General features: G+C 39.9%; 3 protein-coding genes across 9 annotated transcripts in view; 2 read left to right on the forward strand and 1 right to left on the reverse strand.

Annotated features, from left to right (window-relative positions):
- Nucleotides 1–305: 305 nt before the first annotated feature.
- Nucleotides 306–27410, forward strand: LOC124138480 (cyclin-J-like). Of its 3 annotated transcripts, none has more exons than XM_046505136.2 (6): nucleotides 306–403; nucleotides 16612–16986; nucleotides 18073–18384; nucleotides 19856–20015; nucleotides 20719–20938; nucleotides 22382–27410. In XM_046505136.2, exons 2-5 carry the CDS (start codon nucleotides 16710–16712, stop codon nucleotides 20936–20938), a joined length of 969 nt encoding a protein of 322 aa, XP_046361092.1. In that variant the 5' UTR covers nucleotides 306–403; nucleotides 16612–16709; the 3' UTR covers nucleotides 22382–27410. The 3 variants fall into 3 exon arrangements, with proteins under 3 accessions (XP_046361092.1, XP_046361093.1, XP_046361090.1); XM_046505137.2 differs by lacking the exon at nucleotides 306–403 and adding an exon at nucleotides 9533–9966; XM_046505134.2 differs by lacking the exon at nucleotides 306–403 and adding an exon at nucleotides 15519–15631.
- A 5367-nt stretch (nucleotides 27411–32777) lies between these two features.
- On the forward strand, nucleotides 32778–45141 carry LOC124138478. Of its 5 annotated transcripts, XM_046505130.2 has the most exons (7): nucleotides 32778–32837; nucleotides 33117–33159; nucleotides 38263–38409; nucleotides 39024–39152; nucleotides 42571–42706; nucleotides 43390–43482; nucleotides 44411–45141. In XM_046505130.2, the coding sequence occupies exons 3-7, from the start codon at nucleotides 38272–38274 to the stop codon at nucleotides 44593–44595; spliced, it is 681 nt and encodes a 226-aa protein (XP_046361086.1). In that variant the 5' UTR covers nucleotides 32778–32837; nucleotides 33117–33159; nucleotides 38263–38271; the 3' UTR covers nucleotides 44596–45141. The 5 variants fall into 5 exon arrangements, with proteins under 5 accessions (XP_046361086.1, XP_046361085.1, XP_046361088.1 ...); XM_046505129.2 differs by lacking the exon at nucleotides 32778–32837 and having other exon boundaries at nucleotides 33010–33159; XM_046505132.2 differs by lacking the exon at nucleotides 32778–32837 and having other exon boundaries at nucleotides 33024–33159; nucleotides 38266–38409.
- A 2152-nt stretch (nucleotides 45142–47293) lies between these two features.
- LOC124138477 (zinc finger protein 595-like) overlaps nucleotides 47294–61517 on the reverse strand; it is a 16267-nt gene continuing 2043 nt past the window's right edge. Inside the window, exons 2-3 of the mRNA XM_046505128.2 lie at nucleotides 58955–59875; nucleotides 47294–58174 (exon numbers count right to left, since the gene is read on the reverse strand). Coding sequence (XP_046361084.2) covers nucleotides 56970–58174; nucleotides 58955–59870 — 2121 coding nt within the window. The 5' untranslated portion in view covers nucleotides 59871–59875 and the 3' untranslated portion in view covers nucleotides 47294–56969. The remainder of the gene's footprint in view (nucleotides 58175–58954; nucleotides 59876–61517) is intronic.

Raw genomic sequence — 61517 nt, forward strand, 5'->3', positions numbered from 1 at the left:
ATCTATGCGGGTTCCTGTTAAGAATGGTGATGATTCTTTTATTGGATACTTGTCGTTCTTGACTTGATAGTTAACGGAATATTGCCAATATTTGCATATAATGTATATAGACACATACTTAAGTTTCCAACATATTCCACCACTGACTTGATAAAACATACCGCGAATGTAATTTGTATATTTATAAAGTTCACTTCTTTATTTCGAAGCTATTTCCTATACTCTTTCTAAATGGGCCCTACATTTAGTTTACTTCAGCTTAAAAGGGGCCGATAACTCTCATGTCTAACTTCCGTTGTTCATAGGTGGCGCTTCATCATGGAGTCAGAAAACATTTCACTGGCGCGACGTTTGTAAATCGCCAAAAGACGAAATATGCCTCCAGTATGGCAATAGTCAAGAAGTAGGTATACATATGACAATTCCCACGAATATTTTCCACATGCTTATATTTTAATGTTTCAAGACCGCAACTTTGGTTTTCATTAAGTCCAAATTTATTTTTCTTACACAGAACTGTCGTCTTACGAAGTGTAAACCTGTTATACGCCACAAATGAATTATTATTTTAATAGCTGGAGCAAATCATGCAAGCAAAGATGCAAATACTTAGGGCTTGTGTTCTTATCCAGTCATTATTCACCTACAAAACAACCGATACAAGGCCTAGGCCTACAAATTCCTACAATATTGATTTTTGGTGTTTGTTTGGTTTTTTTAATGTCATGCAGCTGGCTCAGAAACTTTTGAACATCTGGCTGTGCCAGACAGACTGACCTCAGACGATTAGTGAATTAGTGAAAACAGTTAACTGAAAAGGCGTTTCCTGTTTGTACATTTTCAGCCAACTACCCACTCTTTCTGAAGCCTAAGTGAGTCTAGTGTAATATTTTGAACAACAAGCATGGCGGGTTCATAGAATAGTTTACTACGTCATCCGGTGTGGTACATGCGTGTTACGTCATCAATTACGTACATGTGTATGACATCACAGTTAACCCTTTATCATACATATCCCCTCTTCATAAAGTGAAACTAACTAAATTTTAACACTTTAAAGTCCATGAACATAGAATGTTGAACTGGTAACTGAGAACATAAACAGTTCAATCTTGATATCTTCTGGGAATGTTGATAGGTCTACCAGAACTGGTCGTTACTGGCATGGTGTTTTCCAGGGCATTTTCTTTTGGACTGTCTTGGATTTCAGACTTTACTGTTTTAGTGTCATCTAACTCTGGAGTGATTTCTTGCTTGTCCTTCATGTTGCCAAAGTCTTCCGCTGTTGTTCTGATGTGACGTCTATTTCGTCTGTATGCTTTGCCTGTGTTAGTTGTCACCTCGTATGATTTTGGTGAAGGGTCGACTGCTGTCACAACAGCAAGATTCCAGCCGCTCTTCTCCTGTACTCTGACATATTGTCCCGGATTCAGGGGAGACAATTCTCTGCTCCCTTTGTCATAGTAGTACTTTTGTAGATCTTGCCTGTATTCAAGTTGTCTTTGAAGCAGGGAATGATCTTGTGCTTGTGGTTGGAGGAGTGCTTTTGACACAGGCAAGCGGCTCTTCAGGCGCCGGCCCATCAGCATCTGTGCTGGCGACAAGTTCACTTTGTCCACAGGTGTATTTCTGTACTCAAGAAGGGACAAGTAAACATCTCTTCCACTTGCCTCTGCCTTTTTCAACATCATCTTGACTGTCTGTACTGACCTTTCGGCTTGAACATTCGATTGTGGATATGTCTGGCTTGATGTCATGTGGGTGAATTCCCATGCCTGTGAAAATCTGCAAAACTCAGTACTTAAAAAATGTGGTATTCCGTTTCTAGCAAAGACTGACTTCATTTCTGTGATAGTAGTTTTGCTTGACAAGTCAGTAAGTTTCACAATTTCTGGGTACTTTGAAAAGTAGTCCACACACAACAGGTAGTCACTGTTTTTGTATACAAACAAGTCTGCACCAACTTTAGCCCGTGGTCTTTCTGGTATGTGATGGCTTTTCAATGGCTCTTTTGTGTTGCTCTTTTTGTTTTCATTGCAGATTGTACACTGTGATAAAAAAACTTTGATATGTTTGTTCATTCCAATCCAGAAGAGTACATACATCTCTTGCTCGCTGCTTGCATTTCGTTATTCCCATGTGTGCTTCATGAATTTTCTGTAGCATTTCTGCTTGCAGTGCCCTTGGAACAACTAGTTTGTTTCCCTTGAAGACTAGATCCCCAACTACAGTCAGTTCGTCACGAATATTCCAGAAGTCTTGTACACAAGCTGGAACATCTTTCCTGTCTGACGACCAACCAATGAGAATGACAGATTTCAATTGCTGTAGTTGTGGGTCATCTGCTGTGGCCAACTTGAATGTCTCCACTCTAGATGAAGTCAAGGGTAGTTATGATATAAAGTTCACATCAAACTCTGTCTCATCGAACCAACTGTCATCAGCTGGGAGATATGCTCTGCTTAGAGCATCAGCAACGATAAGTTCTTTACCTGGACGGTCAGTAACCTGTAGATCATATTTCTGCAGACGGAGCAACATTCTCTGCAATCTTTGTGTAGCCTCGCACAATGGTTTTGAAAGATTGCTTCAAGGGGCTTGTGGTCTGTTTCTACGAGGACAGGTTTTCCATATATACTTTGATGGAATTTTTCATACCCATGCAGGATTCCCAGCATCTCCTTCTCGATCTGTGCATATCTCTTCTGTGCACTTGTTAGTGATCGTGATGCAAACGCAACTGGCTTTTCAGCTTGTATGAGCATTGCTCCTAGTCCTTCGGAACTGGCATTAACTGACAATGTTACTGGTTACTGTTACTGTCTGTCACTTGTTTCTTCAAATTCTTGAAGCATTTTCTCTGGCGTTCTTCCCAGTGCCATGCAATGTCTTTTGACATCAACTCCCTCAGTGGCGCAGTTTCACTGGAGAGATTTGCTATGAGTTTTCCTAGGTACTGAATCATGCCCAGGAATCTCATCAAGTCATGTTTGTTTTCCGGCTCTGGCATTTCTCTAATAGCCTTCACCTTTTCAGGGTCCGGTTTTAGTCCATCCTTTGTCAGAAGATGTCCAACATATGACACTTCTGTCATTCTCAACTTGCACTTTGATCTGTTAAGTTTCAGACCACTTGACCGTATCCTATTCAGGACTGCATACAGTCTCTCATCATGTTGCGGTACATCTATACCCCACACTAGCACATCATCAACGGTGCATTCTGCACCCATAAGGCCCTCTAGTAGCTGAGACATTGTTCTCTGGAACACCTCTAGAGCTGATTTAACTCTGAAAGGTAGTCTTGTGAAGCGATACCTACCATATGGTGTGTTGAAGGTGCACAGTTTGGAGCTCTCTTGATCCAGTTTGATCTGCCAGAACCCGGACTCAGCATCCAGAACAGTGAATACTTTAGCACCAGGTAAGTGTGACATGATTTCTTCCACAGTTCTCATGGGATAGTGTTCTTTTTTCACAGCCCTGTTTAGATCTTTAGGATCTATACATATGCGCGTCTTGTGTGGTTTGACTACAGTAACCATGCTGTTCACCCAGCTGGTTGGTTCTGTCTGTTTGACAACGACACCAAGCTTCTCCATTCGGTTGAGCTCAGTTTTTACTTTACCCATTATTGCTGCTGGCACTTTTCTTGGTGGATGTACAACAGGTGTAACATCATCCAAAAGTTCAATGTGATGTTCTCCAGGCATACAACCTAGCCCGTTGAATAGTTCTGGAAATTCTCCCAGAATATCTTTATTGACCTCTGGACTTGGTAACACAGTTCCTCAACTGCATGTATGCCGTGCATTTCAACATTTCTGTACATGTTTTCTTTCCCAGAATGCTAGGTCTGTTGTCTTTGACAACTTGGAACAGTATCTTGTAACCAATTCCCTTGTGTGTGCACTCTAGCTTTGATTGTTCAAGTGGGGCTGTCTTATATCCAAAATACGAAACTAGTCTTGTTTGAGATTCTGACAACTGTTCATCTACTTGTTTCAAACTGTCATACACTCGTTTGGAGATGACATTACACTGTGCTCCTGTATCAAGCTTGAACTCTACCTGTTTCTTGTGAATTGTCAGAGTTTCTTTCCAGTCCTCATTATCACAATCTGACTCAAGCATTCCTATGAATAGTTGGTCAAAATCCTCAATTTCAGACTCTGAATTCTCCACAACATGTACATGTCTGTTTTTGTTGTCAGGGCGGTCTCGTCTATCTGACATAGGCTGTCTTGCTTTGCACATACTTGCAAAGTGGTGTCTGCCACCGCACTTGTCACAAATTCTTCTGCAGCTGGGCATTTATCCTTCATGTGATTATAGCCACATGCCCTACATCTTGGATACTGTGCATTTCGCCTGTCTTCATAATGTCCTCTTTGCTTTTTGTCCTTCCTTGTCTCGCGTGTGCCTCCTCGTGCACGGCCTCTTGCATAAATGGCATGAACGTTTTGACTCTCTGTTTGTTCTTCACTCAGAACTTTTAATTGTTGTGCACTTGCCTCAGTAGCCCTGCACAGGTCAACAGAACGAGTCAAAGTTTGGTCAGGATCTCTCAATAAGCGCATCCTCATACTGTCACTTTGTACACCACAGACAATTCTGTCTTTAATTAACCCTTCGGTTAAGTCAGCAAACTCACAGCTTTTAGCTTTGTTTTTCAAATCTGTCACATACTGGTCTATAGTTTCCCCTATTTTCTGTGATCTCGTGAAGAACGCATGTCTTTCTATAGTCAAGTTTTTCTTCGGTTGACAATATTGTTGAAACTTCTGTTTAATTCTGTCAAACTTTTTATCGTCACCTTCATTCGCCAATTCGAAAGAATTGAATACCTGCACGGCTGATTCTCCCGCCACGTGTAGCAAGGTCGCACATTTCACGGCCTCTGACTTCGCAGCGATTCCGTTGGCAGTTAGGTAAAACTCAAACCTTTGAAGCCATCATTTCCAGTTCTCAGCTAGATTGCCTTCAAAACTCAGTTCATTTGGTGCTCGTAACTGCTCCATACAGCCCAGTTTTCCGTGTTCACTTCTGACACCATGTAATATATTAAACAACAAGCATGGCAGGTTCATAGAATAGTTTACTACGTCATCCGGAGTGGTACATGCGTGTTACGTCATCAATTATGTACATGTGTATGACGTCACAGTTAACCCTTTATCTTACAAAGTTAACCCTTTGAAATCTGTTTAGACTAGTCATCTCAACTAATAATAGTAGTAGACTTTTGTATTTGTATATATCTCATTGCAATATACAAGGGTAAAGAAACGGAAAAGCTGGTAAAAACAATACTGGTGTGTATTGTGAAGTCATTTGAACAGGAAAGCATCAAATCAGTGATTAGTAGAGGCTGGGACGGGTAACACAGGTACTTGGGTCGGGGGGGTACTGAGTAGGACCTGTGTACCCACAAGACCACCCGGACCCATTGTTAATCATGTAATGTATTGTTTAATGACAAAAATTATCTAGAACTCCAAGGTTACACGACAAGTCACACATGTTTGCATTTCTTTCTGACTATGCACACATTCTTCTGACTTTATATATGTTTGAATAAAGATAAAGCTCCAGTCATCTTCAGTGTAAGCATGATCAGATTGCTTGATACTTTTATATAAATATATTTTGGCAGGGTAACGGTCAAACTATTTCCAATCAGAAATTTTGTACCTATCTCTTGAGACCTACAGCAGGTACCCTGGTAGAGTAGGATAATAGGGTTTGGGGTACCTGGGTAGAAAATTTGGACTTGTCCCAGCCCTAGTGATTAGATAGGCTCTCTCAGGTTGGTCAAGAAATATATTCTAAAATTTGACAAGTGTGGAATATAATTCCATTTTTGTGTCTTGTTGCTTAGTATGTAGACCAAGTCATGAAAAAAATGAAAGTAGGCAAATGACTTGTTATTTCCTGAATCTTTCTTTTTCATATTTCTTTCATATTTCTTCAAACAGACAAGACTTTTAAGCATTGACTTAAAGAAAACCATGTTCATTAAATTGTATTTTTCATTTGACCACTGATCCTGTTTGGGAAACCATGTAATGACAAGGCATTAGCATTGAAACTTGTCACTAAAAACAGCTAGTGCACCATTTAACATTCCTATTATGTTCTTACTTGCCATGGGCTAATTGGGTAGTGTAGGTGTCGCACTGTTTTCATGGGCCAGTACATTTCTTTTTATGTATGGGAGTGTCCAACCCTGATATTTACTGCTTAAGCCAGCAGCTGCATGTCTGATAAGCTGCAGAGATTGCATCAGAGGATAGACCTGACAATTATACTATGCATGACACAGAGACTCTGCTTTGTGCTGACTCTATCAAGGTTGCATGCTGAGCAATGAGCTTAGTTTACTATTCTCTACCCAGCTAGATCTGTTACTTGGTGCATGTCAAAAAAACATTTCAATAAGGAATCAAACCAAATATTATTTCATTATTTGCCTTCACTTGATATAACTGGGTTTGTAAAAATATAAGTTCAGTCTTGTATGAATTATCATATACAAACATTCTACCATTATTTTTATCTGCAATATAGTATTTTGCTGAATATGTACTCTAATTTTTGGGATAACCTCTTGGAAGGGGGGCACATTGGCCTAGTCGTGTAAGGTGCATGCATCTCTTAGTAGCCAGAATAGTGATAACATATAGCGATCCCCTGAAAAATCCTGAAATTTTACCAGCTCTTAGGAAAAGTATAACATTAGACAAATTACTCGTGCTAGTGGGCTTGTGCCAATTGCATCCCTGATACCAGTGCCAAAGGGTTTCACCAAAGTGATGAACGTCTAAGACCTGCATCACTGCTGGCTTTCCTGTCACATCAAGCTGGCACGCCATCATTTGACTGAAATACTGTTCAAAACAGTGTGAAACCCACCTCACACAGAAACTCACCTTTTATTTTGGCATGGCAACAAAACAATAGTAAATATACAATAGTTATTAGGGGACAAAGGGTACAAAAGTCACTGTCCAAAGAAATTTATGTACAAACACACATATATTTATTGCAATGCATAAATTAATGTCTAAATTCTCCTCAGATGTTCTGTACAACATATTGTGCATCCCCTAGACCGAGACATGTTTCTGCTGTTACAAACATTCTTTCTTCAGTTTATTATGGCAAAAACCCTTATACAATTCCAACAGCTTTGAAGACTGTGGGCAGTTCAAACAGCTTCAAAAGACAGTGGTCAAAGTTGCTAAGCAAAATGCTGCACTTCTTACAATAAATACAGTACAACTTAGTGGTACATTTAACTAGAGCTGGGGCTATAGATAAAATAATCAGTCAGGGATTTGATGTAGAGTCAGAACAATCGTCATTTACTATAATGTCACATTGATATTGAGCAAAATATGGAGGAATTTGAATATGTTGTATGATATATATATTCCTCTGTAACATAATTGCAATAAACATGACATCGCAACAGTTACGATAGACTTGTATTCATATGAAATAGACATTAATATAACTTCTTGTGTCGTCTAAGGCACTGCAATTTGCTGTGCAGAGTTGCGTCCCAGAAACCTATGATTGTGGGTTCGAATCACGGTTCGCCCCAATTATGTTTCTAGGTTTGTCAGCACCATACCCGTGCTTGTGAGTTTCACCGAAGTGGTAAACACCTGAGACCTGCATCACTTCAGGCTTTCCTCCCACTAAAGCTGACACGGTGTGATATAACTGGAATACTGTTAAAAGCGGCGTTAAACCCAACTCACTCACTCACTATTAGCCACAGTAGTTTTATGTTATTCTTCCATGACAAGGGCTGAAATCGTTACATTTAAAATCGATTAACACGCAAGCTCTGATTATCTATATGAATAGTCAAAGTGATAACCAGTACTATCTATGACAGTATTGTGACCCACCAGAAGAAAAGGGACCTAATGGGTGCTAGGATACAATTGTGCTGGGATATCATAAGACATTTGACATTTGAAGAAAGCCATGTGTGATGTTATGTATCTTTGTAATAAGTATGAATTGGAGTTTTGTGTACCGTAGATGCTGTAGTTTTAAAATATAATGAAAAGTCAAAATGGGATTTTTTCTCCCATAAGGTCCTTTATCTCATGGTTGGTCACATTTAATGATAAACTTACATATTTAAATGCAAGTGGAAATTTAATAAAAACAATAAATACATAAAAGTTTTTGAATATTGGTAAACCACATATCCCAATGAAATACTAACAAAAATTACATTTTATTGTGCATATGACATTAAAAATGGAATCATGTATATTGCAACGAATCATAGCAATGTAAATGATTTTCATTTTGCAGCTAAGTTATGCACTGATTTTTCAACTTTAGCTCATATCAACATCCAGTATTTGCAAACTGGATTATTCATCATGTACTTCAATACAAAGTAGTATATATGATCAGATACTGTTTGGTAAGACTACCATACTTTCCCTTATCCTGCTAATCAGATCTTAACAAGAAAATATAAATTTTAGGTAGAGGGAACATACAATAATCTTTCCCACTGTACACAGGACAGGACAGTATTCATCTTCCCGAGGCAAGAGAGTTTAACTGACTTTAAAAGTCCAGTTCCCACCCTTGCCGAACTAGGCTGGAATTCCTGGGCTCGATCATAGCGCCACCAGTGGCTATACGAGTTATGTCCTTTCTATGCCTCTCCTATTGACCAATCAGATTCAACCTCTCGTATCACTTGCATTTGCTTCAAACAAAACGGTGGCGCCCAGTCAAGACGATCTGATTGATAATCAAGATCTATATTGTGATAAAACGAGACTTACATCGCGAAGTGCATCAAATCATGTGAGCACCTTGATTAAAAGCCTGAACAGATTTAGAAAATATCTGTTGACAACGAGTTAGCGTTGCACATGCTTTGCAAATCCTGCAGTCGACCGAAATCTGCATGACACTTTACGAACCGGATTTCGATTTCGGTGCACAATTTTGATTGGACTATGCATAGACTCGTTAGTCCAGCCAAAATGTAACTCCATAATACCAGCCTAGTTCGGCAAGGGTGGAAACTGGACTTTTATAGTCAGTTAACACACTTGCCTCGGGAAGGTGGACAGTATTGTACATTACACTATTTTGAATTTTCCCAAGAAACTGGTGCAATGAGTCATGAAGTATGCATTTTGGAATTTAATTCAAAACCTAACTTCCCTCTTCCACTGAGATAAACATTTAAGTAATGGCAGTGAAAATCTGTTGTTGTTTTTTCACAGTATGGAATGAAAATGCAAAAATATATATTTAGTTAGCAAAATAGATTACTATTTTTTAGTAGGAACATTAAGAAATTATACTTAAATCCAACTTAAATCCATTTACTTCATATTATCAAAACTTTTTGTTGTGTACGATTAAGATAACAGTGTCACCAGCCTAAGGTTAGGGTGACATATTGCATTGTACACAACCACTACAATGGTAAAGCTTCTGTCTCAACACTCCTTTCATCCCAGAGAGGATTGCTATCACTTGAGAGCTTCCAAATTTATCAATGATTTGTCGCCCAGGCTTGTGTCTGTGCCATGCTACTTGACAAAAGACCCTGCACAGGTAATTATGGCTGACCAGATAAGGGAGTAATCCAGCTTTGTTAATTGGCCTGACTTCTTAAGCTGTTCTGCCAACCAAGCTGTTACATTAGGCTGGTAGCTGTGAGTGATTGGCCAGTAGGGTCAAGCCATTCATCTTCACCTATTCAACTGACCACACTGACTGGAACTGAAGTCCGGATGTGGTCTGTGGGATATCACTTTTACCTCACTCTAAACCTCAGTGCTTGAAGTGACTTGGTTGAAGGGCTTTGTGGATACTGGTACAAGATCTTGCTTGGCTGTTGTGGTGTGCTAGTGTTCTTTTATCCTTTGTATGCTGACATGTGATGTGCTGTTCCTGTCATATATAGGTAAGTTGGGAATATGCTTGGTTTAATTGTGGTGCACTGAGCCTAGCAGATATGTTGAGTACATGATCAGAAGCGTGTCATGTTGTAAACACCCTATAGGAGCTGCCATAAGGATTTTGGTGTAAACATGGCTATCATTCTAGATACTCAGACGTGGATAGTGTCAATAATCATTACAACCCCTGTATCAACGAAGTACCAGTTTCACGTTTCTAAGTTTGTACGCAGTCAGGGCTAGATGTCATTGATTTTGCAAGAGACAAACGTCATTAGGACATTTTCATGATTTTTATTTTTTTTATAGATCACGCTATGCCTTACAGTGTTTGAAATTAGGGAGGTCCTTCATGTTTGGTCCTCTGATGTTGAGTCTAGAGACCCCAAAATCTTTAAGGGCTAAGAGAAGGACCCTTGACTTCCATGCTTCATTTCGAACACTGCTTAAAGTACATTTGTGGAGAAAGCTACAAAGGAATTTGTAATATTTCACTGTGGCGAGTTTTCACATTTCTTGCTATGGACCATGCCAAAACTTGTGTGTTGGTGTTTAAAAAGATATTACTACATCTCAGCTCTAGAGAGTTCTCACACAGTGTAAGTCAGTACATTTATGCTTTTTAAAAGGTCATAAGCTTTAAGAACAAATGCCTGCATAATTAATTTGGTTTCTTGAAACAACTTATTTGATAACTAGATGATCAGACTAAAACTAATCCTTGTACAGCGCATAACATCAGGAGAGAAAAAAGAACAAAATGGAGAACTTCTTAATGTGTCCACAATATTCGACATGTGTTTGTATTCTGTCATATCAACAAACTTTCTTGTACATCTCAGAGAAGTTTCGTAATTGAAAACTGTTTTTAAAATTTATTTGTTTATGTTCAAAATTTCATGCAATTCCTCAAGATTAGAAGAATATATGTAAAGAATTGATCAGGGCAACAGTGAATGAAATGTTGAGCATGTTATCTTGACAGCCAGGTGAATTACAAGGTGATATTTTTCTTTGGACAATTAATCTGATCAAAATATAATATAAAAAAATTTCAGAAACAGCCCACATATTTTGTCAGTGAGTCATGTCACATTTGACCTAATTCTGAATTTATCACCATGTCTATGTAATTAATACCTTTCACAAGGAACAAGAGCACCATAAAATGACATTTAACATCCTCTGTCCCCTTCCTCACCCCATAGAGGTACCCCAGTGTCCTGGTACAACACCATTTCCCTCCCCCAGCCCCCTATCCCACTGCCCCTGGCAATGGTTTTTTTTATTGTGTTGTGCACCAAAGTTCTTACCCAGCTGTTGGGCATGTATGGGTCAGTGTTTGGCTAGTGGAGCATGACCTATGACTGATTGATGTACAAGACTAAGGATTTGACCAGCACATGAACATTGCATTGGTCCTGCAGCAATCAGTCATCCTGGATGCAGGTTATGTAATTATATAGGCTGGCTAATCAGTTGCTGTTTGTCACTTGACATTCTCTTTTCATTTTGGTGCGATGAAGCATGAGGAAAATATCTAACGTATGTGTCAACATGGTCTGGTGAGTATCTTGTTGGTATATGGTATTTGTGCTAATGAAGGCATGATGTATGTGTTCAGGGGTTTATCTGGACCCGCTCAGAGCCCAACATATGGCCCCATCTGTAGCAAAAGCCAGTTAATATTCCCAAATCGGAATTACAAATCTCCCAATTTATGTAATAACTAATCACTAATTTTATGGTTTTGTAACTTGTATTTCCGTATAACAGGACCAAAAAACAAATGAACTTACAAATGCAAGCTTAAAATGTCAAAATAACTCTGGATTTAAATAAATAAGATCTTTAAAGAAATTCCCAGTTTTGAACAAAATAATATTTCTTGGTCGTTTTGTCTGCCTTGGGCACTTAGATTAGAATCCTGGATAAATCCCTGGTGTTTATCATGACACCCTTTCATGACTTAATCTCAGGCCCTGCTGATGTAGATACAGGGCCATGCAACCAATGTCAGCGTAATCCACAAATTTGAATCCAGACTGTCCCCAACTCCTGTTACAGTTGTAACCACTGATGTTACAGCTATTTAGAATTGACTTGCAATTACTGATAGCAGTACCACTAAAGGGGATGCAAGAGGTTTTATTGAGTTCTACACTATTGCTTTGAATGCAGTGTTAAACAACTCCTATTTTAAGAAAAATGAAAATCACAATGTTGAAACAATTATTTTTTTCACGGTTAGTCTGAAATCTGAATGCTTGGGATTGGTTTGTAAAACCAAATAAATCCCTGCCCTTTACATACAAGTGAGTTAGGTTCAATGCAGCTTGGAAAAGCATGCCAGTTTTATCACAAAGTTTAAAAGAAGGTGGTTTGGTGAAAACAGAAACATGTTGTATATTTCACAATGCACATTGTGATTTGATATTTACATTTTTGTATGTTTTATAACCACTGTTGTGTTTATTTTGTTCCTATGTATGTGTCAGATTAGCTTACTGTTGCATGAAATAGGAGGGTATGTATAAATGAATAGCCATAAATTATTCTTTCAGAAATCTTCACAGTTCTCTGCTTGGAACAAGCACATTAATTATTGTATACGGCAAAACAGTTTGTAAAAAGATACCAATAATGTAGGCATATTACTAATTAAACGTAATCAAAATTAGGAAAAGAATCTACTGATTTAGTGAACATTGGGAAATGTAGCTACATAGCTGGAATATTGCTGAGTGCGGCGTTAAACAGCAAACAAACCATGAATAGATCTTTGTAGATCCTGCTTAATACACTTAAAGACAGGGCATTAGAAAATATTAAACAGTTTTGAGATTATTTTCCTTTAAAAAACCTTTGAAAGGTTACAAGCAATAAAAAATCCTTAAATTTATTTTTCTCATGAAGTGTCTTATCTTATAGTGTTGTAAATTGTGCATAATTAAGGGTAAACTTTCAGTAAATAAATATAAGGATGTGTCATAAAAGACAGAGATATTGTGATTACAAGACAATTGTTTGAGTTACATTTATTTATTTAAATGTTAAATATGGATTTTCATTAATTTCTTCAGGTACCAAAACATCATGTTTATAAGGCCCTGAAAACAAAAGAAAAAACTGAACTGAACATGCATTAAATTCTACCCATTTACAAAGAGATACTACACATATTGAAAGGGTCTGTGTTCTCTACATTATCTGACAAGCAAACAACAAAATGTCCATTTCACAAGGTGCAAGATGCGAAATCTACAACTAGTTGGGAGCAATAAACATCAGCGTGACGGATAGAATGTTGTGATAACATCACAGAGTGACAGAGGAGAGATGAAATGTAATTAATGGATCAGACAATGATCTGAGTCTAACTGAGGGGGACATGCCAGACCCCCAAGGCTGCCAGTGAAGGGTGTCAGGGGCTCTGTGCTAATCCCCCTCTGAAGGCGTATTATGTTACCTCTGACCGCTGGCCTGTAACAGAGTAATGGTAAATATTTAAAGTGATAAAGTTTGCTAGAAATTACAGATGTGACTTCAAGGGATTATGTTAGAATTCAAAGAATAACAAGGGACAGTAAGCCCCTTGTAATGTATCTGTGCAGAATCTTTTCGGATAAGTTTCTTAATTGTGTACGTAAATAAGGTATCAAAATATTTGCCTGCATATTTCTAGAATCAGTTCTTTGATATATTTGTGATAATGATTTCAATATGATCGGTGAAATTGGTCTTTATTTACAAATTAGTGTCGTCAAGTCACAAAAACGCCACAACTATGCTCTCTCATAATGTGCCAATTTCTGAAACATGGATTGATTAACTTATTTAAAATCTTTATTTACTTTTTATTTACTGATGTTAGATTATTAATAGCTGAGTGTTATGAATTCTGTTTCAATGTTGTTTTTACACAGAAATTTAAATTCTAACTATTTAAAAAAAAATCTAATTATGGGTTTACAGATTGACCTACTCATAACCTCATAGAATAAAATTTTTTAAGATTTTTTTATTTTCAAGTCAACAAATTTCATTTATCAAAAAAGAAGGTTGACATGAAAGAGCATTAATTCCTTGATTTGTCATTCAAAGAAAAGGTAAATCTCCTAACTTTTAGCTCCCCTGAAACATGTGCAACTGTTTAATAATAAAAAAATATTTTTGGAAATATTTTTCTTCCATCGCTGACAATTGGTTAAAAAATTCTATCTGTAACCCAAATATATTATGAATCTAAGTTACATTAAAAGACATTGCTATGACAGGCATAAAATGGAGACAGCAGTTCTCTGGTGATATAATAAGTATTAGAATTTATATGGTGTAACCCAATTTACTACAAAGTAATGTCATTGTTGTAGATCTGATTAGAAGAAATAGCCATTATTAGAATATTAGAATAATTAATTCCAGTTTCCTGTATATAGAACATTGTAAACAAGATTATTTCACAGGCCAATGCAAGTTTGCATATTTAATGATAACTGCACAGAGGTTGTAAAACTGCCATAACTACAAGCTGTTTCCTGTCAGTCGGTGTATTAAACCTTTATGAGTGCCCTCATCTCAGACCCATCCCAGTTCAGTGGTAAGGCCTTGCAATATTTAATCATTTATTTGACAGCCAAAATGCGGAGCACCTTCCCAATTTTAATGTAATGAATGTATAATGTATTGTGAAATATTTTTTTATATTTCTCTTTGCAAATGTTAGGTACTCATCAACATTATTGATTTTTCTAAATTGCATTAATGGTCTGCAGGTCTGAAATACCTTTGCTGACTTTGGAGTCATGATGATTATATCATCATAATGAATAATGTGTATAGTACATTGTGAATTTCATGAAACTCATGGAATTATATTTCTTATGATTTTCTATAGGGTTTGTGTTTATATATGCACATTGTTTAGAATAATTACATATCTTATTTGAAAAGTTTCATATGATATAAATAAACATAATTTACCTGAAAAAGTGCAAGATATTTTTGAATTTTTTGATAGGTATTTCTTAAAAGTTGACGGATAACAATGTAGACACAAATGTTTTATGGATAACAACTTCTTTATTATACTGTAACCTCAATGTTTCAGTATAGATCCTTATTCTGTTATAGTGGTATAAGAATCTATGCCGAAATGTTGCAGTTACACTATAATATAGAAGTCGTTATCCACAAGACATTTTTGTTTGCTTTTTCATAATATTTTTATCATTCACAAAGAATAAAATTTTAGAGCCCACAGCTAAGTTAATCTGTCAAGTGAGAATTGATATGGTAACTACACACACAATACTCCCCATTGAGAGGAGCTTGTTTCTTGTTCTTCTTACCCTTTCAACTCGGGTGTAGGACTAATAGCCTGACACAAAGTATTATCCCCCCACCACGAGAAGACCTCAGTGCTCCAGCATGGCAGTGCTATAGCCTCTAGAGTGTGTTGAGGTGATAGGGGTGTAGGCATTGGACCGACCCATTTCCCATGTGCCAACAATGGCATGTCCCGATGTACATTGCATGCTTGGGTTGACAGTTGACACTAGGGGCAGGTCAGTTGCAGAGAGCAGCTCTTTGACAGCATAATAGGCTTGATCTGATGAATGATCTGGCAGTGTGTGGATTTAATGTGGGATGGGTGTGCTGCTATAGAATGTAGGCTTTTGTTGCTTTTCATATTTGTAACATATTTGATACATTGAGCTTGTGTTGATAGGGAAGTTGTTCTGTTTGCTTTGCATGGTCAATGTGATGTTTTTTTATATATTTTCCAGGGTACCACCATTAATGTGTTTATATTCAGACTTCTTGTTAGGATGAATGTTTGTGTTTCAAACTGAACCTTTTGTTTCAAGGGTCGGTGTTGCAATTGCTTAGTGTTAGTGTAAGATTAGTTTTCATTACAGTTGTCATTTTCAGAAATGTATTGTTTAAGAAAAAGCTCTGACAAAAATGTTATATTTTCAAATTTTGAAAAAATCAATGTAGGGATTATCTAGCCACCAAACTGCTGAAACTGTAGGCATAAATTCCAAATTGGAATTAGCATTGTTTCCTAGTTTATGTCCTAATTAAACTAATGTAGCTTTGTAATTGGAAAGGTCAATTATATTTTCTGAAAGCCTTGATACTTTGTTTTACACCACTGCATTGATTCAGTGTCATGTTACAATACCTAAAACTTGTGTATGTCAAGAAATTCAGAACATTCTTGACTGATAAATTTCTATTTTCACAATTAACATGAAAGGTTTATGGTTATTATTTTGAAAGTTAAACAAAATATCAATTACATTTTAATTAGATTGTCTGGCCCAGATTTTTTACAGACCGCTGTCATATAGCTGGAATATTGCTGAGTGTGGCATTAAACAACAAACAAACAAAGCTTTACAAGCCCAGGTAACGATAAAATGACCTTGTAATGTTAAAACAATGGGGAAATTGGGACATTCGTACTAGCCAGCTGGAATTGTTCTCGGGCTAGTGGCTAGTGTTATGTTCTAACCCTGTCAAGTGCGGCATTAAACAAGGCTGGAAAGTAAATCTAACCAACACTCCCCATAGGGGTCCTTGTGGTTGATTGTTATGTTCAGATCAGTATCAGATGCATAATAACTAGCTTCTCCTTCCAGATAATCTAACGTGACCCAGCAGCGAAGTGCCTGGTCAACCATCATCCATCCCATGCCTCGCATCTCCCCGGATTGGACCACACCCACTACAGGCAGCCATGATGGACATAGAGTGGTGGAGGAACCTGATCGCGGCCGACATCTATGCCACGTTGAAGCAGAAGGAGCAGGAGTTGCCAGTGTTCCACAGTCAGGGCTTCCAGCTGTCAGCTCGCACGTACCTGGTGGACTGGTTGTCACTGGTGGTAGAGCAGCTCCAGCTCTCCAGCCTCACCCTTCATCTAGCCATCTTCCTCCTCGACTTCTATATGGACTCAGTCGATACCGACAGATACAAGCTCTATCTTCTCGCCATGACATGTTTGCGTGTGGCTTGTAAGTGTTTAAATTGTAGCTTGACGCTTACCATGACAAAGCCATGTGGTCTGTTCACTGTGCAGAGTTGCATTCCTTTGTTTGTCACAGGATCTGCTAATCATGGTTTTGCATCCCAAATTTACCTTGAGTAGGTGACCCTATGGTCTAAGAAACTGTAGTTTGCAGAGTTGCATCCCTGTTTTGAGTCAGAATCTGATTAAGGTTTGAAATCCCAGAACCAACTTGACCATGATTCTTGGTCTGTCAGCAGCTTCCCTATGCCTTTTGGTTCCACCAGTGACAGACGTCATTGCTCTCTGTAATCTTAGTGATTGTCCTACTTAAAGCTGAAACACAATGGTTTAACGAAAATACCATTAGAAAGCATATTACTAACTTGAACTTGTTGTTAGAGGCGACTAACAGGATCCCAATTGCGTGGATTGATGCTGATGATTATTTACAGACTGCCATCATACAGGTGATATATTGCTGGGTGCAGCTTTAAACAAGAAACAAAACCAACTTGAAAGTGTTCTGATTTGCCCAGCTGTTCAAAGAGACACATTAAATTAACAATATCAAAAGTGTGTATTATTTAAACACAAACATCCTTGATATCTAGTTGTATCATATAAATAGCAGGTACACTGTAAATGCTTCATTCAAATGTTTTAAGTGATAAGATACTATTTAAGAAGTTGACAGCCAAATAATACAATCCAGTTTTCCTCCCCTGACTCATGCCCCTGAACATATGGCAAGAGTTACTGGGAATAGCCCTTGGCGTGAATTGTAATCCATTCTTGCATATCATGTGGTGTGTGGGTGATCATGTTGAATACTTACTGCTTCAATACAGGGTTCGACATTTACACATGTCTGCTAGTCTGAAACAAGTAAAATTCAGGAAGGAATGGTGACATTACCTATTTTCCATTAGGTAGATGGCCACTCTCTTCAGACCATTTTTGCAGACTAGTGAACATAAATAAATTTTTCAAACCCTGCAACTTGGATGCTGCACTCACTCACTCACTGCTTTTTCTATCTGTTATCATTCCTGCAGTGCCTATTTCAAAGCAATTTTATTTTATTTTTCAGGTAAATTTGAAGAACACATTGACAAACTACCTCGTCCCTCTGTGCTAAATTCCCTTCTCCCAAAGACTGTCGGTATCAGCCTTGGCTATGACGGATACCTGCTGCCTGACTTTCTGGACATGGAACTCAGTGTGTTGAGGTTCCACAACTGGCGAATCAGTGCTCCAACCACCGCCCATTTCCTCCCGTACTTCCTGACAATAGCTGCTGACGAGGGTGACCTACATAACGGGGTGCCCATTGTCTCCAAGACTGTAGTGCTGCCATACCTGGAGAAACATGCTAAATACTTCTCCGAGATCTCTTTACAAGGTATACAGATAGAAAATGGGTATTCAATTTCAGTGGTCATAGTAATAACACTAATGTGGAAAATTATTATAGGGGTCCCGTATCTATGGCTCCAGGAGGGCCTCACTTAATTTCCAACCCTGTAGAACATTTACTTTCAACAGCATTCAAGATTTTAGCAATAAGTCCCTCTATTCAGGTTTTGTCTTTCTGCTCCTAAAATAGAATTTGACATAAAGTGTTATACACCTCAAAACTCTAGCAAGTTTATGCCTGTCTGAATTGAAGGCTTACGTCCCATTAAATTATGGTGCATGATCTCCATAGGATATTTAACATTTTTGACACTGATAGAATTATAGAATCATGTCTTATTGATACTTAGCCAACAGACATTGACTTAATATGGCTTTGTAACTTGCATCATTTTGACATGCCCCCAAATTCTAGTAATACAATATTTTACACCTTTCACGGTTTTATTCAGCTATTGCAGCCATATTGAAAATGTCAGTTTTGTCAACTGGGAAAGTTGATGTCCGTTACGCAGGTGCCTGTTTTCCTGCCTTAACAACTTTTCTTTCCTCCTGATTATAGTATCAGTTTGTTAATGATGTATCATTGCATTATTTTATATACAGTGATTATATATCGACAGATTTTGTTCTAAAAGAAGTTGTTGGGTTTTTCCTGCTAAGATCTGCCTTAATTAATCATTTCTTTTGGCAATGAGTTAGTAAAGATGCAAAGTCAAAGGGGGGTAATATTCCTGACACCTAAGTTATCTCCCCTTGACCATATTGCATAAAATATTCCTTAACAGACTTGCAACACTTATCTAAATGAGTTTGTTAATACACGTTAGGACTCTTGGTCCCCAGCACTCCAGTGCATGTTGAAAGAGGCAGCTATGGTGGATTTGGTGGTCACTGAATTAGTTGAAAGTGTGACATCATGCCCTGATGATGTGGAATGTTGCTCATCATCACAACCACTAGTTTGGCTATACAGAGATTATTAGCCGGGTTTGTTTCCATATCATAAATATCATATGTAAGGAATAACATTATGCAAGCTGTTGGCCAGCAAAATATTGATTGTTATACATAATAATCACTTCATCATATAATATCAATTAAAAAATAATCAATGTTTAAGACATAAATTCATTCACAGAGGCAACTTTACATGAATACAGTGCTGGAGTGAACCGCCCCTATTATTATGTACTGCGAAATGATTTGAAGCCATGTTTGTGTACAGAAATGTCCACACATCAAGAAAAATCCTAAACGTATTGGGACCTTTAGGCAACAATTTATTGAGCAAGTAGACATTGCATAGATGCATGGACCTTATTAAAAGTAGTTCCTGTTAGCTATGCGTACCTCATTTGCATTGTGTTGGATTGAGCTACCATGTATATCGGAATGGTTTATCGCATAGATAACAGTAATTCATTTTATAAGTGTTGTTTTCTGTGGTGTTTCAGATCACACATTCCGTGACTATCCTCCATCCCTGACCGCGGCTGCATGTATAGCAGCGTCGCGGATATGTCTCCATCTGACGCCAACCTGGCCCAAACACATGATGCTGCTGACAGACTACTACCTAGAGGAGCTCCTGCCCTGCATGCAGCTGATGCTGAGGTACATGGCTTGCTTGATTACATCTTGATTGATTGCACCATAGGGCTAACTATGTAGGTGGGAACAAATATATATCTGACATTTCAGATTTTGTGTGTTCTTCAAAAAGTTGCCATATGAGCAGTGTTAGTTGAGCAGTGTTAGATGGTTGAGCTTTGTTTGTTGAGCTGGTCTCATCTGTCCTAGTAGGGCATGAGTGGACCAGTCGCCTAATTTGCTGTGAGTTGCATCCCTTGGGCACTCCTGAAACCTGTGACTGTGGGTTCAAATCCGGATTATGTTTCTAGGTTTTTCAGCACCATACGCTTGCTCGAGGGTTTCACCGAAGTGGTAATAAAGAACTGCATCACTTTGGGCTTTCCTTCCACATGAAGCTGACTCTCCGTGATATAACTGGAATACTGTTGAAAGCGGCTTGAACCCAACTCACTCATGCATTCACTCATCTTTCTTGCAGATTTACTATTGTATGCACAATTCTGGAAATTTCTGATACTTTATTTTATATGATTTGTCAGAAAATACAGTTTTACAAAAAGATTGGTTCTTTTGGAGGGACATTGTGGGTGTGCTGAAAGAATGTTTTGTGAAAATGATTGTCTTCAAAACAAATTCACCATCTCCAGAAAATACAAAAGCAGCATCTTCTCCTTGTACGCCCCTAAGTTTCCTTTATTTCTTATTATGATACCTATCTGTTCAGATATCATCAGCGGGATGAAGCTAACCAGGCTATGACAGCAACGGCGGTGGTGACGCCAGTTGTGGAGTATGTTGCACCGACCATCTCCACGACGTACTACAACCCCCACGTCATCCATCCTCATCCTCATCCCCACCCTCACTGGGTTGCCTACAACCACCATCTTCATCATGTTACCACAGCTCATATTCATCCCCTTGGACAGCTGGCTCTCTCATAGGTAAACTATTGCAGTACACTTGGCTTGTATCAGCACTGTATTTGACATGTTCAGCACCAAGCTGTAAACATCTTCCCGAGGCAAGGCTGGAATTCCTGGGCTCGACCGTAGCGCCACCAGTGGTTATTACGAGTTATGTTCCTTCTAAGCCTCAACTATTGACCAATCAGATTCCACCTCTCGTATCACTTGCATTTGTTTCAAACAAAATGGTGGCAAAACGATCTGATTGATAATCAAGATCTATATTGTGATAAAACGGGTCTTACATAGCGAAGTGCATCAAATCATGTGAGCACCTTGATTATAAACATGAAAAGACTTGGAAAATATCTGTTGACAACGAGTTAGCGTTGCACATGCTTTGCAAATCCTGCAATCGACAGAAATCTGCGAGACATTTTACAGACCAAATTTCGATTTCGGTGCGCGATTTTGATTGGACTATGCATAGACTCGTTAGCCCAGCCAAAATGTAACTCCATAATACCAGCCTAGTTTGGCAAGGGTGGAAACTGGACTTTTATAGTCAGTTAACTCACTTGCCTCGGGAAGATGAGCTGTAAATGAAACAAAACTCACTTTCTGTCCAAGTACTCACTCCACAGTGGCAGGTTTATTATAGACTGCCTTGTACACTTTGTTTTAACAAAGTTTGAAAATTAGAATGATTGGACAAAAGTTCTCTGTAACAGGATTGTTAGACCGTGAGTTATGTGTAACAGAACTGTTGGACTGTGAGTTACAATGTATGTGTAACAGAATTATTGGACAAAAGTTATGTGTAACAGAATTATTGGACTGAGTTATTTGTTACAGAATTATCAGACTGAGTTATTTGTAAATGAATTATTGGACAAAAGTGATGCGTAACAGATATATTGGACAAAAGTGATGTGTAACAGAATTATTGGACAAAAGTGATGCGTAACAGATATATTGGACAAAAGTGATGTGTAACAGAATTATTGGACAAAAGTGATGCGTAACAGATATATTGGACAAAAGTGATGTGTAACAGATATATTGGACAAAAGTGATGTGTAACATAATTATTGGACAAAAGTGATGTGTAACATAATTATTGGACAAAATTGATGTGTAACAATTATTGGACTGAGTTAATTGTAACAGAATTATTGGACAAAAGTGATGTGTAACAGAATTATTGGACAAAAGTGATGTGTAACAGAATTATTGGACGAAAGTGATGTGTAACAGAATAATTGGACAAGGGTGATGTGTAACAGAATTATTGGACAAAAGTGATGTGTAACAGAATTATTGGACAAAAGTGATGTGTAACAGAATTATTGGACGAAAGTGATGTGTAGCAGAATTATTGGACAAAAGTTTGGGAAATATCCTTATGGTTGTAATGTCATTCATGAATCAAATGTATTCTGTTTTACACAATTATGAATTGTACCTATTTCATTGCAGAGTCAAGACATACCATGGAATGAGATCTGAAGCCAAATCTCCACGGGTGTGAATCTATGGGTTAAAGTGCAATGTATATTTATGTTTGTTAATAAGTTGGCCCAAACAGACAAGTCACCTGGTTGTTCTTATTTCAGAGTATTTCATTATTTCACCTCATGATATTTGACAAATTTCCTCAAGGGACCTATCATTTTAGGGGTGTGTGTGTGTGGGGGGGGGGACCAAGTAGACCAGTGAGGGAGGGGTGACCATTGAGGTGGTTCAGTAATAATTACACAATATAATTGAAGAACCTGCATCGCCCACAAACCCTCTATTATTGGAAGGTCCGCATTGCTTTCAGCATTTTCTGTTTAGGAATTCATAATTCAAAACTTGTTTAGTGACTTGCAATATTTGCACTGATTTTTGTGTTGCTTAATTTCCTGTCATTAGCTTCATCTAGTCAACTGCTGCTGATTTTAGTTCACTGTAATAAGAGCCCCTGGTTCTAACAAAATGGACAAAGGGGAGTGCTTATTAAAACCACACACAACAATTTGTTTTCAGAGACCGAACAGTAGTGACCAGACACCAATCAAACTGAAACTTATGATAATGGTCGCTTGGCAATTATATACCCCTTCTGTTGCTGCTCTTTTCTTTAAAAACAAATCTGTATTATACACAAGAAAATATGGACTGTCATGTATGTAAATTTTCAGTCTAATACAGGGGTGCTTATGAAGAATACTTAAAGATTAGTCTTGAAGTTTGTCAGAGCAGACACAGGAATTGGGTTCTTGATACGACAAATACAGTATTTGGGATATACTCTGATTTTAACCCAAGCATATGACCTGGTTGTATAATCAGTCTCTATTTATAGTGCAAATGAGGTGCTACAGTCAGTGACATGCTACCAGAAATGTTTAGAAGGGACAATGACTGAGCTGTGACATTCCAGCCCTGATGCCTCGTCAATACTTTACAGGCTTGTAGAAAGTACTTTAATCATTACATGTTTTCAGATCTGAGAAATTTCATTTGGAATTGAATTGTCTTTGAATGCTATGAAGTCATGATACAGTGGATGGCATCACATGCTTCTAAAGTAACTGAACCTGCCTGGTTAGCAGAACAACCTTAAATGCCTCCTGGTTAGCAGAATGTGTACCTTAAATCGAAGTTGTTCTGACATGCATACAAACATAGCAGTGATATCTAATTAAAAAGGCCTCCATTTAGCCAAGCAGAATGGCACATTTTTAAAATTTGGGAGTGAGATAAGGAAGAGTTTTCAAGAAAGGTATTCATGCGAACTGCAAAGTCAGAATAATATCCAATTCCATTTACCGGTAACAATGTTTTTCAACCAGATTTCGTCACATTGAAGATACCCTCCATGATATGCTGTTCACAATAAGGTATACACCACAATACCCGCTTCATGATGTTATACATATCTAAATACCAATGAAATAGGCTGAATGTTTTTTATTTGGAAAGGAAAACAAATGCTGATCACTAATGTCTTAAAATGATGTAGGAATCTGTTGAAGCGCTCTGGAAAGCAATGTTAGCATTTTGACCATTGTACACCTATATTAAAAGTCAGTGTAGTGCTAAGATGAGTTTCTGGAATAGGGAGGGCAGTGTTTGTTCAACACAATTCAAGAAAAAGTTATTGAATTTCATATTAAAAAAAATAATTATGTTTTAGCCAACAAATGTGCAAATAAATCTACCATTTTCAGAGTTATGACAGTTCCGATTTGAATACTCAAAGTAATGAATGTCACCCAGATACAGCTGCTATATACTTGCTTTTAAACACCATCTTGTTATACGTTTTGAACACACTAGTGTTATGCATAGTGCGAGTTCCCTTCTAGGTTTTCCATTGTAAGCGACGCTTTTTGTGTTGGTATACAATCAATTCCTACATTCTATAGTTTGGTGTGTAATGTATTGCTGAATTCATTACCATAATGCGCTCTTGCAGCTGGCTGCATCCTACGTATTGTTTCCAGTTAAAAGATATCGGATTTAGGTTTGGTATCGCCAGCTGTTCTCTTTGTTTCATGTTTCACCTCCTCTGAATGTGGTGAAATGTGTATTCAGAGAGCTCTAGGTGTGATATCTTGACATGAGTCACCTCAGCTGTTGGTCTCTGATTGCATTTGACAACTACTGTTAATTGTAAGGGAGATATTCAACCAGGGTTCAAACTAAGAATTATCTGTTCTAGTCATGAAAAATGCTTCATAATGACAGTGTATAATTTTCTGAAAGATGTAGGTGAAATTGCTTGACTAAAAGATGTTCTGAACACATAAGGGGAGATAGTTATGTCAGCATCATCCATGATGCTCCCTTCTGATGAAGAAGAATGTCCTGATTAAGAACACTGTAATAAGGACCCAAGGCGTGTCTGCTCAGTGTTGTGGAGTAGTGAAAAATACACACCCCTGATTAATGAGGATGATCTCAAACCAGTGCTGGCATCATTGATACTCAAAATGACCTTACGGTTTTAACCTCACCTTTGTAAATACTGCACCTTTCAATGTATATAATTGTTAGATACGACATGTTTGTTGCGTCAAGGAAAGGTTGTGAAAAACGTGATATTTCAAGGAATGTTTGTCCATTGATACACTGCTACACATAAATTGTGCATTACTATTTTTTTATTAAAAATTTATATTTTTCCATGCTGTCATGAAAATGTATATTTGCCTAGGGTAAGAACTGCTTGATTAGTTCCTTTGCAGGAGATGTTTATGGAATGATTTTAGGGCCATTAACTTATTTTTTTCTTGATAATAATCTTGAAATTTCAAGATAATGAGCTCCCTCTGAATACATTTACATAGTGTACATGCTTGTTCGTTAATTACACTGGTGCTGACAAGTTGTAAACATGTTGCAGTGAGTCTTGAAATCTAGCATCTTGAAATTTCAACTTCGTCTCTTGGAATTTCAAGAAAAAAATGTATAAGCAAATGGCCCTATAGGGCTCAGTGTAGATAACAAAGTGGACTGTGCTTGCAGCACTCTGCGTTTACTTTGAATAATTGAAAGTTGAAGTTTTCATCTAACTAAATAAAGAACATTTTTTGTTTCTTGCCAGCCACATTTGGTGTATGTATATTTTAAGTGTGCAATTACATTGCTGAGAAGAAGCCAAGAAGTGATGTTCATATACCAGTTATACTGATAGCAAGAAATAAGGGAACATGTACAAAGACATGAAGTATGGTAGTAAACAATCTGGAACAAAACAGCTTGTTTGGCAAATCTTATTTGTTGATAGAAAGCTTGTTTACTGTATATGTAGAAAACTTCATCGGATATTGTTCGGTGTTCCTTTACTTTTTGCTATCAGTATATGTATATCTGCTACTGCTGTGTCAGGGATGGAAATTAACTCAAATACCAAACAAGCCCACAGGGCTAGTGGAATTATTTTCTGCTAGCCCTGCAAATGGTTTCTAGTCCTTACAAATAAATCATGGCGGTTTGACAGGGGATAATTTACAGTGTTTAAAAAACTTACAGGCCTTAGGGGCTAGTAGAATTCTAATTTTATTAACCCGAGGTAATTTCTACTACCCTTGGGCCTACGGGCGAGCATTAATTTCTATCCCTGAAATGTGCTTGATATACCTGTAGTTTCTGTTCACATGTTTTGTATTAACACTGATTTCTAATTTCATTGGCAATGATACCCAACAGTAGTCCAGCCAAGAGCAGTAACACTCAAAAGAAAATGAGTGTTTTGTCAATTTTTTCATTTAATCAGTGACTGCTTGGATCCCAAAAAGGGAATAGATTATGAAACTTAAGAATTATATTTTAGTGATTTTAATTCAATTTGAATTTTTGAAAGTCAAAAGACAAAGTTTCATGACTTTCTATGATTATTTTCTCGAAGGAATAGTAGTCCAGATTGATAAGGTTTGACTCTACAACACGACTTTATTGATACTCCAAACCTTGAGAGTATCAATTTCTTAAGACAATCTTATCTAAAACTAACCATTTCTGTTAATAGTTTAAGATAACTATTGTATTAAGAAATGGTTCTCTCTGGGAGTTCTCTCAAGAAGCAGTTAGACTTTGAAAGATTGATTATGCTTTATTGCACATCTTTTCGTCCCATATTTCCATGAATTCATAATAATCTCATTTACATTGATTTGATTGGCTGTTATTAATGTTGGTTGTGTCACAAGGGCTACATTGTATTTAATTTCGGTGCTTTCTGTGTTACCAGCATTAATTATGACACTATGTACACATTTAGTTTTCCTTTTTGAGTAAACCAAGCTAATCTGAAAGAAATTTGGACCTAGAGGAGAGTTGTACAAAAATGTGTTGAATGTGGTGTACTCTTAAAAGGTAGAGCTATAACATTTACTGTATTTCGCCATTGAGTCCCAGAGTGTAGTTACAAGGCAAGGCCTTTTTTGGTAATTAGCTTTACAGATTCTGTCTGACGTCAAAACCTGAAAACTGTTAAAAGCTAAAGCTAAATAGCACAAATCTTGTTTTATTCCACAGACTTACACGTTCACCTCTGGCTCAAAATAGGTATAACAACCAGACAATCTTACTTATGCTTTTTATATTGAAACATATTCAGATGACAGAACAAAAAAGGGTTAACCTGAATTTTTATTTTATTTTCTCCCCAACATACTGATTAGGATTGTTCACCAAATAATCTGTAAACCAATGAACGAAGCCTTGACATGTACCATAGGCAGAGAGCACTGTCAAATTAACCTTCTACACTATGTGACATGACTATGTATGTGTCGTATATGTTATGTTCTTTGTTAATAACACTTTTATGATGTAATGTTTGTTCCGTTTCCAGTGTCTTGTTAAATGTGTTTTTATTTTGATATAATTTGAAGTTTCAACAATTTAGTAGTTATCATTTGTAATTCTACAACAATGTAAATATTCACCATGTATATACTGTACATATGTAAGCTATTACCACTTGAAGCAATTAAACTATTGTTGACTGATCTGTGGTTGTGTGCTCTTAGTGTACCTGACCTTGACAGCAGCGGTGCTTGCAGAGCTGTGTAGCCCAGTGGATAAAGATTCTGTCAGCACCAGGAAGGATCGGTTTAGATAGTCCACATCAGCCTCTGGTTTCCTTGCCTGGCCCTGCCTGGCCATGCCTATCTACAAGTGATCATGGAACCTGACATGAGTATGGTCCACATGGGTATTATGTGGGAAATCTTTTTCTGGCGGCTCTTGCTGAGATGTTGCTGAATACTGCAAAATGTGGGGCACTCACTCACTCACTCACTGGCAGAATGTGAACTCATACTAGGCATATGTGAATGTATGAAATCTCCATTATTCATCCATAATTCATATAGTGTGTGTACATGTATCATGAATATGCAGGTCATGGTTGGTATTTATTACCTGCCAACACTTACATGCTATATTTGAGGTGTTAAGATCATTATTTGCTGTGTACTGGCAGTTTGCTACAGTGCCTCCGGCTTGAAAGGATAGACTATCATAAGGGTTGAGTTTTTAGGCTCTGTGTTTCCTTGTACTCGTGGGACTTTCAATTACTGAATTGCCTGGTCTAGAGTTGTTGTCCCGTCAAGGAATGACGTGTTGTAGAAAACTTCTTGTCCCGTCAAGGAATGATGTGTTGCAGAAAACTTGTTGTCCCGTCAAGGAATGATGTGTTGTAGAAAACTTGTCACGCCAAGGAATGATGTGTTGTAGAAAACTTGTTGTCACGCCAAGGAATGATGTGTTGTAGAAAATTTGTTGTCACGCCAAGGAATGATGTTTTGTAGAAAACTTGTCCCGTCAAGGAATGATGTGTTGTGGAAAACTTGTTGTTCGTCAAGGAACAATCTCATTCAAATCGGACCTAAGTTCTTGCTTCCGCTAAACAAAGATCTGAGGACAACCCATTACGGGTCGCGTCAGAACGACCTTTCGCGAACTTTGACCGACCACTGAAACAACTAACAAGAAGTCGACATCAGCCAATTAGAAAGCAGCTTTCTCGAGCTTTACGGCACTCGTTTCAACCTGGCGACTTCATTTCAGACTGCGCTTGAAAAATATTTTGACGCAGTTCTCGATTAAAATTTTGACAACTGAACAAACGAACATTCCAGAATGTTTAATATATGGTTGCGATTGTATGTCAATGCTTCCCACGTACTGTGCAACGCCTCCTCCGTTCAAATGTTTATCCCACGGAAGCGAGAGATAGACGATAATTTTGACGGAATCAGTCGTACGGGCCGTAACTGTCGTTCGGAATACCCTGTGTTAACGTTTTCGAGGTTGCATGTTTAGAAAACACATTCCGACTGTCACTTTCATGATCTGGTAAGCGACGTTCTGATTGGTCGGATGAAAGGTCGTTCTGACGTGACCCGTAATGGGATGTCCCCAGATCTTTGTTTAGCGATAGCGACAACTATGATCTGATTTTAATGAGATTGTTCAAGGAATGATGTGTTGTAGAAATAGAGAATGTCACCCGAGTGTCTTTTGATGTCAATTATATCAACGAGTGTTGACATATTTGATATCAAAAGACACGAGGATGGGATTTATTTATCATCCAACATCATCCTTCCAATCTGTAGACAGTAATGAGCAGTGTCTTCAGTGTAAAGGTTGGGTTTAAGGATAAAGGCCTATGATTATGTAATAGAGCACCGACCAGGTGTTCAACATCCAAACACGGACACTTTAATGAAACAACTTCTAACTTTTTATTTCTTTATGATTAAAACTTATGGAAATATACATGTAAGCACATTGTAAAAATATATCCAAAATATGTAGCTGTATGACAGTGCCATGTTGATAGATCACACACGAGGAACACCGCGTCGAAAACTGTCGTATACATGCATACACGCAAAACGTTTTCAGTTGAGAAACGCCCCTGTCAGTCATTAATTGGAACTGAAACAACGCCACATAGTGGTCTATATATCAATAATAAAAACACATGATCGTGCCACAGGGCCGACTTGTCTGCAGACAGCTCGCAGTCGGCTCAGATAGTCCTAAATTTGCAGAGTGTAACGCAGAGGTGAAGTAAGATGTATTTATTTACCTGGCTATGGTCAGTTTCAGATTTCCGTCATCAATATCTGTTATAAACACTAGCCAGGCAAATATATTAACTTTTGCTACTACATAATAATGTTGTACGATAAAAATGTATACTTACAAAATAAGAGAGATGCGCAGTAGAAAGGATTTTTTCTAACTGACTAGAGTCTTCTTTTTAAGCAATCTCATTAAACCATATGTTTTACTCCACATAATAACATACCGCAGTCACCTAGTAAAAGATCTCATTTCAATTACATTGCTTTTTAAATAGGGCATTATTAAATATTTATTTGAGTGACGTGATATTTAAAATCAACCTAACAATTCATATGCTCACGCTGAGAAAAAAGGTCAACTTGACAAGGCCAAGTGGTCAGATTGACAGTCCATAGGATGACCTTGCATCTAGCCACCTTTACTTGGCAATGAGTCAAATTGCCAGGCTTCTAGTGAAACGTACTAGTGTTTATACGTAAAACATACTAATCTAATTAGTGACACCGACCCAGTTACTGGTCAAATATACTAATCTAATTAGTCCAACTGGTGTTCAGTCAAACATGTTCAGTAACAACTGGTACAAAATACAAATCAAACATTCATAACAACAACATGTACAGTAAAACGTGAATATAACGAACTACAAGGGACCGCAGAAATCAGTTCGTGATATACATTGTTCGTTATTTACGTTTTCGCTCGGAAACGACCGCCATCTTGACTAAAACAAACACAAGACACATAATTGCAGTATTGCCCGCCATGTTAGCGTGTGTGCTAGTGAACTGACACTTTGACATTATCTCATGAAATTTATGTTTGTCTTACAGACAAGATTAGTCCAGTGACAGGTAACATAAACATAATGCAAGTTCAACAAGTTTAAATCGTCACAGCTGATTGTTCTAATTCGCCGCTGATTGCATACAGCCAATTGTCAGTGACACTTGACACTGAGAGAGATTTCTCAGTTCGCTATACATGTCACTAATTAGCGGTATTAGGGCTTGTCGGGGATCAGATATCTGGTCGCTATAGAGAGTTGGTTATATACGCACATTTTGTATGATAATACTTACCGACTCCCTAAGTGGACTGCAAGCCCTCCAAAACAAAAATACCAAAAACCGACCTTAATTAATAAATCAAATACTTAAAAGCTCCAACGACCTAACTAAGGCAGGCAAACAAATAACCTTCTTGTTGATACCCGCCCACGTAGGAATATACGGTAATGAAAACGCCGATAAAGCAGCTAAACTATCCCTCAAAATCCCAGAAATAAGCTAAAACTTACCCATCTCAAAATCAGAAATTAAAAGTGTAAACAAGCAAAAAATCACCAAAAAATGGCATAACCTATGTCTAAACTCAAATAGCCAAATCAAAAAAGTGCTCAGCAAACTACTAACCAAACCAAAAATTCTCCATCCATCCAAAAAAATCGACAGAGTAATCACTAAACTCCAAACAGGACACACCAACCTAAATAACCACCCAAATTTTTAAAAAAAACACACTACAGGTAACTGCCAAAACTGCAAACAACCTGAAACCCCAGAACACGCACTCATCCACTGCACACACTACCTAACACACCCTCAATCTAAACAAGGCTCTAACTCTAGAAGCAATACTAAACCCACAAAATAAACTAGAAAACTTCAAGGCCTTAGGCGTATTCTTAATAAAAACGGAACTAATAAAACGCATCTAAAAACACAATAACCTACCAAATCAAAATCACATAAACACAAAAACATCCACCATACCCAGCTCCCTTAGTTCTCCTCCCCAATCCCATCGGCATCTATTCCAAATCTCAAAATTCCCAAATTCTATATAAGCAACCCCTAAACCCCCCTCTTGGGTTGCACAGACCACTTTCGCCCCTTTCGGAAACACATTAAATGTCCTGACCGGGCCGTGTGCGAAGTACGCATCAGTCGGAAAGCGCACGTTAAATCTCCAAAGTAAGTAAGTAAGTACGATAATCTAGAGGAGATAAATCGGGGACTTTGTAACAGTTCCTTGTATCCATTTGTTCGCTCTATCCGTGTTCCATTGTATATCGTATGTAAGTTTAACTTGTATTGAATACATACATAGTTTAGATGTTTGTTTGTTGTTTTACGCCGCACTCACAAATATTCCAGCTATATGACGGCGGTCTGTCAATAATCGAGTCTGGACCAGACAATCAAGCATCCCACTGGACAGTTCAAAGAAACTGCCATACAAAAACACCATTAGAACATTAGCCTCATCATCCATGGTCAGAACATACTGATTTACCCATAAACCCTCTGTTACTGTCTTTTCAATCCTTCTTGGTGTACATTGCTTAGCTACCGGGCTCCTTGAATAGAACCACTGGACAACAAGGGCTATGCAGTCTTCTGCATCTGAAGATAATGCATATTATACATGTAACTTGTGAGTATTAGAACATACTTACCAGCACACGGGTGCAGTAAGGAACACCTATCAGCAGTTGGTACACAGCAACATAAAACACATTACTTATAAATATTTACTGCCTATTACATAAAGTAAGTCAGATTTCTGTGGCCATGACAAAGAAAGACCATTTTGTTCAACAAACGGTCTTCTTCTTAGTCTCAACCATATTTGCTCCATTATTAATATATTTTGCAGGTATTTTACGGTTTCCATACATTCACACTACACACAGTTTCTTTATGTGATAATATATGCATGCAATCAGTATCTCCTGCAAAGGTCCTGGCATCTTTCCTGACGCTGGTTGGTAGATGTATGTATCTGTGTGTGGATGAGTGTGTTACTTCGCATCTTCCCGAGGCAAGAGAGTTAACTGACTTTAAAAGTCCAGGTTCCACCTTTGCCGAACTAGGCTGGTATTATGGAGTTACATTTTGGCTGGACTAACGAGTCTATGCATAGTCCAATCAAAACCGCGCAACGAAATCGAAATCCGGTTCGTAAACTTTCGTGCAGATTTCGGTCGATTGCAAGATCATTTGCAAAGCATGTGCACCGCCAACTCGTTGCAAACAGATATTTTCCAAATCTTGTCATGCTTTTAAACAAAGTGCTCGCGTGATTTGATGCACTTCGCGATGCAAGACCCGTGTTATCACAATATAGATCTTGATTAACGTTCAGATCGTCCTGACTCGGGGCCGCGGTTTTGTTCGAAGCAAATGCAAGTGATACGAGAGGTGGAATCTGATTGGTCCGTAGGCGAGGCTTAGAAGGGACATAACACGTAATAACCACTGGTGGCGCTGAGATCGAGCCCAGGAATTCCAGTCTGGTTCGGCAAGGGTGGAAACTGGACTTTTAAAGTCAGGTAACTCTCTTGCCTCGGGAAGATGGTTTAACGACCATCTTGGCATTAATCCAGCTGTATGACAGCGCCTGTCCACGAGTCTGTCCCCGTGTGCTAGAATTCTGTTGAGTGCGGCGTTAATCAGCATTCACTCACTGTACAAGGTTCATGTACAATCTCCACACCAACAGACAACTCTAACACAACCAAGAAACGGACTATAACCACTCAACCGTTAAATCCTGTTCAACCCAAGCTGAAAGCAGTGTCGGTGAATGAAATTATTTTTCTTGATTTCAGCCGAGAGCTGGCCTAAGCACAGACACGCACCCGTGAGACAAACGTGAGTATACGTAACACTATTGCATGACCCACATCGGTTGGTTATCAGTGAACTGAGGCTGTGCACGTACAAGTTACTCTCAAGATCAATCCTAACTAGGAAGAATAACAAGAAGCTAATTGGAGTCTTTATAGTTTTACTGGCAATGACTGGTAGATGGTCAACCGTGTCGACGCCGTGTACAAAAGTAGTCGATTATCTCGATTTAAATCTTGACCCGTACTGGTAAAGGTGACGGTCAGTGTGGAAGGAGAGAGATGTGTGGAGACGTAGCTATCTGCCATCTCGCGTCAGCGGCCAGTATACCGCTACTGGCTCGACAGCTGTTACTTATAATAAGCATTAAATGTACGTAGGGCTGAAATATACAATCACTTATTGTGGTTCGGTGAGACGCAGTGTTTTCATAGACTGTTTATTTATTTGCCTTGAGCGTCAGTTCCTATAATGACCATGAAGGTCGAACTCAGTCTGGTCAAGTGATACCTTACTTGTGAGATGTATTACAAGCTAACTTTCCGGCGAAGTCAGCGCGTGACAGATGCACAAACTATGCACACCCGCCTAACAAAATATCCAGGGCAGGTTTAACAATCCCATGCATTCAGTCCTCCGTCTGTGTAGTACAGAGCCTCCTGTTTATGCATGAACGCTCTCGAAAACTCTGCAGTAGAATATTTTCAGTCAGCTCAGTAACGACGTATCGTCAAGTAAGCGTCAATGTTTCTTCAATACCGAGGCGCAGCTTGAAGCTGATCTGCACTAACGTGACTTTTTGCAGCTGGTTAGGATTGGTCCTTTAATTGTCGTAAGAGGCGACTAACGGGATCGGGTGGTCAGGCTCGCTGACTTGGTTGATGCATGTCATCGTATCCCAATTGCGTGGATCGAGGCTCATGATGTCAATGACAGGATTATCTGGTCCAAACTTGATTATTTACGGACCGCCGTCATATAGCTGGAATATTGGTGAGTGCGGCGTTAATCAACAAACAAACAAAACTTCATTCACGAAATGGGGCACGGGTGGCTCAGTTATCTAAGGTGCCGCAAATTCGCTGTGCAGAGTTGCTTCCCCTGGCCACGACAGAAACCTATGATTGTGGGTTCGAATCTCGATTCCCCCTGATTATGTTTCTAGGTTTGTAAGAGCATGTCCGTGTTCGTGGATTGTAATCGTCTGATGCCTGCATCACAGTGATTTTATTTCCTTCCACATCAAGCTGACACCCGTAATATAACTGGAATACTGTTCAAAGCGGCGTTAAACCCAACTCACTCACTCTTTCACGTAATTCTTATTTAGCAATTATAAAACAAGACAGATAGCGTAAGAAAAGCATTTGTAGTTGTCAGGAGTGAACATTAAAATCAGATCTTTGTACCCACCGCCGCTAAAAAATGCGCACAGTGATTTTCTTGAGATCGCTTTTGTCATTTTTGGTTCACATTCCCCAGTTCGCACGAAATGTTTCCTTCATCTCAAATATTGAGAGTTATGACAGTTCCGATTTGAATACTAAAACTAATGCATGTCACCCTGATACAGCTGCTACATACTTGCTGTTAAACACCATCTTTGAACACACTATTGTTATGCATAGTGCGAGTTCGCTGCCAGGTTTTCAATTGTTACCGATGCTTTTTGTGTTGGTATACAATCGATTCCTACATTCTATTTTGACGTGAATTCAAGGACTTTAGCTTTTTTAAATGGTCGATAAAAAATCAGAAAAGTTTATATTTTGATTATCAGTGTCTGTTGGCTTCAATATTCCCAGGGATCAAGAATGGTATTTAAAGTGGTTTAAACATGTAACAAACCGAGATACCACTTCATTTGGTAAATATAAGAGATAAATATATTTAATTGGAATTTGATATAAATAATCAAATTAATATCAACTGTTTTTCATTACTGGTTCTGTGCACTGAAATACCGTGTAAATAAACGAAGATATGTAATAGTATTATTTGGATCATCAATGAAGAGTTTGGTTGTTTGTTGTTTAACGCCGCATTCACAAATATTCCAGCTATATGACGGCGGTCTGTAAATAATCGTCTAGACCAAACAATCCAGTGATCAACAGCATTAGCATCGATCTACGCAACTGGGATACGATGACATGCATCAAACCAAGTCAGCGAGGCTGACCAACCGATCGCCTTAGTCGTCTCTTACGACAAGCATAGCCGCCATTTACGTCAACCATGCTGAATACCTAATCTAACCCGGATCTTCACGGGTAAGCAATGAAGAGACAAGTCGTTTTCAAGCGAACTGGTAAAAAACACAAATGTCTAATGAACAGCTTATCAGATCATAGCACTATAACCAACACCTGTATCTTGATATGCTCAGTACACAGGGAGTCTTTAATCAAGGATTCTATATATAAAACATACAGATTCTCTGCTTAAACTGTGCCTTCGTATGATAAAAGAAAAGCATTGATCGTTACAAAAAGGCTGGAAGATCTAAATTAACACGTGACCAAAATACGTACCAATGGAATTATATTACACGCTTGAAAACGACTTATCTCTTCATTGCCAAAAATAAATTCGGTGGAATGATTCTGAATATACATTCGTGCTGTTTAAAATGTCAATGCTAGATGTAGCAGACGTAGTCGGTCTGGTAACAGATGTTAAAGAGGTAAAAACAAATCACCCTGTAAAATTGTGTTGGGGTCCGAAACTATTATTGATTAGTCCTTTTCAACAGAAAACAATGTCCGCCTTGAAGCGGTGACTGAATGCAAAGAGATGCATGTGGCGTAGCTTCACGGATAATATGTATAAATCACCTCGTTGCCTGACTGAAAGAACAGAACAGAACAGCATTGAAAAAGCAAATTGTTTCATTCATTTCCAATCTCCATACAATTAGATCTTAGAGCCCTCTACCGCTACAGACAAATATGAGGACATCCGATATCATGTAACGCCACAACCTTTCATACGACCAGAGCGACCCTTACGAGATAGCGATAGTGAAGTCCAAATAACATCAACCTCGAAAAGGTCAACACAGGACATTCCGAAAGACAGTTACGGGCTGTATGGCTGATTCCGAATTCTGGACATTGACATGATTGACATTTGAGAATCATTTGCAACGGAAGATACTTTCCTTGGCCGGGGGAAGTCGTGCAATACGACCTGGGCCATGTATAAGATATTCCATGATGTTCTTTTGTTCAGTTTACAAAAGTTTAATCCAGAACCTTGTCAGAATGAGTTTCAAAAAGTACCCTGGAATGGAAGTCGCCATTTTGAAAGTAGTGCCGTAAAGCTCGAGAAAGTTGCTTTCTGATTGGCTAATATGGACTTCCTCATTTCACTGCTCGGTCAAGGATCGCGAAAGGTCGTTCTGACTTAACCTGTAAAAGGATGTTCACAGAAGGATGTTCTCTGATGTTTGTGTGTAACGGCAGCGAGCACTAAGATCTGATTTTAATGAGACTGATTCATTTCAAATCAATCTGACGTTTCCATTTTCTTTCACCCAACTTTATCATTGAAAACCGATTTGGGACGGAAACAAGCGAGAAACGGAATCTCTGCATGATTGTACATCTTTATGGGTAAGACCCTTCACGGTTATCCAATCAATAACATGCTTATGACATTAACAAGGTATCACGAAACAAGTGGGGTAAAATGATAGTGTGTTTGTACGCTTATCATTAGATAAGGCCGATTGAATGGCACGTGGACATTTTTCACTCGGTCAATGTATAGCTAGCCAAGATAATAAGCGCAAACATCATACAGATATTATGTACGCCTGTACTTACAGTGGTGATGAGTAGAGGGTCAATTTTATATTATATTTATAATGAATTATCAACTTAAATACAATGCAGTATTGTAATCTGGATTCCCCCGTTCGGAAATATTTCAATATTTTACTCACATTGATCGCTGGACAAGAAAACGAATCATATAAAAAAGATTATTCATACTCGTTCCATATCATGTTCTCGTCGAGAAGACGAGGCGATATGACAGTGTATCATCAATCACACAGCCCTGTGGCGTGCTTTTGCCAATATGGAGGACCGCATCGTATATTTGCAAAAGAAGTTCAAGTAGGCTATATAATGTAAGTTCCAAGCGTTCCCGCATCGCTACAAAGGGTCGTTTGCGGTGAGTTAGGACTTTAAGAGCAGAGGAACATGCATTTACATATATATATTCCTAAGCACGCCAACGGTCACGTGTTTACCCTTACTTCGTGAATGTGGTGACTTCAAGACTTCGGTATAATTTGTAGCCGGCAAAAGTTCATGACAATTTCACAGGCCACACACAGGTCGGTTATGAGTGAGTATGGTTTTACGCCGCAAATGGGTTCCACACATTGTACCCATGTGGGGAATCGAACCCGGGTCTTCGGCGTGACGAGCGAACGCTTTAACCACTAAGCTACCCCACCGCCCTTGAAGTGATGCTACCAAGTGATGCAGGTCTTAGAGATTTACCTCTTCGGTGAAACCTATGAGCCTGGGCATGGTGCTCACAAACCTAGGAAAATAATATGATAACCAGGGGCAACCGGTATTAGAACGCACGATCCCGGATTTCTGACACGCCCACATCCTCTGTATCTCCAGGGCTCGCATCCTGGTAAACCTATACCTACCCCTGGATCCATTCCCGTGGTTTTCGCCATGTTAAATTAGCCGCCCTTAATTTCCATCAACATTTTACCGACCAATCATACGTCGAGATAAAGAAAAGGAATTTTGGTAAGGGAGGCTGACATGAAGACATCAGGCACTTTTTCAACGCTGAATTTCTCGCAATGTTGTTGATATCGCCAACCCAACATTGAGGCTGGTTAGTAACTCGCATTCTGATTGGTCCGTTTGGTTTAGTCGCGTGGCAAATCAAATTGGCTATTGAAAATCAAGGGCGGGTAATTTGAGATCGCGGGAACCACGGACTGGATCCAAGGGTAAGTGTAGGTTTACCGAGGATGACACGCCCAAGGGACGCAACCCTGCATAGCGAATTGCGGCGCAACCCGTGGCTCCGACGATTATGTATTATTGTGACGTAAAACTATTGAGCTGTAATACTTATATTCAGTAGATCACCATGACAACTGACTGGAAGCCATCAGCTGATGATCTGGAGTCCATCACAGCTGCCAAAGAAGCCTTTAAACATGGCAACACTAATGATGATGTCATCAAGTTTTACTCTGAGTGGGTCAAAGAGGGAAAGTATCAGAAGGTTTGTCAAAGGTCACACTTCATTTCTTATTTACCTTGTGGGGTGCCGTTCCACAAAGCGATGTTAGAGCTACGAATGTCATCACTGTGCATTAAAGTATGGGAGTTGATAAGATCGTCTTAGCGCTAAAATCACTTCGTGGAACGGCACCTCGGAAACTAAATAAGAAATGATTAAAAAATCGAAAAATAGTCTTTGTATCAACTGACTCCCATCGATCGCATGGCCTTAATTTTCTGCGCAACATGATTGCATGTATAGAGTTAGCTTTTTAGGCATCCTTCCTTGTCTTTTATAAATGCGTGGGAGAATGTTCAAATGTTTGAATTGATACCGATAAACGTGATTTGAAACTCCTGATCGGCTTTTAAAATATTGATATATCGATAAGGCACATGCATGTTTTCATATAACAGTTGATGAGATCTCGATTGATTGTATTTTAGTCAAACTCGGTGAATTTGCTAATAACGTATATGTGTCACACGTAGGGCGTTGCTATTGTTTAGGCTGGTTTGTCTGATCTAGATTCGATTATTTACAGTCCGCCGTGACACAGCTGGAATGTGACTTACTACGGCGTTAACCAACATTCACTCACTGTGTGGTTGCAGGACACGGAGCCCGAGCGGTACCGAGCCCACATTCTCGCCTGTGAAAACATCGAGAACTACTACCCGGGAAACAAAGATAAGGTCAAGGTCATCGATATCGGAGCAGGGACGGGTCGTGTGGCGGTGGAGGTCAGTGTTTCCGTGTCACTGTTGGTCACATGTTTGATATGGGCGGATAGTTACACAATAGGGCTAATGCCTGAATATGTAACACCATTGCAAACCTGTTTGTTATCCTCAGTTGTAATGCTCAATGGCTATTCGTCACCACTCGCTCCATTCCGTAACCTGCAAGAGGACTCGTCCCCCCGTCGATGAATTTTATGTGCGAAAATACGACAAACCAATCAGAATGCGCGTATGACTTCATATTTCGGTCAAAGAATCCCTCAGGAATATCTTTTGTTTTTACATATGTATTGCATCTAAACAAAATACCCAAGATACAGTTAAATGTGTTCAATCATACGGTATAAGTCTCGATGTGTTTAAATAGAATCTGGAATATATATGATATTAGAGGGAAATATACGTTAGTCATTACGCAACGAGTTAACAATACTTTTAACTATGCCCGTTTGCGCTTACACGGAACCCGGTTGCAAATATGGCCATGAGATGGGTCGCTATTCGGCTTGCCCCGGAATAACACGAGTTAGTCACGAATGGCGCAATGGCCGCATGTGCATATCGAGAGTGGAAAGGGGAGGCCCCGTTTCACAACTTAAGATGTATTGCTACGTCTGGCACAACTGTTATGAGTCTTTTGGAACTTGCCTGCCAGGGGGCGATAGTAGGAGCATCAACTACGGAGAGTGAGTGTGAGTGAGTATGGTTTTACGCCGTTTCTAGCAATATTCCAGCAATATCACGGCGGGGGACACCAGAAATGGGCTTCACACATTGTACCCATGTCGGGAATCGAACCCGGGTTTTTGGCGTGACGAGGGAACGCTTTAGCCACTAGGCTCCCCGACCGCCCCTTAACTGCGGAGACATATGATACACAAGCATGACAGAGAATGGGATGGTGAGCAGGGAAAGCGGGTGGGTGGGTAGGTGGGAATGAGAAAGCTCGGGTAGGAAGGAAGGAGGGAGAGCAGGAAAGTGGGGAGGAGAGAAAGCGGGTGTGTGGGAAGGAGAGAAAGCGGGGGTGTGGGAATGAGAAAGCTCGGGTAGGTAGGAAGGAGGAAGAGTGGGAAGGAGTTAAAGCGGATGGGTGGGAAGGAGAGAATGCGGGTGGGTGGGAAAGCAGGAAGGTGGGAAGGAGTTAAAGCGGATGGGTGGGAAGGAGAGAATGCGGGTGGGTGGGAAAGAGGGAAAGCAGGAAGGTGGGAAGGAGAGAAAGCGAGTGGGTGGGATGGATGGAAAGCAGGGAGGTGGGAAGGAGAGAAAGCGGGTGGGTGGGATGGATGGAAAGCAGGAAGGTGGGAAGGAGAGAACCAAGCGGGTGGATGGGAAGAAGAGAGTGCGGGTGGGTGGGAAGGAGGGAAAGCAGGAAGTGGGGAGGAGAGAAAGTGGGTGGTGGGATGGATGGAAAGCAGGAAGGTGGGAAGGAGAGAAAGCGGGTGGTTTGGAAGGAGGGAAAGCAGGAAGGTGGGAAGGAGAGAAAGCAGGTGGCTGGGAAGGAGGAAGTGCTGGTGGGTGGGAAGGAGAGAAAGCGGGTGGGTGGTAAGGAGAGAGTGCGGGTGGGTGGGAAGGAGGGAAAGCAGGAAGGTGGGAAGGATTAAAAGCGGGTGGGTGGGAATGAGAAAGCTCGGGTAGGTAGGAAGGAGGGAGAACAGGAAGGTGGGGATGAGGGAAAGCGGGTGGGAAGGAGATTGGGTGGGTAGGTGAGTAGGTGAGAAGGTGATTGTGCGGATGGGTGGGTAGGTGAGAAGGTGAGAAGGTGATTGTGCGGGTGGGTGGGTAGGTGAGAAGGTGAGAAGGTGATTGTGCGGGTGGGTGGGTAGGTGAGAAGGTGATTGTGCGGGTGGGTGGGTAGGTGAGTAGGTGAGAAGGTGATTGTGCGGGTGGGTGGGTAGGTGAGAAGGTGATTGTGCGGGTGGGTGGGTAGGTGAGTAGGTGAGAAGGTGATTGTGCGGGTGGGTGGGTAGGTGAGTAGGTGAGAAGGTGATTGTGCGGGTGGGTGGGTAGGTGAGTAGGTGAGAAGGTGATTGTGCGGGTGGGTGGGTAGGTGAGTAGGTGAGAAGGTGATTGTGCGGGTGGGTGGGTAGGTGAGAAGGTGATTGTGCGGGTGGGTGGGTAGATGAGTAGGTGAGAAGGTGATTGTGCGGGTGGGTGGGTAGGTGAGAAGGTGATTGTGCGGGTGGGTGGGTAGGTGAGTAGGTGAGAAGGTGATTGTGCGGGTGGGTGGGTAGGTGAGTAGGTGAGAAGGTGATTGTGCGGGTGGGTGGGTAGGTGAGAAGGTGAGAAGGTGATTGTGCGGGTGGGTGGGTAGGTGAGTAGGTGAGAAGGTGATTGTGCGGGTAGGTGAGTAGGTGAGAAGGTGATTGTGCGGGTGGGTGGGTAGGTGAGAAGGTGATTGTGCGGGTAGGTGAGTAGGTGAGAAGGTGATTGTGCGGGTGGGTGGGTAGGTGATTGTGCGGGTGGGTGGGAAGGAGGGAAAGCGGGTGGGTGGGAAGGTGATTGTGCGGGTGGGTGGGAAGGAGGGAAAGCGGGTGGGTGGGAAGGTGATTGTGCGGGTGGGTGGGTAGGTGAGTAGGTGAGAAGGTGATTGTGCGGGTAGGTGGGAAGGAGGGAAAGCGGGTGGGTGGGAAGGTGATTGTGCGGGTGGGTGGGTAGGTGATTGTGCGGGTGGGTGGGAAGGAGGGAAAGCGGGTGGGTGGGAAGGTGATTGTGCGGGTGGGTGGGAAGGTGATTGTGCGGGTGGGTGGGAAAGCGGGTGGGTGGGAAGGTGATTGTGCGGGTGGGTGAGTAGGTGAGAAGGTGATTGTGCGGGTAGGTGGGAAGGAGGGAAAGCGGGTGGGTGGGAAGGTGATTGTGCGGGTGGGTGGGAAGGAGGGAAAGCGGGTGGGTGGGAAGGTGATTGTGCGGGTGGGTGGGTAGGTGAGAAGGTGATTGTGCGGGTAGGTGAGAAGGTGATTGTGCGGGTGGGTGGGAAGATGATTGTGCGGGTGGGTGGGAAGGAGGGAAAGCGGGTGGGTGGGAAGGTGATTGTGCGGGTGGGTGGGTAGGTGAGTAGGTGAGAAGGTGATTGTGCGGGTAGGTGGGAAGGAGGGGAGGAGATTGTGCGGGTGGGTGGGAAGGAGGGAAGGAGATTGTGCTTTTGATGGAGTGAAAACAGATGTGTCGTAAGAGAGAAATCGGGTAGGTAGGTCAATGTGGCTGTGTTGCACGCCGAATGGGTTGCCAAGTCGTCTAACACGCCCTTTTGCTATATCCACTGGTCGTGGGATCGAATCTAAATTTCACCCCGAATAGCATCACCCATGGGTGTTACCAAATCGGTAAAAGACTGCCACAATGAAGATGTCACATGGTGATACAACTGAAATCTTTAAAAATCCGCTTTAAATCCAACTCATTCACACATTCCGTGTTTCAGCTTATGAAGAAAGGCTTCAAGCTGATGGACGCTCTAGAACCCACGACAGAGATGTTGGACGAGGCAAAGAAGATGAACCTGTATAACAGCTATATCAACCTTGGTATAGGAGCTGACAGACTCCCCATAGACGACAGTAGGTGTAGCTGGAATCAACACCGGCAAATTGATATTATTGTGTATAATTCTTAACACCAGATGAATACTCACAAAGCCACACGCAAAGAAATCCAGTTTGGTTTTACGCCGTTTTTAGTAAGTTTTCATTCATGCCACTGCTGGGGACACCAGAAATGGACTTCACACTTTGTACATTGTGGAGAATCGAACCCGGACCTGCAGCGTGACGAGCAAACGCCTTGACCATGTTAACCATTAAGCTACTCCACAGCTGAGAAACAAGATTATTTATATAGATAAGCGAATACAGTAAACTACGTTTATAACGAACACGCTTATTACGAACTGACCGACATAACGAACTTAATTTAAGTCCCGGCCATTTGTTGTATATATACTGTATATATGCCTATAACGAACAATGGTTATTACGAACTACAATTACTGGTCCCTTTGTGTTCGTTATAACCAAACTTTACTGTATAGAATTTAAATTCACATCGTGAGTTCTTTTTCCTTTCTCGTTGTATACAAGGGCGGTGGGGGAGCCTTATGGTTAAAGCGTTCGCTCGGGTTCGATTCCCAAAATGGGTACAATGGTGTCCCCCGCCGTGATATTGCTGGAATATTGCTAAAAGCGACGTAAAGCCATACTCTCGCACTCACTCGTTGTATACATATGTTGAGGACATGTTCCAGATACCTATGATCTTGCAATCGTGTCCGGTGCTATGGGTGAAGGTCACATCCCGTGTGAAGCGCTTCACGAGATGGCTAGAATCGTCCGGCCAGGTGAGTGCAAGCCGAACCATGACATCCTGATTGATTTTAGTACGAAAACTAATATCTCTTTGACATTTAGGTGTCTTCTTGCGTCATTAGCAGGTTGTGTCCCCTTCTTGATCCTCCATGTCTGCCGTGCATGATGTAGTACCTCTTGTTTATTTGCAGCCTGGTGTGTGTGTGTTTTTAAAAAAAATCCAAAAAAAATCATCTCTTTCGGACAATGCTCGAAAACAATTGGTCCTCAGGGGTCGTTCAAGGTACATGCTGGCTGTTTTGAAAACAATTGTTTCAAGGCATCCCCCCAACAGACCCCTGCTGTGTTTTATGTTAGCTTTTTGTTTAACGCCACACTCAGCAATATTCCAGCTATATGACGGCGGTCTGTAAACAATCGAGTGAGGACCAGACAATCCAGTGATTGACATCATGAGCATCGATCTACGCAATTGGAATACGATAACATGTATCACCCAAGTCAGCGAGTCTAACCACCCGAACCCGTTAGTAACCTCTTACGACAAACATAGTCGCCTTTTACATTCTACCCCGGATCTTCACGGGTCGCCCCTGCCGTAAAACTTGTGGGACATTCTCACTGTTTGTTTGTTTCTTCGTTTGTTTCACACACTAGTAACCAATATTCAAGATTGACGACGTCAGCCTGTAAATAATCGAATCTGGGCCAGACAAATCCGTGATTTATGTGTGCAATGTTCCACAAAACGTCGGGGCACGCTGATACCCAATAAACCAAATACCCGAGCTTTGCCTCCCGATCCATGTAGTCCCCTCGAATTAAAAACGATACTCGTCCATTTCTATTACGGGTCCCTACGGGAGTGCAAAGATGTAGACCTCGTTCTTCCGTCGCCGCTGCGCATATCCAACTGTGCTAATAAAGAGTGGAACTAATTTACCCGAGTATTTTTTTCAGGCGGAATAATTTCCATCTCCATGAGAGAAGAGTTCCTAGATTCCTGCGCCGACTACAGGGGGCGCCTCGAGCCTTTAATGAAGAAAATGGAACAGGATGGAGAATGGAAATTGGTGTCGCGTGAAATCCGACCGAATTACTACTGTGGAAAACCTGGCTTAGTGTATCGATATTCCCCTAGTTAAATTCGCTGATTGTATAGAAAATATTTGTCATTTACTCAAGGTATGGTTATCATAGAGCTGAGTGTATTGTAATTGCCTTTGCGCTGACAAATTCGATACTTTAAACGAGCACTAGGCTCTGGCTTCTCCCCCGTTGTCCGACACTGGCCACAATGTAACAACCTCAGCAAGTCTGATCGTGACGAGAGACTGGGCTACCGTCTGGAGGCACAGCGGGGAAATTCACTTAGAGGCAACAATGACATACGCATGTCTGAACGCTTATTAGTTAGCGCATGCTAAGAATTCTATAACACAATGGCAAACGGTTATTACTTTCATAAACAGACATATGGAAACAAATGCATAGGGTGTATCTACTATTTCATTCTTCTGTACACTTTCTGGTTTGGGGGACATTAGCAGCAAGTTTTAATAGCAGTGTGGGGCACGGGTGGCCAAGTCGTCTAAATTCGCGATTCGCTGTGCAGAGTTGCGTCCCTTGGGCACGTCAGAAACCTAACGATTGTGGGTTCAAATCCCGTTCGCCCCGATTATGTTTCTAGGTTTGTCAGAACCATACCCGTGCTCGTCTGAGACCTGCATCACTTCGGGCTTTCCTCCCACATTTAGCCGACACGCCGCGATATAACTGGAATACTGTTAAAAGCGGCGTTAAATCCAACTCACTCACTCAATTTAATAGCAGTGTAAAAGTGTTAAAGATGACAATTTGTGATGTTTTAGTAAATAGTTGGTATATATGAGCATGTGATTTTAAGATGTAGATAACGGTTTTTAGATAAGGAAAACTTTTGTCTCTGTTCATATTGAGGTTTTATTCCAGTTTACATTCCAATAATATTTCAGTTACATCTTGTGTTTTAGTCCCTCGGAATCAAGGGAATATCTGTCCTGCATTCATTATGTGCCATGTTTGTGACCATTATTCAGTACATGTATGCCTGTGTCCATATCACCTTCTGTCGTATAATACACACTGTATGATCACGATGTATATGTATTAAAGCAAGTGGGTTAGCAGGTTGTGTAGTTTTGCGTTGGCCTTTGTTATATATCTGGATTAGGGTTTTGTTTGACTTATTTTGCCAAATTAAACAGGGCAGTGCATTACTAAACTGTAACTAGCCAGGATACGGGATTGAAACTTTGCAAAATACTACTTCCTTAACTTGCCTATCAAGCGAAACTGAGTGTTAATCTGAAAGGAGTTTTAACCAGCACTTCAAGGAGAAGAAATCCCAAAGTGATGGAGGTCGTTACCCACTGGTAAGACCCACAAGCATAGGTATCGTCTCATAACCTAGAACCATAATCGGGGCGTATTTGGAAGCGAGCCAACGACCAGCGACCCTGGTATGGCCAAGGGAGTATTTCTGCACATCAACTTGTACCCAGGCAGTGAGCGAGTTGACTCCGAGGTCCATCCATGGTACGACCCAGAATATGTAGAGGGCGTCACGGAAAATGATAAATACAAAATTCTTTGGAATAGGCCCGTAAGCAGCCTCAGTCCTATCCAGGCCGACCCGTAAAGATCCGGGGTAGAATAGGTCTTCAGCAACCCATGCTTGTCGTAAAATGCGACTATGCTTGTCGTAAAAGGCGACTAACGGGATCGGGTGGTCAGGTTCGCTGACTTGGTTTATACATGTCATCGTATCCCAATTGCGTGGATCGATGCTCATGGTGTCAATCACTGTATTGTCTGGTCCAGACTCGATTATTTACAGACCGCCGTCATATAGCTGGAATCAGTTGCTGAGTACTGCGTTAAACAACAAACCAACCAACCAACAAACAAACCTATCCAGGCCGCCAACAAATCTGATCTTGTCCTTTTTGATAAATCCAATGAAATCATTTATATTCTTGAATTTTCTGTCCCTTTTGACACTAATGTGATTGACAAGATTCAGGAAAAAACATGGCAAATCTGCAGACCTCGCTTTCGAAATGTTACGCTTGCATCCCATGTACCATGTTGTCCCACTCCCCATTGTTCTCGGTGCTTTAGGTTTGGTACCTCCCAATCCGTTAACTGACATTGGGAAAGTACCCGGATTTGTTTCCAGGAATACAGCCCTTCTGACAATCTGGGTAATGCAGAAGGCTGCAGTGTTGGGGCGTCTTCATATTCTCCCAAAAGTTCTGGGTAGGTTCGACTTGGCAGCGTTTCCTGTTAGATGATGAGCCTAACCAGCCTGACTGTGCCAGGATCACCCGAACCCTCTTTGTTGGGTGTATTTATTTTAATCTGTATACAATAATGATATAAATAATAATTATTAATTTACACACTAAAGCATGTTCAAGACACTACAGCAGTACCCCGCTCCATGGATCAGCTTTCAGTGGTGTTTTAGTTTTGTTGCTGGATATGAGCGTAATGTTGGACGGAGTGAGTTGGGTTAAACGCCGCTTTCAACAATATTCCAGTTACATCACAGCGTGACAGCTTGATGTCGGAGGAAAAGCCCGAAGTAACGCAGGTCGTATCTGTTTACCACTTTGGTAAAATCGATAAGCACGTATGGGGTTTTAACAAACCAAGGACATAATCAGAATATCTCCACTATGAGTGGGTCGTGGCACGAAGCTCTTTCCAGCGAAATCCAGCGCCTCGGGGCAGCGGCGAAATCATCAGTGTTGCCAAAATTAATGTAAGTTTTACACTGAAACACAACGTGACAGATTGCATTGTCATAACTGTTTTTATTATTTATAGAACAAATATTGTTAACAAGGGATAGGGATGTGATTAAAACACGAGAACAGTTATTATAAAAAAAGAAGAATACAAAAACATTTCAATCAACAATATGCCAGCATAGTTCAACTTCAATGTCTTCGGTAATTAAATACACGCTATTATGCAATGCTCCCGCTTAAGACACATCTCTTAACAGTTGGCGAACCAATTCTATAGGCAACATGCTAACACTTACGCAAGGAGCTTAAATCAGTGCCTTGCAGTCAAACGGAGGTTCACAGTAAAGAGGGATAGCAGATTATATAAAATATCGTTATTATGATACTCACACGAAAGTATTAGTTTCAGGTAACAATATTCGTAGATTTAATCATCACATGAAGACATAATATAACAAGAACAATAATCATTCGTAACCACTCGTGTCATTCAGGCACAAGCCGGAAGACGTCTTGAAGGTTACGGAAGAGGGCGAGTGGTGACGAATGGACCAGTTGAACTTCAAAACGAAGAGGAAGAAATGGATACTAACTCCAACTACTCACACGGGGATAGACATTTCATTTCCCACCAGTGGTGTATACACCATAGCTTGGTTTGGGGAGAAACCAAGGAGATCTTTACAGTTTTGGACAACGCAAACCATGGCATGGCAAGCCTACCAAAGCAGTTTCAACATATATCGCTCATATAACATCATACTACTACAATGTGTTAAGGACCACTCGAGTGATCCTTAACATGTTTTGAGTAGTATATATAGTCAGTAACCATAAAACAGGGCGTGGAATCACAGTAATCTAAAGTTCTGATTAGAATAATGAAATGGTAAGTCTTTTCACTATAAAACACCTATTTTAGCATATAAATACAAAGACATCCTTTATATCTCCAGGACTCGCATTTTGGTAAACCTACTCTGACACCTGGATCCATTCTCCTGGATCTGGTGATCTCAAATTACCCGCCCTAGATTTTCATTAACACTTAACCGACCAATCAAAAGTCGAGATAAGGGAAATGGAATAGGGACTTAACTGGACATGAGGACATCATTTCATTTAAAAAGATTTTGAGGGTCTTCTTTTGAACGGCAGTTTTTTTTTCAATGTTGAACTTCTTGCAAAACTTTAGCGTAATCAATGGGACTGGTCGCCATGTTGTTGATATCGCCAACCTAAAATTGAGGCTGGTGAGAAACTCTCAATCTGATTGGTCCGTAAGACTGAGTAGCTTAGCAAATCAAATTAGCTGACGAAAATCAAGGTAGGGTATTTTGAGATCGCGAGAACCCCGGGAATGGATCCAGGGGTAAGTGTAGATTTACCGAAATGCGCGTTCTGAAGTAGTCTGTCATAAAGATCCTGAATCAAATATACCCAACAGAGCCCATGGAAGGCTATAATAGTTGGCAGGTCTAGATAACTTCAGTACCAGCATCTGAAAATGAAGAGAGTCTCTGGGCTCCTTTTTATTATATTTCATAACCATAATTAACAACTGTTTTCATCTGTAAACTATGTTAATTTCAGAGACTAGATGTTAGTCTAACCATGGAGATATAGACGATGCTACAAAGAGTGCAATGCCAGTTCTCCAAACTTCACGCATAACTCCTCTATATCGTGTTTTATTTCAATGGGGAAAAGTCAATGCAATCAACCATGGCCTCAACATAAATTTGACTTTAAACATACACTTGACCTGCAATGGGTTTCTCGAAAACGACGAATTACGCGATATTTCTGTCATGTCCAAGAATCCATGACGTGAACACGTTTTAACGAATAAGAAATTCTTCCAATATTTTCTATAAATGAACGAATACAGTATATTCATAAATTAATATAAAAGAGAACTTGGAAGTGAAAAATAATATGTCGTTATTTCAATAAGAACTTCTTAATTATATGGTAGAATATACAATTCAAATCAAGAATAACCATAAGACATATCCCTCGATGCAACATTAAGTTAAGAGATGGGATTCTCAGAAACGTACCAGAAAAGACACATTAAGTCAAAGTTCCACTTGTTCTGTCGGGGAAAACATCATATTTGTCAAACTGCCCAATCAGCAAAAGCCACCATGTCCCCATCAGATGTTGCGATGTATGTTAGTTCTGCTTCACCTCGCCACCAGTTGAGGCTAATTTGTAGCTATGAACTTGTAAAAAAGAACCTGCTTCATCAGAATGTAATGTGTATGTAAAGTTTTGTGAAAAATATTAAATTGGATTTTGAACTATACAACAGCAACACATGAATACGGACGGACAGGCACACTGATAAAATTATATCCCAAGCATTATATGATGGGGGTGGGGGGTAAAAAGCTATTTCTTAAAATTACAAAGGGAGAGAACTCCCCAACTCTGATGAAAACTGGAGTAAACCTACTATGAATGAAATGCCCAAGGAAGCACTATAATTATTAAACTAACATAATCTGCGAAACATAAACGCAAGAAATGTTTCACAATATGAAAGACTGCTGTGGTGTGAATAAGCACATAAATCACGCATTCACTTACATTCATTGTCAATACCTCGAAGGTTTCTGACGCGTGTGTATTTTATTTCGGGCCGAATAGGACCGTGTGCAAATCACGGAAGTTAAATAAGCCTCACACCGTACACGAACTTGTGAGAACCCTACCATTACTTCTTATTGGAGCAATGCGTAGAGCAGATGGCCGCAAGACCGTTGCACAGATGTAACCCTACCTGAGCGCCCATTGGTCTGAACACTCGCTAGTTTCCCTCCCGCTAGAACCAGGCTGTCTTTTGATTCCATGGTTAAAAATAGCGACTGCACGGTAATATCTATTCATGAATGATGGGGAAAGTAGTGTATAATGACATTTACTAGCAATAAGTTTTGCTAAAAAATATCTCTTACATCTTGAACTTCAGACAATGGCAGAAACTAGTATCTCCCTCGTAGGTAATCTGACAAGGAGATGCACCACATAGAAAGCCACATAACGTGCAAGGACACATGGTATATCATGGTATATCATGGTATAGCAGCCCACTGAAGGTGGCCAATCACATAAATTATATTGAAACTCGAATCAACAAAAATGACAGCTGAATGTCTTACCACAGCCTAAATAAATCATTTAGTCTGTGGCCTTAAAATATCCAACCCTTACAATAACCTCAGTTTGTGCTTTGTACATATGATTCTATGTAGTTTTTGATCTTATGATCTGTGCATAAATATCTATAAATCAAGACAACAACAAAATATAAAATTGAGATTTCTAAAGATCACAGCCATAAATATCACTAGTGCTAAAGAATCACAGTGGGAAAGTGAGGGAGTAAAAGAAGAGACTCAGGGTTATGTAGCAACATACTTCACCAATATCAAGATGAGGCACCCAGAATGGGCTTCACACATTGTACAATAGACAGAAATAGATCCAAGGCTTCAGCATGCCTTTACCACAAGGCTATCAATATTAAGGACAACTTTGTCCAAATATCTTAAAATAAGAAATAACTTGTAACTAATTAGCCGTTATGAATAACTGTTTCACTTCGAGTGATGTTTCACTTTTGAAGTCCCAACATCCTTAATTCTCCAGGGTATAATAGCTCCATTCACTCCACAAAAGTTTGGTTGTGAATGAGTCCGGGGTATTTATAACAATTGAGATAACATATCCTGTATATTTGAGGATGGATATCCAAATGTTAAGTACTTTTCACTTGATTAAACCTTTTAAAGTTACACAGAGGCGGTCCTATTGATGTGGCTATGGTAGTGGATGGGTCCAGTGTATTTATCACAGGATGGAAATATTACACCCTGGATTATCGAGGATGGAACTACATCTGCTGGGAACATCTACATGTAGACAGAAGACACTGCACTGTACTCACAATTAATTAAACATGAAATGTGTATATCAGACATTTTGACAAGGAACAGGAATGTCGGGACAAACACTGTTTCAAGTTTGACATCTTTCTATTAGACAGTTTACAAATAATTCATTCAACAGACACACAATTGGAAGCACATACTAAGCAATATTTGTTTGTTGATTAATGACACTCAGCATTATTCCTACTGATAAATAGGAAGCATGAAACTAGTAATATCCAGACCAGACATACCAGTGAATACTTTTGTGGGCAACATCTGTGATTTGGGCTTTGCAACAAAAATGTACTTTGACTGAAACCTTGTGTCATCGTTCCCCATTATAAAACATTTTCTACCCCGACCATATAGATCGTTGCTCATAATATCAATCACAGGTTTGTCTGGTCCATATTCGAAAACTTACAGGCTGCTGTCACAAAGTTGGAATAGTGCTGAGTGAGATATTAAACATCAAACAAACTAGTAGTTTTATGAAAGGATATCGATATCATAACATTTCTAAAAAAAACAATATAACCTCTTGCAAATTTTGTCCTAGAAAATCAACAAGATTAATAAAACAAAGAAACCAAAATTGTATAGTTATAACAGTATTATGAATTTCCCTGTGTGGGTAGCGACTATTTTGGTTATTTTACACTTATGTTGTTTGTCCAAGGACTGTGAACACCATTCTGTCAATCTTTGATAACACATGACAAGTTCTAGTTGCAATGATGACAATGGGTCAGACTCAGGAGCAGTAAAGATAATGACGAAAGTCTTTAGCACTCCATGCAACAATGAAGAGGTGAAATGACTGCTGTGTCCTTGTGTGGACTTTGTGCTAACTCTTTTGGCAACATCCATTTTACCTTCACTTCTCAATATTGATCCATGGCAAGGGTGGTTAATCCCCTGGATGTTCCTCCTAATATACACATGACATCTAACTACATCTGGAGGTGTTTGACTCACTGGCATCTATTTGCAAAATCTTAATACAACAAACATTTGGGACCAAAACAGAGTACAAGATCGTCACGCATCGTGTGCAGAAAGACATTTTCATGCGTTCCCTCACAGATTTGTCAGATGTTCAAACTGTGTGATGTACCTGGAGAAGAAATGCCTAAGTTCTTAATGTTTAGTGTTGATAATGCTAACTTATATAACTTACCTATATTTCAGAAACAGTAAGGAAATTCTCATTCACTTTTTTGGGTGGTTTACATTTGGATTTTATGAGAGGTTTTTACTGACAAGCTGTATGTTCCAAGCCAATTTATTATCAAACTCTTGTATATACTACTACATAAGGTACATAAGACAGCAATGTTTTGACAATGTTGACAATTTTGCACTCAGTAATTCACTCATTAATGTAAGCACTGATGAAGTAGTCCTCATATTGATCAAACATAAGCTGAGTTTTGTTGCCAACAGATAATAATTCAAGGATATATTTTAATTCAGGGGCAGTAAAGTCAGAATTATTTCAGGAAGTTAAGTGAGGTAGGACTGAATAAACAGACTACTAAAGAGAGATGTACATGAACTGAATAATTCCCCATTTTGGCAGCTTTTCACCCAAAACAGTCATCTCCCTGAGGCAAGGGCTGAAATTTATATTTTGGCTGGACTAACGAGTCTATGCATAGACAAATCAAAATCTCGTATTTAACATCCGGTTTGTAAACTGCCGTGTAGATTTCGGTTGATTGCAGGATTTGAAAAGCATGTGTACCCTCAACTTAGAATCAACAGATATTTTCCAAATCTTTTCAGGTTTTTGATTAAGGTAGTCACGTGTTTTGATGCACTTTGTGAAGTAAGACATGTTTTATCACAATATAGATCAAATCGTCTTGACTGGGTGCTGCCATTCTGTTTTAAGTAAATGCAAATAATATGAGAGGTGGAATCTGATTGGTCAATAGGAGGGACATGCAAGGGAAATAACTTATAACAGCCACTGGTGGCGCTATGATCGAGCTCAGAAATTCCAGCCTAGTTCGGCAAGGGTGGTAACTGGACTATTTTGACAGTCGGTTAATTCCCTTGCCTCGGGATGATGCAAATCTGTATTTACTGTTACACCCTAAAGTGACTTTTACTGTTAATCCTCCATATCGATAGTTACAACTACTAAGCACAGGTTTTTATAGTTGCACACTTTGACAAGCACTTCTCTGAAAGTTAACTCTAGTTTAATCAGGAGCAGAACAGGGTATAGAGTTTCCGATATTCTAAACGAAAGAATCACAAACAGCAATGATCCCTACTGCCGAAAGTTAAATGTTACAAGGCATCATGGAGCTAAAGATAGGATTTTAATGACACTGATTAATTTCAAACTCATCATGTGTAACTTTCAGTCTGACCTTGTTTGGTGAATACAGTCATTACCGAACACAGTTGATATGAACAGGGATATTGCAAAAAGCTACTTTCCTTCCTTACATGAAACTTAAAATACATACATGCAATATCCTTGAGTACTGTAACATAACTTAGGTCTATTGTTCCAGTATTGGTATATATTAAGTGTTGGTAAAGCTATGTTTTGCAACATGTACTAATAAATCTATTATTAACCAATAACCATGTTGGGAATGTCCTTTCCTTATGGTCCAATACCTTCACAGGACAGTGTGATTATGTCAAATATTAGCTTTCTTATCCAGTATCAACCATAAAGATACAATGTAACAAAGATTGCATATCTTATGCACTTTAAACAATCCCTGATATTAATTGATCTAATTAATTGACTCACTAATTAACAACCCATGGCACAGGAAATGCTTCCATCTACTGGTACCAATTCGCTTCATTGTTTATGTTAACAGTTACAAAACAACAAAACTACACTGCATGGGAAACACAACCAGTTGTCTTCATGTACTCTTGAAATTTTGTTTCTACAAGATGGGGATTTTCCTTCATAGCAGGGCTGGGACGGTCAACTCAGGTACTTGGGTCAGGTGGATCATGAGTGGGACCCGGGTACCCACATGACACCTGCACCATGGTTAGTCATTGTGATATATTTGTGTAATGACAATTAACAATAAAACTCCATGGTGACACTAATGTTCCTATTACTTTCTGAATATACACGCATTCCTTGTATAAGTTTGAGTGAGTGAGTACGGTTTTTACACCGCTTTTAGCAATATTCCAGCAATATCATGGCGGGGGACACCAGAAATGGGCTTCACACATTGTACCCATGCCGGGAATTGAACCCGGGTCTTCGGCATGACAAGTGAACGCTTTAACCACTAGGCTACCCAACTGCACCATATAAGTTTGAACAAAGATAAAACTTAGTCAACTTCAGTGTCTGCACAATCAGTTCATTTTATACTTTTATCTAAATAGTTTTTGCCAGGGGTCAAGTACAACAATTACCAAACTGGACATTTTGTGCCCTACACTTGAAACCTACAGCAGGTTCCCGGGTAGGGTCGGGTAATAGGGGGTCAGGTGCCCAGTAGGGCTGGGACGATACACCAACCGTGTGATCTGGGTAGGGTCGGGTAATAGGGGGTCAGGTACCCAGTAGAGCTGGGACGATACACCAACCGTGTGATCTGGGTAGGGTCGGGTAATAGGGGGTCAGGTACCCAGTAGGGCTGGGACGATACACCAACTGTGTGATCTGATACGTATCACGATACCTTACATATGATGATACATGCATGGGGTCTTATCTGTGGTCTGTAAGCCATCTTTTTCATAGACAGGATGGCCAAATACCTGATTTACAGTTGGCAGTGTATGGCAAAATGGATGAAAATATTTACGTTTTTACTATAAACTTACATTACTATTAATTAGTAATAAGTGTTTAGTGTAACAGTTATAAAGCAAACATTTAAGGTAAGAATCGATACTTTTTACTTAGTGAGTGACTGTGATCGATACTTGTATCAAGAAGTAAAAAATCACGATCCCCCGATGCATCTGTGTAACGTCCCAACACTAGTACCCGGGTAGTTAATGTGGACTCGTCCCAGCCCTGCTTCATAGCAGGTTGTTTCCTGTTAGAACAAGGTCATCTGTGTCTAGTATTTCAGTCTTGCTACATATCAAGCATATGCATGAGTGTCAGTATTGCAACTTTCAACAAGTGATAAAACTATAAACATACAACTATCCATAACATTTATATCTTATTCTGACTAGAAAACACACCACATGCAGTAACATTATTCAATCCAAATAAATACAAAACTCTGTATAAACAATATAAATGCAAACAACAGGTAAAAAGATAAACTTTTATGGATACAAATTATGGCAGCTCAATTCAACAAAGAAAGTACTTTGATAATCACCCTTTTGTGGTTACCATGGTAACCACTGTAACTGTAAATTGTAAAATCAACTTCCCATTTTGATAACTGGAACATATATACTATACATGGAACAATAATTATAAAGAATTTGTCTCAAAAGAACTTCGTCTAGAAACAGCTTGTTCAAATCAAAACAATTTGATGTATACTTAGGACTCTGGTCTATCTGGTTTTGCATATATAAGCTGATCGTGCATACTCACAGTAACCATAGCAACTGTATCCATGGCAACTGTCTCAGAAACACATCAGTTTGTTGAAAATAACAGTATTGTTATTAAACTTGCAATTTCAAATAAAAGTACTTATTCATGCAAGACATCATCAAAAGACCAAAAATAATGTCCAATATATAATGTTCATTGAAGTTGAATACATTAACAAGGAGTGAGTAAACTTATGAAATAGTCTTAAGTGACATGTCTGCACAGTATACCTAGAGTTACTAACCACTTGGGCAGTAGCCATGGTTATGATACATATCATTTGAATATGATACATATCTTGACAGTAAGGTAGCGACATGATACACGATGCTCGAAACTTGACATGCTAGAAAAGCATTCCCATCGAAGGAAATGGATATTAACCCAACTTAATACTATTTAGTAGAGTTTAGACATTTGATAAACAGTGGTAATAGATATCTTTTGCATACAAGTATGAAATCGTTGTTTAAATTTAACCTTCTACCATTTTACATGTCACCTTAAACATCCTTTTATCGTTTTGTATCGATGCTTGAGCAACCGATAGAGTAATCATATTGTGAGACACAGTATCACGATGCACCAATTGCTCAGTGATTTGTTACTGCCCTTCCTATACATTGGTATAGTGAAACATGGCAACTGTATCTCCTAATTGCATAACAACAAACTGAAACTGACATAGTTGACGAGTCTTGCACTAAAAGAACATAAACTCTTAATCTGACCAGTTGCGTCCCTTGGGCACGCCAGAAACCTATGATTGTGGATTCGAATCCCGGTTCGCCCTGATTATGTTTCTAGGTTTGTCAGCACCATACCCGTGCTCGTGGGTTTCACCGAAGTGGTAAACGTCTGAGACCTGCATCACTTCGGGCTTTCCTCCCACATTAAGCTGACACACCGTGATATGACTGGAATACTGTTAAAAACAGCGTTAAACCCAACTCATTCACTCACTTCATCTGACCAGAACATTAATATTTTCCATTACCAAAAACTACGTTCTTCTGAGATGCAAAATATATAAACCATTCCGAAAAATTTGAAAGACAAAATATATCGGGAAAAATCAACAACTTCAATGTTGTTTGGCATAAAGTAAACCCAAATTATAGCAATGCACATTATAACAAAGTCTCACAGCTGTAGCAATCTTAGGAAACAATCTGTCGGCTTTCCTCACCAACTAATGTTCATGGCAGTTAAGTTTTATACACCTCATCAATGAGGAGGTCAATCTGATCACGGGTCATGAACTTCTGATGTATCTTGACGTGCACTCGCATGTTGTCCGCCCTTGTGCCAGTACGACCACAGACCTTACACACAAAATGCTTGTTGGGGCAATGCACTGTACGAACATGCTTGGTGAGGTCGCCTCGCTTGAAGAACGAGCTGCCGCAGGTATCACAGACGTGGGGCTTCGATGTCGTGTGGACTCGCTTGTGCGATGTGCAGTGTGTGAGTGAGCCGAACATCTTGTTGCAGATGGTGCATCTGTAAACTGGCTTGGCTGCCTTGTCACTGTGACTCAGTTCATGCTGCTGAAGAGAGAGCAAGGTCGGGAAGGCATCCATGCAGACATCACACGAATGTTGAAGTCCATGACAGGTGAGAAGGTGGTACTTCAGACTCCTCCACGACCGGAATGACCGGACACAGTGCTGGCACAGGAAAGGGAGCGGTTTGTTTGGAGAACCCGACGTTGATCCACCTTCGTCCGGCTCTGCTCCACATTCGGACATACCTTGAGAATCCTCGTCCGTGATGACTACGGATGTTGACTGACCCATATGCTGCCTCCTGTGATGATTTGCTAAGAGACCGGGATCGGGGAAAACCTCCCCACAAAGTTCACAGCTGTAGTTGTTCATCCCTGTACTATGGTCAGACATCTGGGGACTAGACTGAGAGACTGGACTAGCATGGGACTCTAAATGTTGCTCCAGCAGTGCCATGGTGGAGAAGCTGCGATCACACTGGTAGCACTTGATCTCCCCAGTGGACTCGGCAGTGGCCACCAGCTGACTCTGCTGCAGGAGAGCTGTGGGACTTCGCGGACCGTGATCCGAAACAAGGTGGAAGAGAAGGCTCTCAAGAGGAAGCGTTCCTTGGGAGCAGACGAGACAAACACGTTCGTAGCTCTGGCGATGAGCATCGACGTGCATCAAGAACACTTCCCGACCTTGACAGAACACCTGACACAGAGGGCAGGCTGTGACAAACATCTCTGGCAGAGTATGTTGGTCGTCTAGCGGGGACATGAGGGATGGTTTAGCTCCACTCCATACCTCCCCTGGTTCGATGGCAGTGAGGTCCTTACTGCTGGCACATGATTTGGAGGAGTCCGAGGTCTCCTTCTTCACTGTAACTTCCTCGTCATCTTCTATCACAATCAGATCAGGTTCTGCAAGTAGTTAGATAGGACATGACTGGGGGATGCATATGAGGTGAGGTGAAATGGGATTTAACATCCTGTTCATGATTGTTGCACATATATAGCAATGTTCATGCACATGTGTGTGGCTGCTTGCCCTAGTCAGGACTAATGCTGGTTTCATAGTGGTTGCCCACTGAGATACCACGCCACAGTTTAACTGGGATACCCCACTCAGGAACATCATACCGACTCTGAAATGACCAGTCCTAGTTTTATCCCCTTAATTACAAACTCCAAGCAAGGTAACAACATGTACCTCATTTTAACAACTTTTGTTATGATGTGGCCAGGGTATCAAATTTTTGACCTTCCACTCTCTGGGTAGATGCTCCTCCACTAGACCATGGAGGTGGTTAAAAGCAATGTTATTATACAATGATAAAATTTTGCTGAAATTAAGAATAGAAGAACTTAAATAAATCCCAATTTTGAACAAAATAAAACATTTTTTACCCAAATTGACTGTCAACAGGTGGTCAAGCTTATTTAGTAGGGAATCCTAGATAAATCTCTGCTGTGGGAGAAATACAAGTATTCATCTGACAGTGTGGCCACGCACTAAGACTGACACAACTCCCAGTACACTGGACCACACCAGTGTTATGTCTAGTTGCCAAAGCAGCCACAATATTATATTCATGATACACACTGAATATTTATTATTATCTCACATGCACCATCCAATTTTTTCAGCCTTAGAACATCTGAGTTACAATCTACACTCGACATACATAAAAAATATCCAACCTTCATCACTGTCTTCAGCTTCTCCGTCGTGCCTATGTTTGTCTGTGCTTCTCTCTTGCTCCGCATCTTCACTACAACATTCAGACATCTCCGACTTATTACCAAACACTTGAAGTCCATCTCCAGCACCAGACTTTCTGTCCCCCTTCAACTGAGAATCTGACGACTCAATCTGCTTCCCTTTGTCTGGCAATGACTCTTGCATGGCATATCGATCTTTTACCTCTTGAGTTCGAGAAAGGGATGGGGAATATCTTTCTTTGGGCTCATTTGAAGCTGATCTTACAATATTTCTTAAAACATCGGAACAAGATGTAGACTGTTTTTCAACTTTGTCCAATACAGACAGCCATGATGGTGTGGTTGGTTTTCCTAAACTAAACGCCGGTGATAAAGGTGACTGTTCTCTAGATCTGGATTCTTTTTCCACACTGGCTGAATTCTTGCTTCTACTTAAATCATGAGCAATTTCAGAAATGTTTCTCCTATTCAAAATTTCTTTCAAGGTCCTATGAGAATCACAAGGATGAGTATCACAGTCATGCTCTGAAATGTCCTTTTCTGTACAAGAGTATTTTATTTCCTGTTTCTCGTCAGGTTCAATTTTCACTTTGGCTTCTGTGACTTCGCTATTGGCCACAGAAACAGGTGATGAGGATGGAGAGTGACTGCCGACTACAGCCAGATGATGGGGGTCCTTCCTGTCACAGTCAATCTCCTGTGCTCGTTGGGCTATTTCGTACAGTTTGATGTTAAATGAATCTGTTTTGTTGATGGTTAATGACAGTGTCCCTTCCAGGGCAACAGAATGGATTCGCCCGTCTGGTGAGTTTTCGTATAACTCAATGACTCCGTCGAGGAAGGCTCGCCTCAGAATCTTCTCCATCACACTGCGGCTGAAATCAAACCTAGCCATGATGCCTGCAATACACAAAGAAAAATATTCATCAATAACAGTACAATATGTTTACACACATAATTAATGACAAATATTTATTGATTATAGTGTCTTTAATTTAAGATAATTTTTGCACAAAATTAATAGAAACATGAATGATACCATGGTGCCGGACAATGATTACCGTATTCGACGTAATAAGCGCCCCGCTCTAATAAGCGCCTATGGCGATATTTGCTAATATCATGCATGGCTAGTGAACAATCCCAATTAGCACCCCATCCGATTGATTAATGTACACAAGACTTATTTATTTGTGTATAATATGCACTCGTGTGTTATATGCATCCTTAATTATGGGCTATTAAATTCTGGAAAAATATATAATACGCACAGACTTTTCTCTTGTATCATTCAGGCTGTCAGCATATATCACAGAATTTACAATCTTTCAACTCTGTTTTTTCTCTCACCAAAACTTTATTCTAATAAGAGCCCCCTATTTCTAATTTTGAGAGCGCCCTGGGCGCTTATTAGGTCGAATACGGTACATGTAATTAACTCTGCTGCTGGCGTCATGAGAGTATATTACAAGGACACATTAATCTATATATTTCACATCTGTATTATGACACTTACAAGCACCTCATGACTTCTTTTCATGCTTAAACATCAATAATATAACAGCTTCTCCTCATTCTGCAACTGTTACTCAATACTGGTTGGGAGTCAGATAGGCATAGGTACAAAATGAGTATTTTCTAAAAAGTGAGTTATTTCAATACATGTCTGCTTATGGGAACAAAGCTTAAAGGGGCACTGATCTAACGCAATTCCCCGGACTGGTTGTTGCCTTTGTTATTGTTTTTCCCCCGTGAGTACCCGGATGATACGCAACGCAACTGAGCGTGACCAGAGACTGGGCTACCGTCTGCAAGGACAGCTAAATAAACTTGGAGGCTGGAGGCAATATTTGTTTTACGCATCTTTGAACACTGGTTAGTTTAACCGTGATCTATAAAGATTTCGACAAATTGCGCATGTTAATTAATTTCTTCAGCCTAAACAGACAAAAAGAACGGCGGAGCTCATCGTATGTCGTCATTTGGAAATATCCCAGATGGTTATAGTTTAATAATAAAAAAAAGTATCCATGCAGTGAAAGCATTTTCGGATTTCGGATTGTGTCGATAATACGATTACTACTCACTTGTTGTCATCCACGTTTTCTGGTATAACCCTACACTTGTGTATTTGTCGTCATTCAATTGATGCTCAGTTAATGAATTTATTACAGGTACAATTAGTGGTAGCACCACTTAGATTACCTGACAAAGGTTCCCATTTGGCATTTATTGTGTCTGGGGTAATTATTCAATCTAAATCCAGGTTTGAAGTGAGGTGAAATGTGTGTTATGTAATATGCACGTGGCAGCCCAGCAAGAGGTGAATGATCAGTTCATTTATTTTTTTGTAAATCAACGGATCGTTCCTAGTCATCAAAGGATTAACAGAAAATACGTTGATTGATTAATCACTGTTATCTTGCACAGTGGATATGTCAAAAGGGAGTGTTTACATGTCTAGGTTTACTAAAACAAAGGGAATACACTCATATCATGGCGTTAAGTGTCGATGTAAAAACAACATACTTTGTTCAAAGGG

This window comes from Haliotis rufescens, unplaced genomic scaffold (genome assembly GCF_023055435.1).
Source record: "Haliotis rufescens isolate VD_foot unplaced genomic scaffold, xgHalRufe1.0.p SCAF_54, whole genome shotgun sequence".
In the NCBI taxonomy this organism is placed as follows: Eukaryota; Metazoa; Mollusca; class Gastropoda; order Lepetellida; family Haliotidae; genus Haliotis; species Haliotis rufescens.

Coding starts and splice junctions, on each gene's coding strand:
- LOC124138480 (XM_046505136.2), top strand. CDS start 16,710: ATGATGGACATAGAGTGGTGGAGGAACCTGATCGCGGCCGACATCTAT. Junction 16,987..18,072: donor GACATGTTTGCGTGTGGCTT/GTAAGTGTTTAA, acceptor TTTATTTTTCAG/GTAAATTTGAAGAACACATT. Junction 18,385..19,855: donor CTCCGAGATCTCTTTACAAG/GTATACAGATAG, acceptor GTGGTGTTTCAG/ATCACACATTCCGTGACTAT.
- LOC124138478 (XM_046505130.2), top strand. CDS start 38,272: ATGACAACTGACTGGAAGCCATCAGCTGATGATCTGGAGTCCATCACA. Junction 42,707..43,389: donor CAGACTCCCCATAGACGACA/GTAGGTGTAGCT, acceptor GACATGTTCCAG/ATACCTATGATCTTGCAATC. Junction 43,483..44,410: donor GGCTAGAATCGTCCGGCCAG/GTGAGTGCAAGC, acceptor TATTTTTTTCAG/GCGGAATAATTTCCATCTCC.